General features: G+C 43.6%; 3 protein-coding genes across 14 annotated transcripts; 1 reads left to right on the forward strand and 2 right to left on the reverse strand.

Annotated features, from left to right (window-relative positions):
- The first annotated feature begins 36,996 nt into the window (after nt 1–36,996).
- On the forward strand, nt 36,997–41,492 carry LOC306779723 (bestrophin-4-like). The gene is made up of 9 exons (XM_079271705.1): nt 36,997–37,183; nt 37,929–38,023; nt 38,144–38,377; nt 38,691–38,845; nt 38,969–39,046; nt 39,407–39,559; nt 39,652–39,732; nt 39,816–39,967; nt 40,058–41,492. Exons 1-9 carry the CDS (start codon nt 37,032–37,034, stop codon nt 41,118–41,120), a joined length of 2,163 nt encoding a protein of 720 aa, XP_079127831.1. The 5' UTR covers nt 36,997–37,031; the 3' UTR covers nt 41,121–41,492.
- On the reverse strand, nt 38,590–51,942 carry LOC306779643 (inner centromere protein A-like). Of its 12 annotated transcripts, none has more exons than XM_079271615.1 (20): nt 51,799–51,942; nt 51,075–51,222; nt 50,839–50,943; nt 50,158–50,753; nt 50,025–50,061; nt 49,766–49,838; nt 49,542–49,656; nt 49,373–49,409; nt 49,078–49,291; nt 47,309–47,418; nt 47,108–47,228; nt 46,911–47,021; nt 46,464–46,591; nt 46,207–46,303; nt 46,017–46,097; nt 43,132–43,209; nt 42,981–43,016; nt 42,778–42,840; nt 42,542–42,689; nt 41,996–42,206 (listed from the first exon to the last, which is right to left on the reverse strand). In XM_079271615.1, the coding sequence occupies exons 2-20, from the start codon at nt 51,212–51,214 to the stop codon at nt 42,031–42,033; spliced, it is 2,466 nt and encodes an 821-aa protein (XP_079127741.1). In that variant the 5' UTR covers nt 51,215–51,222; nt 51,799–51,942; the 3' UTR covers nt 41,996–42,030. The 12 variants fall into 12 exon arrangements, with proteins under 12 accessions (XP_079127737.1, XP_079127741.1, XP_079127740.1 ...); XM_079271614.1 differs by having other exon boundaries at nt 46,017–46,094; nt 46,189–46,303; XM_079271609.1 differs by having other exon boundaries at nt 46,189–46,303.
- A 6,231-nt stretch (nt 51,943–58,173) lies between these two features.
- Nucleotides 58,174–64,007, reverse strand: LOC306777264 (protein-glucosylgalactosylhydroxylysine glucosidase-like). Its single transcript, XM_079268311.1, has 13 exons — nt 63,686–64,007; nt 63,397–63,607; nt 62,870–63,305; nt 62,651–62,770; nt 61,550–61,681; nt 61,360–61,471; nt 61,092–61,164; nt 60,876–61,012; nt 60,659–60,792; nt 59,846–59,941; nt 59,660–59,757; nt 59,351–59,574; nt 58,174–58,489 (listed from the first exon to the last, which is right to left on the reverse strand). The coding sequence occupies exons 1-13, from the start codon at nt 63,927–63,929 to the stop codon at nt 58,413–58,415; spliced, it is 2,094 nt and encodes a 697-aa protein (XP_079124437.1). The 5' UTR covers nt 63,930–64,007; the 3' UTR covers nt 58,174–58,412.
- Nucleotides 64,008–71,604: the final 7,597 nt, after the last annotated feature.

Here is a 71,604-nt window from a genome sequence, read left to right on the forward strand (position 1 = left end):
CGTTGGCAGGACTGAGGGAGGGTTCGTGGAAGTTCCTGGCAGTGTGGCAGAGAAGAGTCCAGTCGGAGTGTTCCGGAGCGGGGACTCCACGGATGGCAGAGCACGTCGGATAGCTGGTTTTGCTAAGAGCTAAGAGCGGCGTCGGATAGCTTGTAAGCTAGTGGTAGGTCGGCAGAGGCTAGGAGCCGAACACCAGCCAAAGGTAATCAGCTGAGCAGTGGAAATGGTAGAAACACAAAAACCAGGGCAGGACAATCTTCAGACTGTGTTCAGGATTGAATAGATTAACGGCAGAGAGTGGTAGGAAACGAGAATTAAGTGTCAGCATGAAGAGCGGCGAAAAACACGCCAGCGTCCCCTCGATGCCAGACTGTGACTGTGACTGTTTTGGTCAACTTGCGCTGCTTTTACATGTGGATCATTTCCCCCACTTGTTGAGTCCGTTCCCTTTGATATGTAGCTTTGTCAGTGCAGCTCCTGCCCGCTTTGGAAATTAGCAGTGTGTACTTATCCTCTTCTTTTTGAGGAAGCATGTTTCTATGCATAATTCTTTAATCCCTACCTATTTCATCGTGAGTTTTGAGAAAAAATGTTCATGTGAACCACACCTGTTCTGGGCACTTACTGTATATTAAAATAAAAAAGTATTATTACTAGGTTCTCCCAACGCACAGGTGGTCTAAAGAACCCTTCCTGGGGGCAGCCCCTCTAAAAAGACACCTATGTAGCTAACACTGTGCCAACCACCACAAAACACATCAAAACAAAATTTTGTTTTTGAAAAAAACCTTCCCAAGGGGCACTCTTATGCTAAGTAAGATCTCAGAGCGGACTGCTAACCCAATTGGAAAAGGCTCCTCCACCAATAAAGTGCAAGGATCGTGTAAGGACTTATGCAGCTCAGTTTTAAAAAAAAGAAACCTTTTATTTTTCAGGAGAGGGTGAACAAATAAGTGTTTCTAAACACAATAAAATGGACTGAGACTGATCTCTGGTCTGAGAGAATCAGTGGGACTAATACAGTTTTAAAATGGCGCTCCTAACGTTTCGGCAAGTTGTGCCTTCCTCAGAGGAGAATAAAAAATGAAAGAAAGACTGGAGGTATTTATACCTTCCCTAGGCGGAGCAACCAGGGAGCTTCTGATAGGCTGGAACTCCCTCTAATCAGATGGCTAAGCCGTCTCAGCTGTCTAATTGAACACCTGGCAATCAGGAGGAAACCTGTCTTAATCGGCACCAAAGGCCTACTGGGTGTAAAACCACCAGTTAAGGGCCATCATCTCCACCCAATGAGTTTCTAATACAAGTCAAGGTACACTTTGTGGCACTGGCAGGTTAGGTTCAGGGGGAAAAAAGGGTCTGGCTGCCTTTAGGCAGTCAGAGGGCACGGGCACACAAAGTATAGGCCTTAATACCTGTAATTCTCAAGAGGGGTTTGTAAGTTTTTTTCATAGTTTGCAGGTGTCCTGGCAGGTCTCCAAAAGGAGGTGTCCCCGCCCTCAAACACAAAAGTAAACTCACCGCAGACACAGGAGGTCAGGATGAAGAGCAGCAGCATCCTGCAGATCATCTTCTCCCTGTGAGAGGAGACAGAGGGGAAGAGTCACTAACACATCACGTCAAAACTCAGTTGTTAGATGAACGTTTACGGTGAAATAGAAACTCACTTTATATCGCCATGCAAATCTATTGACTGTGTCTGCCAGACCAGTCTTCTTCCTTTTATATCTGATCTGCTACGGATACACTTGTAGCTGTCTTATAAGCGCGTGACGTGCGCCCCGTGAGTCTTTATTTGATTCCTTTTATATGCGATTGTGTTATGCCCACAGAGGTAGCGGTTATATATCCACCGTGCGCCGTGCGCCCCGTACGCCGTCTGGCCCGTGCACCATCAGTCTTCATTTTATATCAGATTGTGTTCTGCCGAAAAATTCCTCTGTCCAACTAAAACGTTGCATGAAAAACTACAGAGTCAAACATCATTACATGATCACATGTTTCTTACAGTTTCATTGAAAATATATAGATGCAAATATTTTTCAAGCACTGACTTGTAATGCAATTCTATATATGATACCACCATATCATTGTCATTTATTGAATCATTTATTGTATTTTATTTAACAGATGGCATTTCTCTCTCAATCGTGACCAAACGGTCAGCTGGAACATGCATCAAATGAAAACATCTTTGTCAAAAATATGTAGAGCGATTAAAAAAATATGAATAAATCGCCACACTTGTTGCTTCAATCAGTTTTCTGACACAATTAACATTCAAATAATAAAGTCACTATAATGCATGCTCAGCTGGAACTATTCACCTTACTATGAACACCTAAGGGGCAAAGTGCATACGCTACAGCTAAGGGAACGGGTAGGTGTGATACCTGGTGTGTACAGACACTCCGATGTGACTGCCTAATATGTTTGAAAGCTAAGAAAACACGCTGAAAGGCTCTCCCGTTTCCTCACTATAATGTCACATTAAATCCTATATCAACGAAAACACACAGTTTGTTGCATATAGCACCATATATTAATGCAAATCAAATTCATTCACGTCCGACCTGGTCGGCATAACTTACAGAGAACAAAAAAGAAAAGCCGTGAGACTCCCACTTGTACTCCGACACAATAAACAAGCGTGACATTCACAAAGTGTACCCCAAACCCAGTGTCCCATCAGTCCCAAAGTTCCTTAATTCAACTTAAACAGTCCGACGATGAATAAATCCCCGAGGCCAAAAATAATATTGTCAACAGGTGGAAGGAAGCGTGGTGAGACGCCGCTGTTCCGTAATCTGTAGAAGCCACGCTATCTCACCACGGTCCGTTTAGATGGTGGGTCTTTCTTGCAGTAGTCCAGTGAGATTTCCGATTTATAATCCACAACATTGGATTGTGCTCCTTGCTGTACAGTCGCCTGGAAATCCGACTCTTTGGGCCCACTGAACGCCGAGTGCTTCGCCTGTCTGCGCGCTCCATACTCCGCCACGCCACTTCCCCCCGTCACATTTTATACAAGCGAGGGAAATACAAATCATAGTAAGAATAATACAATACCCTATTCATAAACTGTGTTAACATTGCAGGCCACTGATAACACTTTCAAGTATATACAGCACTTCATATATGCGAAGGAAAATAAACAGCAACATGTTCCCCATTCACAACTGCCGTACACAAGGATAAAGACAGTAATGAAATAACGTGACTTTATTTAAACTTATATATATATATATATATATATATATATATATATATATATATATATATATATATATATATATATACTGAATATATTCATGTGGGATTCCCTGTAATAATGCAAACTTCGTTCAGGTGTGGTTGAAGAAACATTTTTTAAATGAGCTGATGACAATCACCATCAAATCCCCGACATCTGTGCCGCTGAAGTGGATTTACTCTCACATTGGAGGCGTTTTATAAGCACAAACGTGCTTTAATCTCTCCACGCACCAGCCAAAATGTTAAAACAGCGCCACTAGCCCGATGACACTTTGTTGTGGCTGAAAACGGAACTGCACCTCATTTTCCTCTGTCTGGCTGAGTGCGTTCGATTCGATGTGACATTGAAAACCTAGCAAAATGGCGGCTAAACATGTGATGGCTCGTGTTTACCATAGTTACCATAGTTACCCACAATGCCAAGGGGAATTGTGGGTAATTGTTTTCGCGCATTTAAGCCAATAACTTTAAAATTAAAGCAATTTAAAATGTGAAAACAGTCTCTGTGAAGTAATAATGAGCCAGAGACTTTGTCAGACATGTAAATAGAAAAATAAATAAAAATGGCACCGTCAGTGAGAATTGTTTGACTTAGAGTGTTTTAAATAGCTTTGGAATTCCAAGTGTTATTTGGTAGCATGTGTTGCATCTGCTCTCTTAAACAGGGGTTGATAATGAGGGTATGAGTCTCCGCTGGCCCGTTGCTATGGACATAGCAGGCTAAGGGACGACCCAGCACCCACCAGCCATGAGCCGTGGACACGGCAGGCTGATGGGGCAGGTCTAGAGGGTGATATACGGCCAGTCTAGTATATACGGCTGTGTCTAGGGACACAGGTGGAACACAAGCTGATTTTTTTCCAAGGTGTGTCTGTGTGTGTGTGTGAGTGTGAGTGTACTCGTGTCAAAAACTGCATCTTTAGGACAAACACTTAATCCACCTTTGTTACTCCTTTGCTTGAAAACAAAATATCTGACCTGATTCTATTTATTTAATTATGTCTAGATTTCCTTCATTTTTCATTCAGGGTCATTTCTGAGAAAGTACTTTGTGTGAGTTCAGAGGAGTGTTTTTGACTTAGCATCATGGGGTCACTTACCTGTGGTGTGCACTGTAAATCAGATGCTCTTGTTAAGAGGAGGGGAATTGTGTCTTTCCTCTCAGTTAGCAAAGGCCAGATCAGTGTCTCTTTTAACCCCTTCTTAACTGTTTAACTTGTCTTGAGCTTCTTCCAAGGACCTGCAAAACATTTGCATCAAGCAGCCTTACTAATCTTTAACTAATATTAATGAATGAACTCATCAACATCTGTCACAAAAAAGACAAAATGTGAAAGACAAAAACACTTATTTCCGCATTTATGTATTCTGTGTTTTATTCATTTCTGTATTCATACATTTATTTAGACTTTCCTGTATTCATTTATACATTTATTATTGCATCCTGTATTCATTTATACATTTATTAATGCATCCTGTATTCATTTATACATTTATTATTGCATCCTGTATTCATTTATACATTTATTAATGCATCCTGTATTCATTTATACATTTATTATTGCATCCTGTATTCATTTATTATTGCATCCTGTATTCATTTATACATGTATTATTGCATCCTGTATTCATTTATACATGTATTATTTAGTTGTTTATTATTTATTCATACTTAAAAACAATTTCGTCCTCCACACATCACATGTCATCTCGTCTGTCTAATCAAAGCCATATATATACAAATGAATCACTTTTATATGTTGTTATGGAGAAAACAGTCAACCTTAATTGATCCCTCGGTGAAACTCAGAAATGAATACTTTAGTACTTTTACTGTCATTGTGAATTCAGGACTTTCAGGTTTCACTACTTTAACTCAAAGATCCGTTGAAGACTTTTGGATGAATGAACATAATATTAATAAGTATATTTTCATCATCACCTGAAGATAAGAATCGTTGTGTTTCGTTCCCTTCGAATGAGCAGAAGTGATGATTGTGTAATTGATGAAAACACTAGAAATCTTTGTGTTTGATGAGCTTCAGGTTGGGCTCTGATGTTTCCGTCTTCATCACTTTGTTCACTCGAGAGGACAGAATCATTGCAAAGACGTCCTCATGAAGCTGAACTCAGCCTTTGTAGAATCCAGAGTGCGTTCTCCCTCCACTGGGACAAGAGGAGGAATATGTCTTCATCCAGCTTAAAGCTCAGTGATGGAGTTGAGCTTTACTTTACTCTCACATCTTATTCTCTCAGTGAAAACAAGTCGATTCTATTGTTGCAGATAAAATCAGGTTCCACACATTTATGCAAATAGATCATCACGAACATGTGACTTTAGACAAATGTACAAATCCTTTGACTTTGTAGAAATGTGATTCCAGTTGATGTGAATGTGATGTGAAATATAAAGCAGTGACATGTTGAAGCAGAATCAGGTGATCGTTTGATGAATATGTGACTGATACACTGAGCTGCATCTTTTATTCTTATTGTTCCGACTGAAAGTTGAGCTTCAGAAACACAAACAGCTTCAACACTTGACTACGAGGTTAAAGAGTGAAATGTGAGGTTTGCTTGAGGTCCAGGTCAGATGAACAGGATCCTTTTTAAACAGAGACCACCAATGAGGACTGAGAGGAACCACAACAGCAGTTAACATGAAACACGTCATGTGTCATATGTGTTTGTACAATACAATTCTGTCAACATATGAATAAATTAATTCATGTAAATATCTGACTCCATCTTTGTTCTGTTTCTTTGAGACTACTGTGTGAAGTTGTTTCGTTAAGGCTTTTATTGTGGTGTTTCCTGTGTTTTATTTTGAAAGGAACCTGGTCTCAGGTGGTCAGCGTAACGTGACAGAAACACACAAACGGTAGTAGAGCTTCCGGTATTTAATGTGGAGTAAAACGTGTATAAATGTGTTAAAACTACTCTCAGCGCCAGTTGAACAGGTAACAAGGTGTTTATTGGTTCATATCTTTGTGAAGATTGAGAGTTAACTTCTACTAGACGTCAGTTAACCGGATGTGTTATCAAAGGAAACGTCACTTTGTAGGTCACGTCACACGTTAGCTTAACGGCTACAGGAAGTTCACCAGCTCACTTTAACATCAACCGCTCGGCTCTTGAGCTGATTGATTACCGTAACGATCAGAATACAGGTGCACTGACTGCGGTCTGTCCGCCTCTGTGTTGAGCTTCTCCGGCTCTGAGGAGGACCCGGTGCGGCTAACGGGCTCCCTCTAGCGCAGGGGTTCTTAACCTTTTTGACCTCGGGGCCCAACTTTTCAAGTACAAAGTGTCCCGGGGCCCACTCTGACTATATGCATCAAAAGTGTCAGACAACCTGTAGGTCATACAGAAACAGAGCAGTGGGCCTTTGGAGTCAGTAAAAATTGAAGATTTTTGTCCGCATAAAATAATCTTTCAGTATAAATAACTGCCGGTGGCTGTATCTGTACAGGTAAAGGACAGTATAGGGCTGTAACTACACTATCAGTGAACAACTGCCTCAAATTTGAAGACGATTGGACAAAGTATGACCATTCTACAGAGTTTCTTCCATGAAGAGATCCAAGCGGAGCTCTAAAAGGACATTTGGAGACCCAAATGGACACATGGTAACCACATGATATTCTGACACACTAAAGGTGTTTCTCCCTTTATATTATTTTCCTTTTATTATTAGCCTTTGCAAATTGCAAAACTATGTATATATGGTCGAAGACATGGTGTGTGAGTAGCGGACTTGCTGTGCGTAATGGCTGCGACCGAGCGCACGATCGAGTATGAGAATAGCTCAGTTACGCAAACATTGGTTGACGGCTTATGGAAGAGGAAGATACGGTTTGTACTATAAGTACTAGCGTTTTCTGAAGGCAGTAGCTCCATGGTAACATCCGCTAGCACGTGGTCGGGTCTGTAATGTGTCTTTTTCCGTCGAAATGCTGCAAGATACGACTTGCAGCGGTTATGGCGACTTTGGACAGTGTGTGTGTGGGCTCCTTTTGTGGAGGAACCATAAGAAATGAAAGAAAATCGATGATTTCTTTGCAAAGATGAGGATTTTGGGCATGCTGGGATACCCAGTAGGCCTTTGTTGCCGATTAAGACAGGTTTCCTCCTGATTGCCAGGTGTTCAATTAGACAGCTGAGACGGCTTAGCCATCTGATTAGAGGGAGTTCCAGCCTATCAGAAGCTCCCTGGTTGCGCCGCCTAGGGAAGGTATAAATACCTCCAGTCTTTCTTTCATTTTTTATTCTCCTCTGAGGAAGGCACAACTTGCCGAAACGTTAGGAGCTCCATTTTAAAACTGTATTAGTCCCACTGATTCTCTCAGACCAGAGATCAGTCTCAGTCCATTTTATTGTGTTTAGAGACACTTATTTGTTCACCCTCTCCTGAAAAATAAAAGGTTTATTTTTTTAAAAACTGAGCTGCATAAGTCCTTACACGATCCTCGCACTTTATTGGTGGAGGAGCCTTTTCCAATTGGGTTAAATACACACACACACATCTAAACTTTAAAAAAAGAAATAAATAGATAAGTGCTTTTAAACCAATAAATAAGTAATAAGTGCTTTTTTAAAAAAAAAGAAAATTTAAATAAATTAAGTGCCAAGTGCTTTGAAACGAAAAACATACAAAAATGGAAAAATATGTAAAATGATGCCAAATAACCCTATCCAACTTCAGCCACACGGTTGGGAGTCTAAAAAATGGGCCTCGTCTGCCCGTGGGGGGAGGGAAGGACATAGGGTGCATTTCCAACATGGGAAGATTTAAAATAAATAAATAAATAAATAATCAGATAATTAAAAATATAAATAAATAATTTAACAATAATACACAATTAAAATAGTTAAACGGGTGAATAAAAACAAGCATAATATATTAAAACCACACGTGAAAGACAAATATAAATATATAAAATATAAATAAATAAATGAACATGTATATAATATAAGATAAATACCATGGTGGAGATGTAATGGGGGTGAGAGAAGGGACAAAGGGATGGCAGGCGAGGCTCCAATAAAAACAGACTGGGAGTTAATATTTTTCATTCAGCCCCTGAGGGTCTATAGTACCCAGTCTGTGGATCCATTTCCTCTCCGCTGCTTGCCGCTGCGCCCTGCTCCACTGCCCGCTGCTCTCCAGGCCCACACTTTGGAGACCATGTGAGCCATGGAGTTTAAAATGTGCATATAGGACGCTCGTGCCATTCCCACTATTGATCATATAAAAATGCTGCTTAATTCTAAGATGCAGCTCATTCTTTGTCTCCCCCACGTATAGTTTGTGGCAGGCCCCGCATCTAAGAGCATAAACCACATTCGATGCTGTGGGTGGCAGGGCCTGCCCCAAGTTAAAACCGAGTCGACTCTGGGGGTTAAAAACGTGGGGGAGACGCATAAAACCGATCTCCGAACCTCGAAGCGCCTCCCTCCTGGTCGCTTTCTTGTTGAGGTCAGTGTGGACCAGGATGTCTTTAAGATTCTTATTTCTACGAAAGGCGGAGATCACACGGCTGTCCTCCAGGGCAGCACAGTGTTCCCTCGCCCCCCGAAAATTGCTCTTGATGGTCTTGAGTAAGTTGTGGGTAGCCTCTGAAAAGGTTAAAATCAAGGGGACGAGGGACTGGGCAGGCGGTGGTGGGGTGTCGGTGCCGCCTCTGAAGGTGTCGGCGACCTCCGACTCTGGGGGTTAAAAACGTGGGGGAGACTCATAAAACCGATCTCCGAACCTCGAAGCGCCTCCCTCCTGGTCGCTTTCTTGTTGAGGTCAGTGTGGACCAGGATGTCTTTAAGATTCTTATTTCTACGAAAGGCGGAGATCACACGGCTGTCCTCCAGGGCGGCACAGTGTTCCCTCGCCCCCCGAAAATTGCTCTTGATGGTCTTGAGTAAGTTGTGGGTAGCCTCTGAAAAGGTTAAAATCAAGAGTACGAGGGACTGGGCAGGCGGTGGTGGGGTGTCGGTGCCGCCTCTGAAGGTGTTGGCGACCTCCGAGGGTTAGGGTTAGGGTTAGCACACGATTTAAGACCCGTGGTGACCGAGCCTTTGAGGCAGTGGCGCCGAGGCTCTGGAATGCTCTGCCTACAACTCTACGCCTCGCAGATACTGTGAATACTTTAAGAACCAGCTCAAAACCCACCTTTTTAGGCTGGCGTTTGAGTAAAAACCCGTTTCCTAGACCTGCTCTTAAAATATGTTTTAATTTTTATTGTCTTATTTTTATTTAATTGTATTCTGTGTATGTAATTTATTGCCCCTAGGGTCACATTGTGGTTTTTTATGTTTTTAAATTTCTGCTGTGAAGCACTTTGTGATGTCATGTCTGTGAAAAGCGCTCTAAATAAATTTCATTCATGTCTACAGGGAAAACTGTTTACCCACTTTCGTTGTGTGGCTAACGGAGGTACCAGTACACGCACTGCTGAGCACCTCTCTGCCGCTGCTCTGTGGCCCTCTGTGGCTCACACAGTAGGTGAAAACAGTTTGCAGACTTTAATTGTTTTGGACTATGTGTTTGGCTAACAGCTATCAGCTAATGTTACTACCACTACACACACAGCTGAGGAGCTCCACTCAGTCGCTGCTCGGGCAGACAGCTTGGTGAGTTTTTTTTTATTTTGGCAAGATTGTATGTGTCCTATATACAGGGACTTCAAACTGAATACATGCATTCATCCATGCAGGTTTGAATGAAATGTGTTTTACGAAGCCTTACAGCCCATTGGTTCCAAGGCGGGTGTCAGTTAATTGTGTTTGGTATTCATTCAGTCACACGATACAGCGGTGGTCGTTGCAGACACATCTGGCAGATATCTGCACTCTACCGAGTGCACCTTGCAGGTTACCTGTTGTCTGTGGCCCCTTATTACCCTGAAACATAAACTAGATTCTAGTATGACCCAGATATACCCCTGCAAGCTATCACATAAATAAGAGAATTTCTTCAGTAGGTGGTAGAGAAGAGGGACCATTGATACTTCTTCACCGCCTTCACAAATCGACTTCGTGCTTTTTATATTTACAGTATTTATTGTTTCTGTATTATGGCAATAAGGCAGTGGTCGGAACGAGATGTTGGACTTTAACACGGGACATTGATGTTTGTTGTGTTTCCTACCGACAGCCAGTATTAGCTTCTTTTTTTTTTTAACCAATGACCATGACAACTCTATCTAGGGTAGTTATGTTGTGTTGGGTATCCAATGTGACTGAGCCTCCGTCTGTAGTTCAGGCCAGTTCTTCTCATTAGAGGTGATGACAGGGAGGTCTCCGTCACATTACATAATGAGTGCTTAACCCCCCCTCCCCACACACACACTCCCCAGGCCCGAATGTTCTATACTCGGTTGGTGAAATCAAGTTCATGTGAGCTCCTGACCCTCTTCTTCACCTCTGGTGATATAATCTTGGGGAAGATTATATCAAATAAGTAACTCCCCATTTTACTCCATATAAGGTTGCTGAACTGTGCTCCAACTCCTGTTCAAAGATATTCTCTGGTGTCTCTGTGAATTTAACAAATTCCACCACCAGAGGGCGGCATTAGGTCACTGAATTGGAGACAAGATGGACATTGTAGTCTGTTCTATGATTTATTTATTTATTTATACAGATATTGTCTCACATTTCTGATAAATTATGAAACCATATTATTGTATGTTCATCTGCTGTCGACCTGTGGTGTTCAGAGACACTCCAAACAGAGAAACTGTCTCTGTCTTTCCCCTCATCAGCACCTCTATCTCTATTTTCATTTCTTCCTATGCCAGATGAGAGGGAATGCTGTTTACACACACACACACACACCCACCCACACACACACACACACAGAGTAATGAAGACAGACTGGGTCAAACTGAAGGACACACTGATTATACCCATCCTTAATCCTAACTTTCAGCTTCAACTGTCAGCTCATTGCCAACTTTCCAGCCCACATGAACTTTACAGTGTGCTCCCTCCTCATAAGGTCACACACACAGGGATAATCCCAACACGGCATCAAAAACACACACACTTTCAGACACATGGAACCACTCAAATAGAACCTTGTCATTCTCTGCGGAGACGGAACGCTAATCCGCGGGTGAAATCATACACACACTTCTGTCCCAGACAGGATTCCCCTGGCACAACACACACGCACACACCGCGCACGCACATGCCTTTCAATTCCCTCAATAATGAGGGAAGACCCTGCTTGTTGCTTCAGCTGTTTCGTTGAGCTATTTCAGAGATATGCATCTCAATATGACTGCTGCTGCTATTTTAGACCCAAACAAAGTTCTTTCTTTCAGAGAGTCATTTGCATGATGGTTATATTGTCATAATATACACTAACTTTGACATGCACCACTCTGCATTTCACTGCACATATTGTATAAGTATGTGACAAATACGGCGATGACTAAAATCTAAAATGACGAAAAGTATTTTACTTCAACCCACTTATTTATCACTCATAATCAGTACATAAATATCAAATGGTGACTGACAATAGATGGTTTCTCCCTGCTTACGATAAAGCTGTAAGTAGATACTGGGCACTCTTAAGTGGATGCTGCTGATTATACAGATAATGAAATAAAATACTTTGATCATGTAAAATATGTCTTTATATTTGAAGTTATTGTTGCAGATAATTAATTACCACTAAAAACGTTTTAATATCTAACTAAATTATAGAGTTGTATAAAGCATTTAATAAATGTTTGCAGACTACTATTAATGCCTGGGGGAAAATCAAATGAATAGTTTACTGTCCAGGCTTAACGTACGGAGCCCCGGAAGGGACATGTCGGGAAAAATGAATCAAAGGTTTTTTTGCGAGATTTCTACTTCTAAAAAAAAATGTCAAAGAAAAAGTCAATGTACTTCCAGGTAAGTTCAACAACAATGAAGCACACACATCCGTGGGAGGAGTTTATACTATCTTATTTTTAGGAGTTCATACTGTCTTATTTTTAGATTGGCCTTAGATATAAAGACATAGATTCAGACCATATCCTCACTACTCCGTGTCTAGTTGGATGCAGAGTTGTCAAATAGAAACGATCTCCGTCCACACGGGAGTTTCAGCATTATTCTCAAGTTGATCTGCATCCACACGGCAGCCTTCGAAGGCGGACAGCAGGTGGCCATTAACGTACACTGGGCATGCGCGTGGCGGTGTAAACAGGAAGTGGATTGCTTGCTTAGTTAAACAAAAATACGACGGAGTGATAAAGTAGTCTTTAATAATGAAAGGTTGTATTTAAAAACTCAAACAGACAGTTCGTGGAAAGTTTTAGAAGTTTTATTTTTCAGACGTAGTTACAGCGCTGTGGGGCTCTCGCTCTCTCTCACTCACATCAACTTTACTTTAAAATCAACACTTACACGGAAACGTTTACTCGATTATGGTCCATAAATGTGGTCAACACACGTCGATCACTCACTTCCTCTGTGTTGTTGTCGTGGGGGCTGATGAATGTAACGTTAGCTCCGGCATTGGGGTATTCCTTCATGAGATACGGCATCAGGGGATAAGCTGGGTCACCCAGCAGAAAAACAGGGACATCATCTTCGCCCTCTATCAATTCTTTAGGGCATTTGCTCCATCTTTTAGGGCACAACATCATGCAACAGGTCCGACTCGCTAGCTTCTAAGCTAATTTTAACATTACCGCCAATGGGGAAATGCTAACCGCGATTAGCATTTGCGAATATAACATATCTTCGTACATATTTTCATGTTCCATAAAGAAATACTTGCAGTCTAAGGTCTCTCAAGGTTACCAAACGGAAGAAGTAAAACGAATCAGCGTCGATCACTCGTTTCCTCTGTGTTGTCTGTTTGTATCTGTAGCTCTGAATAGCATTTATTGCTAACTGTAGCTTCAGACTGCACAACAGCTGCTAGTACGCAACAGGTAATACAGCGTGCACAAAACCGGCGCTCCATGTACGGCTGATAGCGTCTCTGGACTCGGGAATTGTCGCTCATCGCTCGAAGAATAGCTTGCCTCCTCCGCCTGTAGGCAATAGCAGCATTGTAAAATGACGCATTTAACTCCACAATAGCTGCTAGTACAGACAACACAGCAAGCAAGGCTTGCCATTCATTATCCATGTTGAAATGAATCGCTGCTGGTTGCCCGGCTGTTTGTTTTCTTCCGGGTACGGGTCACGTGATAGTGAGTGTGACGAATCAGGGACGGAGACGTCATGGCTGGTAATAACCAATCCAGTAGCGAGCACGGGTGTGGGCTCATTTTTTCGAACAGACATCCGTATCCGACGTCTACACTCAACCAAAACCCCGGAGTTTTCAAATACCTCCAACCTCGGCGGAGTTTTCAGGTTCCTCCGTTTAGGGTGCTCCAAAACTCCGGCGTGGTGTGGCTGCTCAGTCTAAACGTCGCAAAACTGGACTAGTGTGGATATGGCCTCAGCTGCATGGTTTTATCACAAGTGAGAAACACCTGAAGAGAATACTTAGGGACACTCGTCGCAAAGGGTACTCTGAGCTGGCGGTTTTTCCAAACTACTTTAGATGAAACCACAGCCCCTTCTGTATAACCACCCTAGGACCCTGGGTCCTGGGAAATCTGACAACTATGCGGCTTGGAAAATAGCAATATCGAGGCAATGAATTCGATGGATTTACTGTTTATTCCCACAAATGAGACAAGATGTTGTAAGCTATTAGGAGACTACTTCACCAGGAGGAGAGCGGGTGGCAGCTTCTCAAATTATCCAATTTAGTGTTTAAGTCAACGTCTATTAATACAACAGACATTTCCAATATATCCGCCTTGGTGCTTCACAATATGGAAGTTCCGATCAAACATGGACATCTCATGCCAACCGAAGGGCCTCTTTTAAAATGAGCAAACCCAACTGCAATGGATATAGGCAATGCACAGTTTGTTTTAACCCTTACACCACCAATTGATCATACAACTTTGTTTATGTCTATGAGAAAATGACTCTACTTCTCTCCTGATTTATTCCCTCAGTAAACATTGTAAACATGAGTTTATGGTCTCAATCTCTAGTTTCAAGTCTTCTTCAATACAGCATGATGTTCATTTCGTAAGTTATGGTCCATTTAGAGTCAGATATATGTGTATGCTATGTATGTGTGTGTATATATATATATATATACACCGTTCGCTCTCTCTCCACCTCAGACACCGTGAAAACTACAAACAAAACATAAAGTTTTTACATTTTACATTGTAAATTGCGAGCTCTTCCTGGAGTCCCCTGATGTGCTATGTCCATTGTAGCACATATTAGCACATTAACAATGACATAAACTACAATCGCTACAAATGCAACACATGTAAACGTAAATGCAGGTCAACAACAATACACACGAATATATGTACAACTTAACACTTTACCGTGTACACCTCTTGGACCACTTTACGACGTTACATGACGAAATACGATACCTTGAGGCACCACATACGGTACCATATACACTCGATAGAACACAATTACACATGTCTCCTTGACAATTACACACACACACATACACACACATATTCAGGGCAGAACAGAGCCACATAGCAGAGAAATGGCAGTGCAGTTATGTAATGTTTCCGTCGTATAGTTATGCACCAGATGAACAATAACTCGATGAACAGCAACAGCCTTTTATTCTGAGGCTCGCATACACACAGTTAACCCTGTCTCGCTGACTGTACAAGAGAGAATACAAGTTTTGCTTCAGAAGAACTGGAGGTTGCCTCTTTGTTCAAAGTATTTTGTGTACTATTAATACAAAGATTATATGAGTGCTCATTGTGAGGGGACATGAGCAGGAGGTCCACCAGTGACGGGTGACTGTGTGCGTGCAGAAGGTTATAAATCAGTCGAGTTACGATGTCCACCTATGTCACTCACACACACACACACACACACAAACCCATGAGAGGGTAATCGCACATTCTTGCCGTCAAACTCCCGTTTTCCCTCCCTGTCTCCGTGACGTTGCCATGGTAACATGGTGTGTGAAGAAACCCGCCTGCATGATCAGCGGTGTCATGGTAGTAACTGCCGAGGATGGGGTCAAACCACTTGACATTCCACTGCAGCCGAGGAATGCCTGAAGAGTAACTGTCACTGTGAGACACGTTTCCCCCTTTTACTATTCCTGTGATCATAAACCGCTCACTCAGTTGCTTTGAACATAAACAGCTCCAAACATAGACACCGGCCTCTGAGCCGCCACGTCCTGAAAGGAAAACACTGGACGTAGCAGAGCCAAACATTGGTTTTACAACTAGTTCTTCAACCAGAAGTGACACGAGAAGGCGGAGCCAAGTACAGCTGAACACTTTTTTACTCTAAACAGAACCAGAGTTTACTTAATGAACATCATGCTGTATTGAAGAAGACTTGAAACTAGAGATTGAGACCATGAACTCATGTTTACAATGTTTACTGAGGTAATAAATCAAGAGAGAAGTAGAGTAATTTTCTCATAGACTTCTCTGCAATCTGACTTCTTGACCTGATGGTCAGCAGAGAGAATGCAAGTTTAAAGACACTTCCGCATCAGCTTCACTCGGCAGAACTGGAGGTTGCGCCTGGCCTCATTAAGCCCCTTTTTTCCCCTTCAAATTAAAAGCCTTCCTGTTACATTATTACGAAAAACAGTTTACTGAATCCCTGCCCTCAACGCTGTCCAATCATAGCTGAGCAACGATAACTATAAACAGTCATGTCCAAAGCAATTTCTTTCATGTGGTGTTACAGGTTGCATTCATGTTTTTGAGAGCACTGTATAGAGCAATTTTACACACTTTTTAATATTTGCATTATGAGTTTTTGACCGTTTTTAATTAGAGTCACAGCTGCCCTGATTTTCCTTCAGGGTAATCAAGTCTCTTATGTCCCATTGGACTTTTAGATGCTCCCCTCTGGTGCGCATCTAATCTGACATCCCGTTACACATGCGCACACACACACACATACACACACATATTCAGGGCAGAACAGAGCCACATAGCAGAGAAATGGCAGTGCAGTTATGTAATGTTTCCGTCGTATAGTTATGCACCAGATGAACAATAACTCGATGAACAGCAACAGCCTTTTATTCTGAGGCTCGCATACACACAGTTAACCCTGTCTCGCTGACTGACTGTATAAATGTACATCATCGGGTGGTGTAGTTTCACTGTCAACATCATATTGCCCTTTTTTTGTTTTGAACAATTACCAACATTGACACCTTGACATTCTGACACTGGGCTTGTTCTTCTTACATATTAAACAAACTTCAAGAACTCTATTTACTCTACTGAACATTGCAATCATCTAGAACAGGGATTCCCAAAGTGGGGTGCGCGCACCCCTGGGGGTGCGCGAGCTGCCTCTAGGGGGTGCGCGAGAGGAAAAGTGTAATGGCGGTCTGATGGTGTAATAATATTAAATATTAAAAAAAAGGTAATTTTAATTAAAAAACTGTCAGGTGGGACATCTGAAGCTATCAGTCGTAAAATAGGAGAGGGACAGAGAGAGAGAGAGGAATCGGAGGCGAGGGGAACGGAGAGGTGCGTTGGGGAGAGACCGGGAGAAGAAATCGAGCCAGAGTCAGAGGAAGATGAGACGGAGGAGACTGGGGAAAAAAAGAGGAAATATGATGAAAAGTATCTGTGTCTGGGCTTCACTTGGATTGGCAACGCAGATTCCCCAAAGCCACAGTGCGTGGTGTGCAGTGAGGTTCTGGCTAACAGTCTGAAGCTCTTATTTACGTCGCCACCTGAACACCAAGCATGCCAGTGCAAGTCAAAAGCCCCTTACATATTTTAATATCGAAATTGGAGGAGTTACAAAACAGCCAAAAACAACTGGAGTCTCATTCATGTGTTGGGTCTATAAATGACACACTACGGGCTTCATATCTGGTCAGTTACAGAATAGCGAGAAAGGGGCTACCGCACACAATCGCCGAAGACGTGTGCTTGCCAGCTGCCAGAGAGATGGTGGAATGTATGATTGGGGAGAAAGAAGCAAAAAAGTTGTGCATGATCCCGGTGTCCAACAACACTGTGTCGCGCCGCATCGATGCTTTGTCCGAAGACATCCTGGCTGCATTAGTCGCTCATTAACTGTAAATGAAATGTGATAATCTGCCTCTGAGCCTGTGCGTGTGTGCTCGCATCCGTATTGCTCTTTAAAAGTGACGCCTTGTGTCACTGAAAGTTATTGAAACTTTGTTGCAGTGTTTCAGGGCGTTTTCACACCTTCAGTTCGTTTGCTTTGTTCTGATTCAGGGATTAATATGATACAATGTTTCAGTTGCACTTGCTCCTTTGTTCGGTTTGTGTTCACACTGCAACATTTAACAGCGGACTAAATCTTGTAAACAAATGCCACGCACGAGCAAACTGTTCTCTCATTGGTCCGATTCTTATGCGGCTATGAAGGCTTAAAAGGCTCTGTTGCTTCTTTTTTTTTTTATTATTAAGGGGGGGGGGGGGGGTGCGCGAACCCGGTCGGGATGTAGAAGGGGGTGCGCGGCCTAAAAAGTTTGGGAACTGCTGATCTAGAAGTATGGCAGATCTGTATTAACAGTATCTCTAAACACTTAAGTTCCACACTCTATGCCTGGACACATAACCCATAGAGTAAGATGCATACTAAAGGTGTATTACAAACATTTTCTGAAGAAAAATCACTCAACTTCTTATACTTGGCTAAATCCATCCCTCTATTGGTTCACAACAGTTCAAGTTAGTGTCCATGTCTCTGAGCACATTTATTGCACGTAGCTAAGAGATTGTCCATGTGTTTAACAGTCCATGCACTAGCTTAGGACCCCGCCTCAGCCGAGGGCGAACCTACGTCGATTATTTGGAGCATTGAGGAATGGTTGGTGGAGATTGGCCAGTAGCGGTTTGGGGGAGGCTTAGTTGAGGATCCGCTGCGGCTCCCGGGCCTTGCAGAGCCCCAACAGAGGTCCTCCTGGGAAGCAGGGTTGCCTGCCCGTGCGCGGGTCGATGAAGCTGGCGAGTGTAAGTTGGTAGGTGTGGGGAGGTAGGTTATTGATGGTGGAATTCTGCTGATCGATGGTCGGCAAGATTGAGTAAGGATTTATGGGTTTAAAGACAGCATTGGATATGGCGGATGTTGGACAGGTGTCTGCAGGAGGGCAGATCTTCTGAACTTCTGGAATGAGAAACGAGAAAGCCATGGCGTTGCGGTGGCCCAGACCTGAGCTGCATCGAGAACGCGCCCTTGACGGACGGGTGTCGCAGCGTCATTTGATGATTGGGTAAACGACTGCTAGGTTGTCAGGAGTTTAAGAGATTTACCTGCTGGGCCATCCGTGGCCCCACGTAATGGCTGCTGCTACTATTTGTCCGATTTTGTAGTATGAGGGGAAAACGACTTGGCATTTGCTTGCGAGATCCTACGGCTGGTCTTCTGTCGTGGAAACCCCCCAAAGACGGCAGAGGGAGCGGCATCGTTGTGTTGACCAATTGTGTGGGTCCCATCGCTGGAAGTGGACGGGGTGGGGGCACTGGCATCCCGGTGCCAGGTGTCCCGGTTACGGCAACTTGCTGTGTCTGCTGGAGGTAGGCGGCGGAGGGCGCTGGCATCCCGGTGACGGGCTGGCAACATGCTGTGGCTGCTGGACGGTTGGTTATATTTATGAGTTATGTAGCGGCAAAGGCACAAATTGGCTGGCGAGTCAGGTCGAGACGAATGGCACGATAGATTAATGGTTCCATTTCGGTTTGGATGTCGTATAGCATTTCATTAGAGAGTCCTCTCAGGGCCTTTCTTGCGATTCTTCGCATCTTGTCACTCACGGCAGCAACGAGTCATTGTTTCGATGATGATTGTTATTTCTTACACTGCTTTTTAGTGTTTCAATGAATTTTCTTAATTGTTTTTAAATCTCCTTTCTTTTGTTTATGTTTTGATGCTTTTAATGGTTTTATGTGAAGCACTTTGAATTGCCTTGTTGTTGAAATGTGCTATACAAATAACTTGCCTTGCTTAATGATGAAGATGGTGTTATGATGTGGTGTGTTCATGGACCCGAATGCAGACTCAGACAGCAGAGTTCTATTTCAAAACCAAGATAGTTTATTTCTCTCAGTCAAGGGAAAAGACAGGAAATGGACAAAGTCAATAGGAGGCGTCTCCACGCCTCCGCACGGTTCCAAGCCGGAAAGTGGCTAATCCTGCTGAGTGGCAGACGAAGCCGACAGGAAAACTGTCAAACAGCAATACGGAGGCGCGTCCTTGCGCTCCGCTCGGATCTCAGCCGGGAAGTGGCCGGTCCGCGTCCGCGGCTGGCTGGATCGTCTGTGTGCCACCCGAGGCTCGACACAGGAACGCCAAGACTACACAGTTGATCTCCGAGGAACGAACTGGAAGGCTTCTTCGTACAGGTGAAAACCCGAGGCTCGACACTGTACGGCAGGCAAGTTGAAAAAATGAAATGCATCGTTAGTAGCGGATCTTCAGAGAGTGAACAAACTGACTACTCACGGGTCGGAATACCAGGTAGGTAAACGGACGGACTGACAACTGGGATGAGAGTGACAGGAGTATTTATGTCAGCTGGAGGCGATCACAGGAGATGAGGCACAGCTGTGCCTACGGAGAGAGGCGCGGCAGTGGGCGGGACTCGTAGGAGGACACTACTGAGGGAAATACAGCAGAGTTAGACATAAATCCTCACAGATGGCTTAATGGCCATGCTAAAAGGTTGTGTAACTCCAAACTCCAAAGATTAGTATCATTTATTTATTTATTTTCCATATAAAACACATTAAACGCTCAAATTGGACGATCCTTCAACTGCAACCGAACGCTCATGCTGGAGCCTCTCTGCCCATCTCGGCTTGACCCTGATGTGTGGAAGCGCACAGTGACTTGTCGCCAACCTCACAGAGGCTGCCAAATCCACTCTCCTCTCTCTCTTTTACCAGAGGAAAATGCATACCACGAACACACAGAGGTGCATGCACACTCTAAGTCTTTGCCTACCTGTGAAGCAGGTCGGGCTGCTGCCTTCCAGCTCTCTGAGTTCCAGTCCAGGTGAAATTGTTTCGTCCGGAACCAAACATTGTGACTGTTTCCCACTTGTTTCTCTGCAGGTATTAGTTTGTCTGTGTGAGGGAACCCCAGGGCCGACTGGATCGAGAGCGAGTATGCAAGCAACACTTATAAGCGCCTGGCTTTATAAAATGTCCATTGGCCTTTTGCCAGCCCATTGGTCGGGAGCCCAAATGTCAAACAGCCCTGCAGGGTGAGTTTGTGTTTGTGTGTGTGTGCAATAGTGTAGGTGGGGTGAACTTACAGCTCATATCAATGTGTGGGTGGTATAAAGTGAACTGAGTGCTGGATGTGCATGTAAATCTGGAGAAAGGGCAAGCTCAAATCGTGGCAGCGGCAGCTAGTACAGGCACTTCCTGTTGCAAGCTCAGCTGCCACGACTTTCCGTGGCAGCTGGGCTTGCAACAGGAAGTGATTGCCACTGTATGTGGCAGCTGCCACTAGCATCTTGTGGCAGCTGCCAGCATTTCGGAGCGGATTCCGCGGTAGTTTAGCCTTTATTTGTCGTTATTTGACATTATGTGACCAAACATTAAGGTCATTGAAGGCATGACTGTTGGTAGTTGTAATTAGTTTATTAAAGAAAGGCCGAATTATAATGGTATGGCCACTCGTTTTTGTCAACAAGCTAATTGCGGGCTAACTTCAATTGGTACTTGTTGCCCATGGCAACGATAAACACTTTCATACTGCAGACTAAAGGAATGCAGGTTGTAAATATGGATGATATGCATTGTACTGTTTAGAATGATGGCAACCCATATAACGTGTGGGTTGTCACAAGTTTTGGGAAAGGTGACACGGCTGTTTGGTCGATGGTTTATTTAAAAACAAATGTATTTAACAATAACAATTTGACGTATTATCAATAATAACACAGCAAAATACAGACATTTAAACGAACATACATTGACAGTGAAAGGTTAGTGAGTTACAATACTTGTAAAGCACATGTAGAATAATTATTTCTCCTCAAACCTCGAAAACACTTTAAAATTGTTTTTATCAATAAGCTCTGTGCAGAATTTGTCATAGTCCTTCTGTTTATCAAAAACAAAAGTGAAAAGCTCTGCTGGAGACTCTTCACTTGGGTCATCTTCACAGTTGTGCAGCTCCTGGAGGGCTTCCTGTTGTTCCTTTTCATCCATGGAAAGGACAGCGGGAACTTTAAACCCTCCATCGAATTGTGTCTTGCGACACCAGTCAGCTGCAGCCAGGCTGTCTCTCAGAAGAACATTTACCTGCAGTAAAGAATAAAGTGTACTCAAAGTATTTATTGTATATTGGTGTTGTAACCAACTAATACTTCAAACTTGTACAGCATTTACAGTACCTAATTAACAAATAGATGTTTTGTAACAACAAATGTTGTCTTTGTCAACATATGTGTCATTCAACATCTAAAAGTCAAATCTCTATTTAGAGAAATAAGCAACAAAGAACAAACAGTAATGCTGGATGGGTTCCATCGAGAGCCTTTCAAATTGAATGGCAGTATATAATAAGATTTACCTGCATTTGTTTATGTAAATGAATACTGACAATAAATAGTTGCAAACCAATTCTAGCCAGAGGTTAATCCATGCGCATAATTAAGTACCAATCTTATTAGATATCCTGTGAGTTCACAAAAGCTGCTTAATTTAAGTAGTGAAGTGATTCTATATAGGGCGACTGTGGCTAAGTGGATAGCACTTTCATGGATAGTGGATAGTCTTTCAGTCAGAGGGTTGGCGGTTCAATCCCTGGCTCCGGTTCTGCTCGTTGCAATTTACATAAACAAATACAAATTTTGTCCTTGAGCAAGACACTTAACCCCAAAATTGCTGAAATGACTGTAATGTAATATATTGTCTTATGATCATGCAACAGACAATACCTTCATGATGGATCTTATGTGAAAGGCAAAATGACATTCATTTATATTTACAGTTTTAGTATTTCATGCTAATCCATTTTTTTATTGTTTATCAGGCAGCCCAAAATCTATTATTTCTTATTTTTGTATTAAAAAATCTACTTCATTCATCTAATCGGTTTATATTCAGCTTAGTTGTTATTCCTGTACATGCATGCAATACATAATACGAAGTTCTGATGTTTGTGAATGTGCTGCATGGTTTCCGCCATCAGGTGTCGCCCTTGAGCACATGAATCCGTTAAGTTATTTCAGCAAAAAATAGAATTTGTCTTGTGGATTACGGTAAATCAAATATACTCTGCTTTGTTGTTTAATGCAGAAATAAAGTCACTGTAAATCAAACTACGCACCAGCATCTGTGTCTCTGACTGCAAAGATTTTAACATTTCTTACCTCTTCTGTGCTTTCTCTGTCACTTGTTGACAACTCTGGAGCACTGAAAAAAAATATATTATCTGTAAATGAACCACTGCCACATTCAGTCAATACAGTTATGTCAACTTCACATGCAAAACCACTCTTAGCCAGGATTGGCATAATGGATTTCGTGATGTTACACATATGCATGCTCACCCACAATTCAAACACAAGTCATGTCGTCTACCGTTTCTCTTTATATGTGTTCTCCAGCAGCACAGATTCTGCCTGGTATCTGCACATGTTGCTGGTCCTTTGCAACCACTGAATAACAACCTACAAAAATGTATTGATAATAATAATTATAAAGTATGTTAAATCAATTTGACAGTTTTTACCAAATGTTAATTGTCAGTCATTACATACATACATTTATATTTCATTTAAATTGATACTTACCTGTACCAGGTTACCCAATTAAGTTAGCACATTGATACTAAGTTATTCTTCCAGTTGTAGTTTTGGTTTATATTCTCCAAATGGTGTTCTCAAATGTCTATTGACACTTGTATCTCTCAGAGGCCTATGCCATTAATAACTCACTAATTTTCTGCTGTAAACGTAATTCTTAAACTACCGGTAATTGTTAATTTGGTACACATCCTCAATAGCTCACCTCTGGCAAAATGACCTCTGTGATGAATAGCTGCTTCTCAGCTACAGTTCCAGGCACTGACAGTAGTCTTTCCAGACATTGGATAATCTGTTCTGTCTGGGAAAACAAGTAAATAAGAAACTAATAAAACACTTTTTGTATACCATCCTGAAAGAGGAGAACAAGAAAATGTCACGGTAACATTTCTCTATCAATCTATTCCTACCTTTTCCCCTCCTCTGCCTAAAATGCTGTGTGTACAAATAAGACAAAAAGAGCACACTCTATCTTCATGTCACTGAATAAAGTGAAATGTTCACTGTAATATTTTCGAAGGGCTGCATCCAATCCTCTGTGTTTCCACAGATACATTCTGTTGGAGAGAAAATGCCCACTCTGCAGATTTCTTTCCAAGTCCTGAAATATAAGATGTATGCGTAGTTGTAGATTCAGTGTTATGTATAATTAGTGAATACCATTTTTATGTGAAAAACCTTTGTACAGCTCACTGGAGAAAATGTACTATGTATGTTATTACCTTTATTTCGTCATCCTTAAGAATTTCTTCTGCTTTAACAGACTCCAAGATGTTGTCTCTGTTTAAGACAGAAGCATTGCCTGAATTTGACGAAAATCTTTACATGTTTTACATGTATGTTTTACAACATACACCTTTAATTACCATGTATCAAATTTTACATTGGTTATACTGTATATATAACTAGCTTGTTGCCAGTATATACTGTAAATCGCTAAAGGCTATGAATGTTGTTTGGGTAATCGTATATTTCTTTGTCATTAACAGTCTTTTTTACGTTGTCTATTTATTTATTTATTTGTTAATTTTACAATGTTATTATGTGTTAACTCCAGTGATCCATGAATTATGTTAAATATATGATACTTTAATATAGAACATAAAACTGAAAATTATTGGAGACACTAAGGGAAATTCTTCCCTAATTTATATCAAACGCAACTAAAACAATTGTCACTTTTATATCAATCAACGAATGAATGAGATGATTCTTACACATCTGGGACAATGTTGCATCCACAAAAGAAATCCTTTGATGTCCAGTCACCTTCCACACCAGCACACTCAAAATGCAGCCAATTTTTGCAAGTTGAGCATTGAACCCATTGGTAGTTCTTTATGTGGTCATGGAAAACCCTATGAAAAAAACAGAGGTGGGACAACTTCCAATATTCCACAATCATTTCATCAGGTTCGTCAATTGCAAATATTCCAAAATGTATTTTCCCTCGAATCATAAGTTACTTACATAAAACTGAACTTTTCACTGTGTTGTGTGTGTGAAGTGCTATATAAATAAAATAGAGTTGAGTTGCCACTCATGTTGCACATACCTGGTTGTCCCAGTTGCTCGCTGGAACAAACATGACTCTTTTTTGGGCAACAAGTACCAATTGAAGTTAGCCCGCAATTAGCTTGTTGACAAAAACGAGTGGCCATACCATTATAATTCGGCCTTTTTTTAATAAACTAATTACAACTACCAACAGTCATGCCTTCAATGACCTTAATGTATTGTCACATAATGTCAAATAACGACAAATAAAGGCTAAACTACCGCGGAATCCGCTCCGAAATGCTGGCAGCTGCCACAAGATGCTAGTGGCAGCTGCCACATACGGTGGCAATCACTTCCTGTTGCAAGCCCAGCTGCCACGGTGGCAGCTGAGCTTGCAACAGGAAGTGCCTGTACTAGCTGCCGCTGCCACGATTTGAGCTTGCCCTTTCTCAAGAAAGGACTTGTGACCAGGAGACTGGTGTTTGAGACCGGTGTCCCAAGTGTTTGTTTTGTTAGTGACGTGTTGTCCTGTTATGTTGTGTCCGTTAGGATTTAATTTAGTTCATGTACTTATTTTAAGCCCAACCATGATGTTTTATCTAAACTGTAATTAGTGGTTTTGTTGCCTAAACATAACCTAACTGTGATCATCACCTTAGTTTTGTTGCCTAAACCTGTCTGTGCCCGTCATCTTCGTTTTGATGCTTAAACCTACCTGTGGCTGTCTCCGTAGTTTTGTTGCCTATAACCAAACTGCAGCCGTCATCTTACTTTTGTTGCATAAAACTATCTGCAGCCGTCAGGGTCTCATATTGTTGCTTAAACCTAACTGCGGCTATCGCCGTAGTTTTGTTGCCCAAACATAACCTTAAGCCTAAAATGTTTAATACACGTCTGGCGAAAATGCCAGATGCTATTTAAACTCCTCCCCATGAGATTGGGTTGAACAAATAAATAAATGCGTTGCGCACCTGAATGTATGTGTTCCCCCATAACACTACAATAATAATAACCTCTGCAAAGGTTTTTAGCTTTTCATGCAGTACCAAGTGACTACAGTGTGTGCAATCAGTGCATGTTCCAAATGAGTGTGTCCGTGACATATTCCACATGTAACCAAAACCTCCACACACTTTGTCATCAAGTCGGTGTCCCCGATAGATCTAAAGCTGTCCTGACAGCGTATCTGGGCTTTGATCAATGTCCTCTCGCACAACTTGGGGCTCTGCTGAGTCTATTTACAGAAAATTGTGTAAATCTACCCGACTACACTACCACAGGATAATCAATGAAAAATAACACGATGGACAAGTTGAGTAGAACTTAGCAGAAGGGATATCAAGACATGCAAATGTTCAACTTCTCAAATGTATTTTATGTAAAGATGCAGTTTGAACCTGAGCTGGAAATGTCTGCAATCGTATAGTAGGGAGCTCTCTAGTGCAGAGAAATTGTTCCTGTCAGTCCCTGTCTCACACGTTTCATGTAAACGAGTAAAACTGCTTTGTTTGTGATGTCTGTAGATTCGTCCATTTGTAATGCAAAATGACCACTTGCCTTAATTCGAGATGTGGTCTGTTTGATGTCATCCGACATGTCTTCAATTCGTCTACTTATAGTGTCATTTGACAGAGCTTCAAATGACGGCTTCATGCTTTCTTGTGCCAGAATCTCGCTGCACAAAACTCACTGAGGTTTTTCCCTCTTTTGTCCTCAATGTAAGAAAATCCATATCTCATGTAGTCGGTGTCGTACTTGCGTTTTGCTCAATGAGCATGAAAACAAACTTTGTGGGTGTTCTTCTATACTGTGAAATGGCAGGTGTCTATTTGCATTACAAGGCATTAACGCCAAATACTGTTAAGGAGTGTGAATAGATGGCACTCCGCTCCATAAAAAATCCCCTTCAAAATAAAATCACAGGATTTTATTTATTTTTTCAGGCAAAGGCCCGCGACCCACTGAAAACGGGTCCGCGACTCACTTTTGGGTCAAGACCCACCAGTTGAGAATCACTGCACTAAAGGAAGTGGAGAAAAAAACATCAAAATGTGTGTGTCAGTTTAAAGGCCCTTTTCACACCAGAGACGACAACGAAACTGCGTCATATTTTGTTGGTGATTTTTCCAGTTCAAACCTCTCACACCAAAGCAGACATGAATATTTGTGTTCTGTTCTTTAACACCGCCACACAATCATCGTTGTCATTGTTTTTACTATAATAAACCTACACTCAATTCTACACGCTGCAAACAGGCTCCTTATTCAAAGTATGCAAAACTGTGTGGATAAGTTACTATGCGGCCGCACTTCCTATGTGTGGTGCCAAACAAGCATGTTATTGTAACAAGTCTAATTGCTGAGCTTCTTTGCATTGGTTTTAATCATTAATGACTGGACTGAACATAGTCTACATATAAATGTATTTATCATATGCAATGCATGGCTCAATGGTTAGTTACAAGGCTTAATGGTTACTTCATAATGATCAGCTTGTAAAAATATATGTAGCCCACCTTCTCAATTCCAATTTTAGTTCAGATTCTTCAGATGATACCGCTGTTGCAAATGTAGGTGAATTGGAGAGGGTCTACGAAAATATAGAATTTAGGAATGTGCCGACAATAGCCCAATTTAAATGAATATACTCTGACTAAGGTGCAGAGAGGCCTGGTTAGCTTATGATACAGCTATACTGTTCTATGAGTTCAAAGTCCCATGCATTCATATGTAGCCCTGTTTAGCCCTTACTTGTGTTAGATCCTGGGGTACTTCTGGCCCGATACGGGGCTACTTACTGACTCAGCTCTCTATTAAAAGATTGTCGAGCTGGTGTTCTTGCGAGGGAACTCGCCTGGCTCCGCTAACTGCCGTTACTCCCAACGTCTACCCTGCTTCCTCCGGTCAGAGCGCACTCGGCCGAGAGACCAGTCCTGGCCCCGGGCGCTCCCACCAGTCGCGTCGGTTATGGCAGCTTCCCTCTTATGGATCCGTGCTCTTGGTAAATGCCAGGTTAGGTTTTAACGGCTAGGATTAATTCTTTCTAAAACCGTAAGGGATTGTTAAGTGGATTCGGTCTCTAGGATAACCTTTCAGAACTCAGTTGTTAGACATACAATGGCTTTAACTTTTTACTACCACGAGGAACTTTTTACTACTTGAGCAAATGAATGCACTTGAGAAATTTACTTTAAATGCAGATTAGATATTTATTGCAGGTTATATTTGGTTAGTTTGCAAGGGTTAAAGCTACAGCTCACATAAAATGTTACTACACTTGATTCGTTACTTTAATTTTCTTCTTCGATTATACTCATTAGTTTTAGATGCCGAGACGGCTCGGCTGGAGCTGGATGTTCAATGGTGCGATGAAAAAGGTTCTTTTGGAGTTGTTAGGAGCGAAGGTCTGGCCAGACCCTCGGTCCTCCTGCTCTGCAGCGGAGCCCGTTCAACAGTCCTCAAAACTCAGTACAAAGTCTTTCTCGGGCTGCTGCATCTTCTCCGTTGTCCAGATGTTAAGAGTCGAGCAGTGGGGAGAGGAAAACCTCCGTTTTTAATTCTTGTTGTCCACGAACAGCGGTCTTCTTTCCGTGAACGGAGACGAAGTCCTCAATACATCAGTTGTGATCGTCCGTATCTTCCCTCGGTGCTCTTGGACGGCACTCGTGTTGAAATCCCAGTGTGCTGCCTGCAAACGTCTCCTTTTATGTCTCATTCGGGCTTTATCAGCCCCCTCCTGTTCAATACATGATCTCATCCCCCCACCCTCTGGAAAGGGCGTTGGGTTCGAACATGTCCGTATAAGTCCAGGCTTCCTGCCTCTGACTCATCTCTTGCAACATTCTCCTCCTAACTCCACCCATAACATCTGCCTCTGATTTCTGCAAAGTCATTCTGACTATACATTTCTATCTCAGCTCCAGTTACACAGAACATTTGTTAAACACTTATTATAATAGTTATATCACTCTATGCATTTAAACATTCGTTACATATTGATTAAACATTTCGTTATATAATTCATACACTTTATCTTTTGATTACACTTTATTCTGAGTATATGCTTTGTGCTCTTATATCCTGATTCTCCCTTGAATGTGCTCACATGTTACCGAGGCAGCTCTGAGGGGTCAACTCTTCTTGACACTTGCTACGTTGACATATGCTTCACTTTAACAAATGAATATTTAAACAATCAACATTCATTATAACATCAACATTGTGACCCACAGAAAAATACAACATAACACACAATAATAATACCCAGGATATGATAGTCAGTGTGACGGTACCAGGACGTTGGCATGCTTATTTGAGCTCAGTTGAAATCCTGAAGGAACATTTGCAGTGGTGGGCCGTCAGGGCCTTCAAGGCCTTCTCTGCTGGCCTAAACAGAATCACAAAGTTATAGCTATTTTATAATTTGTCTTAAATACACTATGTATTATAATTTCTAAAATTATTTTATTATCTCATTGCACAGCTCAGTTGCTCTGCTTCCAGTGCAGCTTGTTTTAAGTAGAGCTTTTATCCAATCAGATTTCACCTCTGTGTCTCTAGGTAAGAAGAGAGGCCCGAGGCCTGCAGACTCACAAGTGAATCCCTTAGCAGAAGTGAATGGGGACGATATTGTTGATTGTCATAGTGTTCAACCAATCAGATCTTTAGTTTGACATGTTGGGCGTATTCTTTGATGTGTCAGCACCTGCTAGCTGGCCTACAAATACATCAGCATTAACACTGTGATGGGGAAATATGTCATAGTCTTATGCTTTAGGGTTAAAAGAATGTAAGTCTTTAACTGTGCAGGCCTCAAACACTTTTTCGTTGATGATTCTATCAGTTCTGCATCCAGGTGTCTTGTTATTTGTTATCTGTTATCTTGTTATCTGTTTGTTCCTGTGCATTGTTTCTGTCTTTAAAGACGGGGACACACACAGGGGTCATAATTGCGGTATTTCCCTTGATGGGCATCAGCTGAAGGGCATGACCCTCTGCAGGCATATATGATGTGTGATGGTTCACAGGCTTATTCCGTCTCTGCAATACTGTGACTTAACTCTTTGACCAGGTCACAGTGACATCAAAGGACGCATCTGACTGGGTGTATCCATGGTTTATTGGGGGGCAAACTGATAAGAAAGGGGTTTGTAAACAGGCCTTAAAAGCGCCTATAAAGACACTATGCTTCAAAGAAAAACATCTGCCTTGACTGGTTTCCTTCTTCTGTTTATTCTTGTTTGCGAACCAAGATAACAGCATGCTGGCTGGGCATAAATGCCCATGCATTTGAATGTGTCGTCAGAGCACCTCTTGCAGATGACGGTGATGTATCTGTGAGACTGTGTTCTCTTTGCTTGCAAGCAAATAAATTGACTATTACAACTTTGATCGTTCATCCAGACTCTGTTTCATTTGACATTGATTTGATAACACTTTGACACTCTTCTGCCGACTATTCATAGAAATATTCCACAACAACACGCAGCTCAGTTTTGTGGTGCAGCGCTGCAGTGAGGTGCAACGTGTGCTGTGATTGGTCAGTGGGCGAGCACGTGACTATCGTGAATTGAAACTTAACTTGCCAGCAGAGCTTAGTTGGAGGAATAAGAGTTCAAATTGAAAGATATGGAAGAAATTATAACATCTTTAGGGTTTTGCCTGGTGTAGTTTATTCATTTTTTTACCTAGCTTTGTTTTTTTAACACTCAATGGCTGAATAAGGAGGAGAAACGGATTTAGTGGCGGAGTTACTGACAACGCCTTTCTCAAGAAAGGACATCGTAAGAAATGGTCAGAGGACACCATAGCATTTGAAAACTTTTGGAGAGACTCAAGTGGATCCACAACTCAACGAAAGACTGTGTTGCTGTTCATGACAAATTTGATATGTATAATTGTTTTGACGAGCATTTTAATATCCTTTGGCTTTCTGATTTATTCTGCCCTGCACCTGTGAAACCCTGTCCTGATATTCCTGTGAATTGTGGTCTTCCATTTAGCTCGTTACCTTTTACTGTACAGAAAGTACATAAAGCACTGAAAGGCAAATGGGCCAGTCATAGTGATCCTTGTACTTTTTAAAATCAGAAGCTGATTTTATTCGAATTGGGTATCATCAGCATAATAAGGTAACATGCATTGCCAAGTGCTATGACCTGGAGTGAGCATTTAAATGGCGAGGATACGTTAAGGTGAACGTTAAGGTGAACCTTGAAGGGCCCCACATGACAAGGGGGCAGAAGTTAAGAGTTAATTTCTAATGAAAATGACTTCATTTTTATATGATAAAGTAAAGCAAAAGCAGACTACAGCTGAGCCAAAAATTCAGCTTCATGATGAGAATAATTTGGTCCACTCTATCACAAGCTGTACAACGTTCTCAAAGGCACCAGCTGCCGGTGGCCCACTCGCTATCATTCTGATATTGACACATGCTTGTGCAATGCTTCCTAGAAACTATAAGCAGTGACAAACCTGAACAACTGCTCTTAGACACCACTGTTTTTATTTCCCGTTCAACTGATCTTGAATGCCGTGGCAGGGCAATTCACCTTTCGGTACCGAGAGAGGACCATTTAGGGTTCCAGCGAGAAAGTTTAGCGAAGAGTGTCGTAGAATGCACTTTTCAGAAACTAATGTTGGGATCTAAAGGAGCGTGTTTGGGTTATCAGCATTTAAGAAACTGAATTCTTGACATCAATAGAATTATTGATGTATGTAACAATTATTAATGATTATTAATAAAAACGGGGCACCACCCTGCGAACAGGGACCAATAACCAAACGATAAAACTAAGTCTCATAATTAGTAGTCACTCATAATGTCAATAGTCTGCGTATGACTATACATTCAGTGACAGTGAAGGTTTTAAGTTCGAGCACAGGCTACTACATACAGTCTTATCAAATACATATGCACAAGTAATCACAGACGACTGCTCCTTAAAGTATAACAGAGTTTATTAAATCAAAATAATAAATGATCAGATCAATTAATATTGCAACCAACAAACGTTATCATACAATTTTATATGCCTAAACTAAAGAATGAATAAAATGGATGAGGGTGTATGTCTGTGTGTGTGTGTGTGTATGTGTGTGTGGGTGGGTCTGTGGGTGAACAGGAAGGAGAGTCTTACAGCTACCGCTAAAAACTACAAAGATGGCGGCGTCGAGTGACGCGGGCCAAAAGGGGAGGGGCCTTAAGATACTACAGCTAAACTAGCTAAACTACCACCAGATGGCGGAGTCGAGTGACTCGGACAAAATGGCGGTGAGACTGCTGTATGTAATCACGTGTGCCGATGCAGCACGTGTGTTGTGAGGCGATCGTTTCAACGGGGTTTCCCCAGGGGCAGAGATAAGAAAGAGAGAGCAAAGGTGGGGGTCATGAATCAAGCTTCTGCGGGCGGTCCGCGTTGCAGTGAGAATGGGGATCGCTGGCGTATCGTACACAACGTGCCGTTGTCGGTAGAACTGCCAGCAGTTATGTACGATTGCCGAGATTCCACACTTCACTCACAGAGCTGATTTAATGAGGAGAGAATAATACACGAAGTGTAGTAAAACAAATGAAAAGAAATCAAATAAATCCCAAGCAAACAGTCATAGTTAATACACGAATACAGCGGAGCTTCTCTGCTCCGTAAAGAGTTGCGTAATATCACGCGACAGTAACTTAAACACAGAAAAACACGGGAATATCAACATATAAATGAATGACCTGAATTAAACTTATGTTAATTTAAGTTAAGCTATGCCCAGATGCCATGAATCTTACTTGTCGATGCTTCGTTGCAACGTTGAAGTGTTCGTGGCAAAGCGGTCCTTTTTCTCGGCAGGAAGGGGGGGGGGGGCTGCTTGCAGCGCGGCTGGTAGCGGGCGCTGTGTGTCGCACGGCTTTTGCTGGTGCGGCTTCGGTCCGTCGTGGCGTGAGCTCGTCCTGGAGCGAAACGCAGACGTGAACTATCCTCGCTGCAGGGAGGACAGTTTAACTTCGGCTGAGACGACGTGGTCCGTAGGTCTCCCGGTAATCATCGGTCAGGAGAGGATTAGACGTCTTCCTGCCGGAGTGTGCGCAAAAAGAAAAAGAAGGAAAAGCAGAGAACGGATCGCTGAAGCGGATTCGTTATCGCGGGCTGTTTCGTCCAGCGAAATGGCTCGTGACCTGTCAGGGTTTGAGTAGGGGAGAAGGGCCGTTGCGTCCTCGTGGCCTCCGTCGTGCTGGAGGGGGGAGGAGAGGCCGATATATCTTCATGCGTCCAGGACGACGGTCCGGGTGAAGAGCGGTTGCGTGCTCCCTAACTCAACCGAGGTCGAAGGGAAAAAGCATGGAGGTCTGATCTACAGACAGTTTTATAGAACAGTGGCTGAACCACAGGGGGTCCCGGAGCCCCTTGGCTCTCGGCCAATGAGACTGCAGCGGTGCACCCAGGTGACTTCAGGAACCATAGTTTTTTTTGGGGGGGGGGGGGATTCACACCCAAGTGGCTCTCATCAAACTACAGGTCAGGATGAGACCTTTGCTTGAAAAAGTTAAGGCCTGATTCTCTTTGTCCACAGCACATATTGAAGCCATTTGGTCAGACCCCAACACTAATATAATGAATGTTACAAACATGTTATATACCCAATTAAAGAAGAGATTCTGGGCAACAATATCCTTTAAGTCATTTTACACACTCACGATTCTACACAACTAATATAATCAACTAGAAGATGTACCACAATGTTGTAGGTGCGTGGAAACAAACAAGGAGGCATTTCTGCATTTTACTACTGTATTTTATTTCTTACACTGTTCTTAATTGCTGTTAAATCTCCTTTTCTTTTGCCTTATGTTTTGATGCTTTTAATGGTTTTAAAAAGGACTGCACAATATATCGCCATTTCCTCCGGGACCGAGTTCGTGCAAGGCGTACACTATAAAACGCAGATCGGCAGAGATCTTTTCCAGACGTGGTTTGTGTGTTAGTAATTGCAGAATTGCGGCAGTGTATGGTTGATTGCGTGCAGCGCAATGTCTCAAGGAGACATCGATTCATATTTAGAAAGTGCACAATATGTCGGCATTTCCTCCGGGACCGAGTTCGTGCAAGGCGTACACTATAAAACGCAGATCGGCAGAGATCTTTTCCAGACGTGGTTTGTGTGCGAGTAATTGCAGAATTGCGGCAGTGTATGGTTGATTGCGTGCAGCGCAATGTCTCAGGGAGACATCGATTCAAAAAAGCGAGTGTCTCTCCACTCCGGTTCTGCCCTTTACGCACCGGTCACATGACAGCGCATCCACTCCCAACGCCCTCACCGACAAAACCCGGGCCGGTCCTCTGCCCGAGCACAACAGTGCGCACCGCACAATAACCTCGAGCTAACATCCACAGTAAACCAACACCTGATACGCGTACCTGTTTATCTGTAAGTGGGAGCACGTGCGGCTCTAACAGTTAACCCCTTCGGGAAACGAGGGGGGTGAAGCCCTAAACATTGTTCAGTAAACAAAGAATCATTTCAAAGTGGAGTACCGTGGCCTGATTGTCCTGCTGAATCTCTAAGGAAAGAAATGTGGCGCTGCACCACTGTTTGTGCATTATGTACAGTTTTTCTTTACTTTCTATGCTGGAATACCTGGCGTCAAACCTGCTGTCTTTAAGTATGAAACATATAAACAGAAGCACATTAGGCCTACTAAATAAAAAGGAAAATGACTGAGGGATAATCTTCAAGACAGGGGTCTAGATTGAGTAAAAAAGCAGGAGCAACTTTCAGGCCCTGTCATTTCAGATGATATAATGTTTAATTAAAGCATAAATAACACACAGTAAAGCCCAAGTTTAGTTCCCAGCTTTGCACAATTGGAGGTCCAGCCTACAGAGTAAATGTATCGTTTAAAATAAATGGTTTCTATCGTTTCCATGTTTTATTTTTGCAAACTAATTCCTTGATAATACACATAAAATAAAAAAGATGTAGTGCAATCATGCAGCATCACTAAAACTAAAAGCACAAAATATATTATAATTTATCTGTTGCCTACAGCCAGAGGCCTTTGTTTCACATCATCCTTCATCTCTTTCTCGTCCCTCATTTCCTGTCAGCTCTCCACTGTACCCTCTAATAAAGCAACAAAAATACAATTGAAACAAATCCTGATCTGACCTGCAGGAGACCCACGGACTGAAAACCTGAATGTGTGCTGAACGTGCTGCATGGAGTCTGATGGCTGTAATGCAGAATAAGACTTCATGCGAAACAAGCCTTAGACGACATCATGTGTTGTTGGAGTTAAAGTAATAACTACATAGTTTACATATGTAGTCATTTGACTTCACCACATGGCTGCTACCTAAATGTGATGGACACCATTCTAAAAGAATCAATCTTCACGATGTTCCACTTCACATCATGTCTAATTGAACCACATGTGGGAAGTTTTGTTGTACTTGTTGGCTACATAAGATAATCATCTCGTCTGTATCTAAAGGTGGTACCAACAAGGCAGAGAGGGAAACACTTGAATCCTTTACCGCCATTGTGCTCAGCTTTACAGGGAGCTCGTCAGAAGTGAAACGATCTAAAACGACGCTTAAAAAATAAAATTTAAACCAATCGTGTTCCGCCCATACAGGTCAAATCAAACTCATCTTTTGACACTCACCGTCCAACCATGCAGCCTTCCTCCTCGGCTTCCCTGCTGTACTTGTGTCTGGCGGCTGGCGGTCCCAGGGCATCAGATGTGCCGAAGAACACTGCAGAGGAATACACTGCTATTCCAGATCTCCCTGCTCTGACGACTTCATATCCTGGACTGGCTGCCGTTGAAGACGGGGGAGATGAGGAAATCTGGACGCTGTGAATTCCCTCAAAAGCATCCATGTCTCTCTCAGGCTCCTCGGGAACTTGTAGACGTCTCCACTGAGGTTACAATCAGTTTGTCAAATGCTTTTAGTGGTGTTTAGTGATCCTGATATACCTGCGGGTGCCAAGCACAGACAATTCAGAAGAGAAAGAGTTTCATCCTGGAATTTGGAATCACACGAAAACTAAAAAAGTTTCACTCAATAAACCTCACAGTCAAAGTCGTTCAGTAGCCAGTGGACGAGTCAAGACCTCTGCAGTGTTTGAATAACTTACACACGTGCCAGAGGAGCTCAGGCTCTTTTATTTGCCGGTTCTCATGCTCAAGGAATGTGTTTCTTTGTGAGATATCCAGTGTAAACATTACTTCAACTTAAGTTAGGACAGTATCATACACGAGAAGCTGCGAGAAACTTAATCCAGGATGATTTAAGGACAGCAAAAATGCACAGAACATACTCACCAAAGTGTTCAAAATTGATCTCTAGTCGTTGCAGGAGCATCACAAATCTGTCAAAACAGCTGAAATCGTGCTTTAATAATCTCAAGATTGAACTCTGTCCGCACTTCTCTCTGCTTTTTGGTCTCCTGGTTAGACAGGAAGGGTTAATCACTAACACCCTCTGGCCAGTTAGAGTACAGCTGTACACATTTCTTCCAGCAGAGAGAGAGGGGGGGGGGGGGACGACGACGACACACAGTCTCACCTGATCAAGAGGTTTCCATGAGGAAAAACCGAATGACACAAAATGAATCAATGTTCCCTGTATAGGTGTGAACTGAAATCAAGAAATGAGAATACGTTCAAACAGGTTGTGTGTTCACCAAAAGCCAGAGATAGTTAACTGGGTGTTCCACCTTGAGTAAACTGCTTTCATAGAGTTATATTTCAAAAATGTCAACACAACTACTCAGCACTCGTGCCTTTCAGCAACCAATTTGTGGCAGTGTGGGCGCTCTGCTGTCCTCAGATTTGTTCAGATTAACAGGACCTGGCCTCACAATGCAGCTTTGTTGCTGAAGCAGATTAACACATCAAGTGACCGGAGGTGTAGGAGTCCCCTGCTCTCTTTTTCTTTCCGGCTTCCTTTTTTTCCCCAACATCATTCCAACGAACGCTGCGGCTACACATCTCGGGCCACAGTGACTCCGATGGACAGACGTTTTCATGTTGCGTGGTAGGTAAAAACTTCACAGCTTTGTGTTTGAGGCCCTCGCATGTTGCATTTGCCTGTTGTAGCCCCGCGAACATCTCCTCAGATGTATTGGTGTATTTCAGATCTATGAAATAAGGGAAAATATTATTTGAAATGGTTATTTAAATGTGCAGAAAAATGGAAAATCAGTATCAGTTGATTAAGAGAAACCAAACATATGGATTAAAGAGTACGTAGAGAAAATATATGTTTTTTTTTTACTTTATCATTTTAGATTTGTGACCAAACTGGCCTTATGAGATCCAGGCTGATCGCTGACGTTGAGCTGAGACGAAGCACAGAGAACACAGCCACACTGGTTTGCTTCATGTCACAACACAGTCACCCAGCAAGTTGGCCAGCAAGCAGCAATGACTGTAACGTACTCTCGCAGGGTTGCCGATGCAGGTCTGGGGACCTTCTTTCACCTGCTTCTGCGTTGGAAGGGCAGCATTTATAAACTGCTCTATAGAGAGCTCATCATCTTCACTCTTCTCTACTACTTCTTCAGCATTGTTTATAGGTACTCTCATAGCAGAACTTCAATCTTCTATATTTTTTTTTACCTAAACATCTTTGTTACGGGTCACTTAGATTTAGTTCATTGAAGAAGTGTGACCGAGGTACTAAGGAGGACATTCTGTAGTTGAAACTTCAAACTACGTAACAGAGACACGGTTTCTAAATAATAATAATTATTTCTTTGGCATTTCTGTACTGAAATTTTGTGTTACTTATCGGCCGATATATACGCCCGATATTGACGATAAGTATCGGCTAATATCAGAACCCGGACCGATTTATCCGCTCCAGTGGCAGCGTTACTTAAAGGCGCTATGTCTACGAGATTGAGAGCATTTCTGTTGCCTCTCAGCGGCTCTAAACATGGCTGAACAATGCAATGTTCTCATTTTAATTTTGAGATCCACTTCATGTTCTACACAAGAGTTTTTCAGTTTTTTATTAAATGGCTTTACTTTATTAAAACAGACAATTTTCTCATTTTGATAACATATGGAAGTCATTACAACATGCCTATGTTACAATGAGAACACATTTTTTGTTTTAATAGGATAAGTTGGTGTGTTACTTTAGCAGTAAATGTTTCTTGTTTGTGATACAACAACATACAAAAATTGATGTAATAAGAAAAGTTTTATGCAAAAACGGATTCATTTGGGATGTTGTATGTTGGACCAGAAAGTGTCACAGGGCTCACCTCCCTGTGTTTTAGTTGTAATGGGCTCAATAGATGTTTCCTTCACCAGGTTTGTGCTTACCGATGACCAGAAGAGGCTGTTTGAGAAGCTGTCGATATACTGTGACCGCTATGCAGAGCTCATCCCGGTGTCTTTTGTGCTGGGTGAGTTGAGGCTGACTGTTTCATGGATCTACATCTCAATCTAAGACCATTCTCCTGGAAACGATCACAGGAGGTTGGCATGCACTTCTGTACTTGCAATGTTCTTTTTTTTTTTGCCAGGCTTCTATGTCACCTTGGTTGTGTCCCGTTGGTGGGGCCAGTTTGAGAATGTCCCCTGGCCGGACCGCTTGGCAGCATTAGTGGGTGGTCATGTTCGGGGAACAGACGAGGCCTCCAGGCTGACCCGACGGACTCTGATGCGATACGCCAACCTCTCTGGTGTGCTCATCTACCGCTCCGTCAGCACGGCCGTCTACAAGAGGTTCCCCACCATGGAGCATGTGGTGCGGGCAGGTACAACGTGGCCACGAAACCACCAAAACTCACTGTCGCTGGTACCAGTCATAAGACAACAACATCAAAATCTGCTGAATCTGTTTGCACTATTTAAAAGAAGAAGAAAAAAGAAGAAAACTGTGTAAGGTGGTCCAGCATGGAACCGGTTGAGACTCAGTGTGTTTCCATCTGATGTGGTTGAACTATTTGTATGCTACATGCTACTGATGTAACGGCTGAGTAAAGAACTACAAACATGGAAACAAACGTCTTAAATGCTTTGTCTCTTCGTGTCATTCCTTTATTTCCATGCCGTGTTTGTGTCTCTCAGGTTTGATGACGTCCGATGAGCTGAGGCACCTGGAGGACTTGCGCTCTCCTCACAACAAGTTCTGGGTTCCCTGCATGTGGTTCGTCAGCCTGGCTCTGAGGGCTCGGATTGAGGGTCGCATCAACAACGACGTGGCTCTCACAGCCATTCTCACTGTAGGTCATCAAGTGCATCTGTCTGCAGGCCGAAAGAGTTGAACATCATCACGTTCTGAAACATTTTTTAAAATTGCTCCCCCCCCCCTCATTTGGCTGTTCTGCTTTTTTCCCTCTGTTCAGGAGTTGAACAGTTTACGGGCAAAGTGCATGAAGCTGTATGGTTACGACTGGATCAGCCTGCCTCTTGTCTACACTCAGGTTTTGTTGATATACTGTGTTGTAACTGAAATATCGTAGATGCATTTGCGATTGAACAAATTGAATGAACAGTTCTTGTGTTGTGATAAATGTGCAATGATTAGGTGTCTAAAAAGAGATAACACTGCTAATGGCGATGTAGAGCTTATATTAGGCTGCTGGTGGGCGATAGAGAATGACATTTAGTGTGTCACTCTAATCCGAGTCATCGTGGACCTAAAATCATTAACTCAGTTTGTCAAATTAGAAATCTGACCAAGCAAAACACAATGAGTGCACAACAATAATGCAAAGACTTGACAAGAGACCGTTTCCTCAAAGGGAGTTGTGAAACACGCGTGACTCGTGTTTTTTAACCAGGTGGCCACAGTGGCGGTCTACAGCTTCTTCCTGGCTTGTCTGATCGGTCGTCAGTTCTTGGATCCAGCTCAAGGCTACTCCGGTCACGATCTGGACTTCTACCTGCCCGTGTTCACCCTGCTGCAGTTCTTCTTCTATGTTGGCTGGCTGAAGGTGAGGTTCAAGTCACGCTGATGCTGCACAAGAAATGCTCTTCATTTGTCCTGCCGAGCTGTATTGTGGTGTCTTTCTGCTCGTGGTCTCAGGTGGCTGAGCAACTCATCAATCCTTTTGGAGAAGACGACGACGACTTTGAAACCAACTGGCTCGTCGATCGCAATTTACAGGTTTGGATTCAAACTATTTGCCACTTTCACATCAGCCGCAGACAGAGGCGGTCTTATTCTTCCTGTTTTGATTTGTCTCTCAGGTGTCCTTGCTGTCGGTGGACGAGATGTACGACAGCCTGCCGCTGGTGGAGAGGGATATGTACTGGAATGAGTGTGAACCTCAGCCTCCCTACACTGCTGCCAGCGCTGAACATCGCAAACCCTCCTTCATGGGCTCAGCCCTGGATATCAGGTTCAGTAATGTTTTTACTTTCTGGCAGACAATTCTAAATACCGAGAAATACTCTCCCAACCATATAACCACTTATTTCATCTGAACTAGTGTTCCCAAGGAGGAGATGGAGTTTCAGTCCAATCTGGAGCAAATTAAAGAACACGAGGAAGCCAACTACTCCACCCCGCTGCTCGGAGGGCTGGGTCGTGTCCTCGGTGTCCAGTCCCCTAACTTTCCTCGCTCCTCCCGCGTCTCTCTGCTGCGCCGCCGCCCTGGAGCGCCACTGAGCCGCTTCCCTCTTTACCTGCACCCAGAGGCCTCATTGACTCCACCGCAAAGCCGCCAGCCTCTGAACCACGAGCGAGATCCAGACTATGCCTTCTCCACCATGCCCCTGAATGAGAGACCGGGTTTCTACAGCTGCCCACAAACACCCATCCACTGTGTGCCCCCCGCGGTGCCTCGCCCTCGACCTGCCCGGCGAACTCAGAACGAGTGGAACCGCAGCTGCAGCTCCCTGGCTCCTCAGATGGCGGGCTCACAGCCGCTGCCCCCCGACACCCCCAACCACGTCCCCCCACCGCCGTCCTCTGCTTTCCCCTGGCTGAGTGAGGATGGCGAGGTCCAGAGTGCCCCTATGTTCTCGTTCCCAGACCCTCCGCCTGAACTCAGACCTGAACACAGACCTGAACACGGCCTGCTGTCTCGCCGCCCTCCACCACCGCGCCTTACTCTGGACACCCTCCCCTCAGCTGACAGCCAGCCCGGGCCCCCGAGTGCTCTGACTGCAGGAAGCGGAGGAGAACGGGCGTTCTCGTTCACTCCTCCTTCCCGAACAGCAGCTACAAATCCCCATAATCCCAACAGCAGCTCTGGCAGCATTAATGCAACAAGCACCAACGTGACGGGAAGTCTCTGCAACGGTACAAGTCACACTCATTTTAGTAGCCATGGGAATTTCAGCACCAACATGAGATCAAGCAACGGGGGCACCAATGGTGGGCTGAGCAACAACATGGACACCGTTTCCACTTCGGCGCCATCGCAGCAAGAAACCAATCAGCAACACTCGCCCAATGACTCAGGAATCTCATTGGCTGAAGGAGAGCTGCTGGGCGTTTTGGTGGACGGTGGCGTGAAGAAGGCGGCAGGAGGGAAGGAGCAAGAATGAGAACACAAGGTGTGACAGACCGTGGGTTTTGTATAGATGTGGCATTCAAAGTATTTCACACAAACGCGCACGAATTCATGTTACATCTGAACTGTATTAGTCATCTGGAGCCCTACACACAATAGATACGTATGTGTTGCAAACACAGTAGTTAGGCTCTACTTTGTTAAACTGTTATAGAACAATTAACCTACTTGTAAGAGATTTAACCCTCAACATGTGAAGGAAAAATAAGAAACTAGTTAGGTCTGAAACTCGACAGGAAAATGTGTATATTCTAGTCTTTTCAGCATTGTTTCCATCAGTGCACTCTTTAATAAATCATATGCATTTCATGTTTAGTTAATTTTTTTAATAAAAAAAAAGTGTAGTCTTGAAATTACTTACTATTTTTATTGGATTATATAAGGAAACGATGTACACATAACAAATAGAGAACCGATGCATTTCTGCTGGAACAATATCGTTATGCATAAGCTAAATGTGGATCATATTTGAAAAATGTGAAATTCAATAGCAGAGGACTTGGACGGTGTATGGAAGAACTTTACAAAATGTGGGAGGGATTTATCATCCCTATTGAAATAGAATGCCTGTGAATAAAGACATTTTGTTTTAGTAATCTCCAAATTTAAAGGGACACAAAAAGCAGTGGGCCAAAAAAAAAGAGCCAATCTGAATCAGGTAAAATAATGTGTAAGTGTGCACTGGCCTTTACAGCGAATAAAATGTTGCGCTGAATAAGCTTTTATTAGGCTTCACAAATAATCAAATCTAAAAACCTACACAAGATTTCTTTTTTTTTTTTGTTCAACCATTTTATTATAATTTACAACATAAACAGACATTAAAACAAAGATTAAACTTTATACAGTAATATAATATGTGTATCTGCAGCAGTGTACAGACATCACTTGCCTCCAAAGGGAGGAGAGTGCCACACAGCCGAGCTGGTCCGTTTGAAATAACGAGGCTTGCTCTTGTAAAAGATATTTTCCAGTTTTGGTGGCGCAATTGTTCCAAAGAGAGAGTCTAGATCAGGAGGGTTGAAGTACTGCTTCATCATGTTGTGCTGCAGATTGCGAGCTGGAGGGGAACAAATTAAAGACAATGTTGTGATTTAAGACGACGCATGAGACTGACGTCACACTGTGCAAACCCAAAATAAGTCTGGTAAAAAGTATTAGTGGAATTAACTCAATTTGGAACAAGTCACAATATTACAATTGACTGACCTCAGTAGGCCTGCGGGGCCTAGCTATGGGTGTTAAACTATGATTGGACAACAGAGGACTTGGTAAATTTCAGCTTCGTGCATTACAAAAAAATATTACTAAAGTGAATTATAAACAACGCTACAGAAGGCGAGGTAAATAGGTTGATCATCATAATAAATGACCGTGATATTAAATCATGCCTACCCTCTGCCCAGGATGGAACGGGCTTCCTTGGGGCAGACTCGTCATCAGTGGAGTCGTCACTGTTTTGGTCCATCCCGTAATCGTCCCCAAATTTGGGCAACGGTTTGTTGCCGGCCTTTGGAGTGATGGAGTACGATTGTGGCGATCGCTGCAGAGGATAAAACACACGTTTCCATAGTGTTCAAAGACAGGAACAGATTCAAAACATCCGCCAAGAACGCATTATTTAAACTTACCACAAAATCCACTGTCTTATTGAGGTCAGCACCATTTCCTACAGGCGGGCCCATTACAGAGTGCTGCAAGAATTCGGAAAAGTGGTAAATATGCCCTTCACTGTTGCCTACAGGTTTCTTGCTGATTTTAGAATATTAAACGCTATGAAGCAGTTATTCAATGAGTGGGATCAAGTCCAAATGTAGCCAGTGTAGATTCTTACCTCGATATCCACAGTCACATTCAGGCAAGAAGCCGCCTACAGAGGGGACAATCAAGAGGTACATGTGACTCCACTGGGGATAGAATCGATTCAAGTCTTTGTGTCAACGTTTGCAGGTGTACCTAAAGTAAATGTCCCCCTGTTGGTTTACCTTTGCAGAAGCGGCCTTTTGAGCAGCAGCTTCTTGCTCTTCTGCAGCTTTCTCTTCTGCAGCTAATCGCCGCTCCTCCTAGTGGAACAGAAAGCTTTCAATTAAGCCAAAACTAGTGGTGTCACGGATCAGTTTGGGAGCATTTTGGCTTCCCTGTAAATTATAATGACGGGGTATGGGTGGTAGACAAAACCATTACGGTACATAGGCATTGTTTACAAAGAAAGCCATACGAACACGGCAATACATCGAGCATGGCCACACATTTGAAGCGCCACCATCCTGGTCTATCAGCGACGGCGGGAAAGCCGCAGCAACAAGGTATCCTCGCAGCATTTAAGAAACAGTTTGTGGCAGAGTCAGACCGGGCTAAAGCCATTACAGCATCAAGTGGGGTCTTTATTGCTGCGGACATGAGGCCATACTCAGTGGTAGAAAACAAAGGATTTCAGAATATGCTTAAAGTGCTTGAGCCACGTTACGAAGTCCCCTCACGCAACCACTTCAGTGGGAAGATCGTTCCAGGCCTATATGAAGACGAAAAGATCAAGACGAGTTATCCAAGGCATCCTTTGTTGCCCTCACCAAAGACGGGTGGACCTCCAGGGCAACGGAGAGCTACGTGACTGACCGCTCACTTCATCACGGCGGAGTGGGAGATTCATAGTCCGGTGCTGCTGTGAGAGTCACACAGCCACAAACCTGGCACAAGTGCTGACAGAAGCAGTAGCAGAGTGGAAGCTATATTCCAAAAGCAATATTCCAGTCACCACAGATAATGCCAGGAACCAAACAAATGCAGTCATAGAAGCTGGACTGGGACCACAGCTACCTTGTTTTGCACATGTGATCAATTTAGCATCACAAAGGGGAATCTCAGTGAACCAGATGGACCGCCTCCTTGGGAGAATCAGGAAAGTAGTTTCATTTTTCCACCGAAGCACAACAGCCACTCATGTGCTTCAGACCAAGCAAGAAATGCTACAGCTACCGTCCCACAAGCTCATACATGATGTCCCAACAAGATGGAACTACACTTATGACATGCTGGAGCGTTATCTTGAGCAGCAGGCAGCTATTTACTCTGCACTGACAGACAAGACGCTGAAGAAAAATATCAGAAACATCGTCACCTTGTCCGATGCTGACGTGAAAATTGCAGAGGATGTCCTCCAGGTGCTCAAACCCCTCAAAACCATTACAACCCTATTGAGCACTGAAACTACACCATCTGTGTCCATGATCCTACCTCTGAAATCCATGGCCCCAAGTGAGGATGACTGCACAGTCACTAGAGATGTGAAGGCTGCCATTAGAGGGGACCTGAACCCCAGATACATGGCCCCCCCTAATCTACAAGACTACCTTCATAGATCTACTGCACTAGATCCAAGGTTTAAGTCCCTGTCTCACCTAGACCCTGCCCTATGCTTGAGAACATACAATGATCTCTCCACTGAGATTATGGCCACTGAAGAGGTAACAAAAAAATGAATGAGAGCGATTTATTTCATTGTAGTCATCCCAATTATAGTTTCATGAAACATGAGATAATTAGTTTTACAGATCAAGTAAGTGCAGGGTCAAGCCACAGAGCACGCATTGACAGGACCAGACTCAGAGGCATCTCCTCCACAGAAGAAGTCAGCCATAGAGGAGCTTTTTGGAGAGACCTTTGCGAGCAAGGATGATGACCGCCACACCTTTGCCAACACGATCACAGAGGAAGTGGCACTCTACAAGGCAGCAACTGGCATTCCAGTGGGGGGTGATCTGCTGGCATGGCGGAAAAGCAATCAGTGTAAATACCCTCACACTGCCATGATGGCAAGACGCGACCTCGCTGTACCTGGCACTTCAGTGCCTAGTGAGAGGGTGTTCTCCACAGCAGGGGGCATAGTGACTGCAAAAAGCTCTACCCTCTCCCCAGAGAATGTAGACAGTCTCATCTTTTTGAAGAAAAATTTAACATTGTAGATCATTTCATAGGAACGGTAGACATTCCACGTTTATTGCAGTGTATTTGAATGGAAGGAAGTAAATATAGACAAATTGTTGCCTCGCAGTTCAGTTCAGTTAACAGTGTAAGCCAGCGCCGGTCTGCTCTGCTTTCTTTTTCACGCTGTAGACATTTGCAGTTTTTTTTCTTTCAGTATTGACTAAAAGAAGAGGGTATCAAGTCAACATAATTCATGTTTCACTTAAACAGAGTTGAGTTTTATTTATTTCATTTTGGATACCATCAATATTTTTGTTTTTATGAGAGGCTATAGCCCAAAGTTTTTTGCTTTCAGTGTTCTTGTACTTATCTACTTAATAAATGGAAAGCAAAGTTACATTTGACTCCTCCCCTTTTCTTTGCTGATCCGAAAAATTATCTGAACTCCTGAACCGTGATCCGAACCGAACGTGATCCGTGACACCCCTAGCCAAAACATTCGGCAAATTTCAAACAGTTTTTAATTTCATTATGGGGTTTTCCAGGAATTAGATGTATTTTGACAATTAGCCTGCCGATGGCCAGATGTTTCAGCTGACATTTTCCTTAACATACGCTATCTATTAAGAAAGGGCACCACTACTGCATTCTGTGCCCTTCTTTAATGCTGACAGCACTGTGGAGATAGGCTAGAAATATCATGAAGAACATTTCGATAAGAGGTAAAAGGTATTGAGGAATCTTTCCAGATGTGAAGTTACCCTGACCAGAGACATATACATTTCTACACTTTCTTGCTTTTAAAGCTCTTTTCTACCATCAGATTATGTTGCTCTTTGGCAGTCAGTAGAACATCTGTTTTATTGGACAGTTCTCAGAAGTCAGTGTTTTCCATTTTGTTTGCAGGTGTACCTAAAGTAAAGTAAATGTCCCCCTGTTGGTTTACCTTTGCAGAAGCGGCCTTTTGAGCAGCAGCTTCTCGCTCTTTGGCAGCTTTCTCTTCTGCAGCTAATCTCCGCTCCTCCTCCTAGTGGAACAGAAGTCAGTGTTTTCCATTTTTTTTTGGGCTGCTAAATCAAACACCGTTTGACACGCGTTTAAGACATTCAATTTCTCACCAGTCTTTTCAAACGTGCCTTTCTTTTCTCCTCCAGTTCTCGCCTCTCTTTCTCTTTCGCTGCTCTCTCCACTTCCTGCTGCAGAGCAAGAGCTTTTTCTTTTTCCACTCGCTCCCTGAAAAACAGACATTAAGTCAGGAACTGTTTTATTGCTTTCACCAATGCAGCTTTCAGTTTAATCCACCTTTACCGTGTTGAAAAGCTAATCAGATTACTTGGTGTATAAAGCAGCTGGTATGGTACTATTGATAGGAGTATTGAAGGCCACCAATAACCTTTCAGCAGCAGCTAGGCGCTCTCTCTCCAGCTCCAGCGCTCGGCGAGCTTCAGCCAGCTTACGAGCTCGCTGGTCCTCCTCCTCGGCCTTCTTAGCCAGTAACTCCTGCTGCCGCTTCTCTTCCTCCTGGAGTTAAAACAAAACGCGTACAACATTTAAAAAAAAGGCTGATTGCAAACCGAAGATTATGTTACTTTATAAAAAATAAAAAAAAGAAGAAAAAAAACTTCCCGCTACATGACAAGATGAAAAGTTGTACTTTGGACACAAACTGAACATTTTGTTGCAACGTCTCGAAAAATGCACCTAAACGGTCACAATGCGACAGCCTGCTATGCGCCATGTAGTTCTCAGCTAAATTCTTTGCAGTCACACAGACTTGATATACGGCACCAAACTAAGCCCAACACAAATGACAGGAATGAATAAGACGGCGCCGTCTCACCGCTTGCTGAATCTTCTTCCTTTTAGAGTCTTCCTCCAACTTCCTCTTCTGCTCCAGGTCGTCTTGACGTTTAATGGCCTCCTTCTTTTTGGCCTTGTCGTCTGCCAGACGCTGCACCAAGAGACCCAACACCAAATGTTAGATATGGGGTTCAATCTTTTTTGGAGGTGAACAAATAGAGTGAAGTTGCCAAATACCTTATCATTCTTCTCATCAATCTGAGCCATCTTTTGCTCAATCTTCTTTTTCTTCTCCACCTCCCGCTGCTCTTCTTTTACTTTGGCCTCAAACACTCTTCTCAGCCTCTCATCTCTCTTCCTGGACCACAAAAATTAAAAGTTGAAGCACAAGAACAAACTACGGTTCAGTCAGAGGGAGTAAAGATGTGGAGCGTTAACCTTTTGAGATTGTCTTGTTTCCTTTTCTTCTCCTCATCCATTTTCTTCATCCTTTCTTCCTCCAGCTCCTGCTTCTTCTTAAGTGCTTCCAGTTTGTAACGCTCCTTCCTCTGAGAAAAGAGAAGACAAGGTTTAAGGAAATGTGTGTTGTCAGAAATCAACTAATTCTAACACATTGTTAATAGGCAGCAAATGTCAAAGGAATACAAGGAGCAGGTGGAGCGCATGCATGTGGAAAAAGATCACCATACCAGTGAAGCAAAAATCCACCGTGACAGACTGATTTATTTCCACCGACTTAAAGAAGTTTGTGCTCACACTGCTGGACTGTGACCATTAGTCTCTGTGCAGACAATTCAACAGAGCAAGTGTAGAGAAAGGCCGCGCTGGAAGTTGCCGTTAAAATAAGAAGCGCTCTTTAAAGACGGCTGTTAACGGATGAGTGATACGCAAGAAGACAGATCTTGTGTCTATTTTTAAACAAGCTATATCACAAAGCAATAGTTTGCTACCATCATGTCTCCGGTTTCTATTTATTTAAATTGTTTATTTGACACAAAGCAGAGAAACAGAGTCAGACACTCTGTACACTACGACAAGTGTAGCTGGATGTCATGTGATCACGAGAACAAATCATTTGTACAACAAGACCCAAACCCCAAAAAGTGGACAAAGACATTAATTCCAGTGTGATCTTCTCACCCAATAAATCACAATCCGCTGACACGAGTTTTAAGAACAAATAGTGTCACGGCGTCTGGTTCAGATGGATTTTTACTTCGGATTAAATTCATTTTACAAAGTCAAACGGTGAAGCTACCAAAGCTGTTTTATAGGATTGTTGGTTCAAAAGTTCAGAGACACCATCGACTAACTAACACATGCCGTTTGGGTTGTTGAAAGCGGCTCATCTAAGGTGCATGTTACATGAGGAGACATTGAATCAAGGTCCACTATGGGATGTTAGACACCACAGAATGCCCACAAACAGTCAGTACTTCCACACTACACTTACCACTATACCAACGCTCAACTGAGGAGAGAAAACACATCCAAACAAAAGAGGATGTCAGCCACAATATTTCAAAAACAATTGCAATTCAATTTGTAACACGTTTTCCTAGTTTATTGTCCAACAAGATTTGGGCTTCAGGAGACACAACTGAGATTGTAATTCAGTTCCCAAGGAGAGTTATGCACGTATAAAACAATGTGTTTTCAATTCACTGCAATACAACACGCGTGTTTAGCTAATGCGTTTACAGTAAGAGATGTGTCCGGTATCGCCGCAAATCCAAACACATTTTAATTACGACTGCAGTCAAAGATAATCTTAATCGACTGAAATTCTACCTACACCTCAACCAATCGATTGGGATCTGCATGTTAAAAAAAAAAGCTATTAGAAATATTGATACCCCCACAACGCCGTCCCGCAGAGCACCCACCCTCCGGTTGCCCCTCTGGTAAACACCGTTAGCTACGAGCTCAGGCATCGCAGTCCTGAGAATCATTGAGAGGCAGTCAAAATGCCCCCACTCTTGTATCCTGCGCCTTTAAAGTAAAACTAGTGATTGTTCGACCAAACAGAATTTGGTTGGACAAGATCATATCAGCCAAACAACGAGACGGTGTCGGCTCTAGTTTTAATGGATCGTATCGGCGATAATAAAGCAGATCAAAATCTGATGCTTTCTTCACTGAACTAGTGTGTTTTGTCCAGCTCAGCCTGCTACCAGTGTATGACAGAGTTGAGGTGTACAGCTTACCTTGGGGTCAATCCTCAGAGGAGTGACTGGTCTAATGAAGGACTTCATGACAGCAGTCCGGCAGAGGGAAGTTGGAGTCATCAGCATCTCACACTTGGCAAAACCTCTTTTTTTCTTCCATCTTACACTTTGACTTTTCTTGGGAGGAGAGGGCGTCTTTGTGGGACTTTCCACGACAGTATCTGGTGCTTTGCGTTTGGTACTCTGGCGTGACCTTCTCACAGACACACAAGAATTGATTTAACAACAGGTTAACCAGTGCAGTTATTAAGTGCAACACACACACAGCACTCACATGCGACCTGACTGGGAAGTCAGCTGCTTCTCAATAACTGAAACACAAACAAACATGTATTTAGCACACACAAGTACCATTACATATCAATTCACGTTTATGTTCAACAACAAATCAAACAAAATCGAATTCATCAAAAATATATATATGAAATGCTCAGTTTCCACACCTGTTCTCTTGTTGAGAGTGTTGACTGTTGACGGGGGGGCCAGTGTGGCAGAGTTTGCAGCCACAGATCGAGTGATGCGTCCAACAGATGGACGGAAGCTCTGGTTAATCTGGAGCTACATTTGTTTCACAAAAAAAATAAAAGCAAAACAAAGACATTAGTTGAATAACAAATACAAATTAAATGAGTTTCACACTTAAACAGACAAAGACATGTATTCATACCTCCGGCGTTTCCGTCCATTCTTCAGCTGCAGCATTATCCTCAGAGTCTGCACTTACATCTACCGGTAACAAGCTACAGCAGTGAAGACATTTAAAAACATATAAAGAACATTCAATTCATGTACAGTCACGTGTGACTGAGTAATTAACCAGTCACCGTTACCAATAGTTTAAATTATAGATTCAAACACATGATTTTTTTTACCATTAAGACAATATAATCACCTATACACACAGACAAATGTCAGTCATTACTCACACTGCTCTGTCCTCTGCAGAGTCCACACAAGAGTCATCTGCAACCACAAACATGATATCCAGATTAACAACAGAGTGTGATGTCTAATGGTTGGTATTTTGTTATTATAAACCAAATACGGGTCATTTCTCACCATCAACATTGCTGCTACATGTGGAGTTGCCCATGCGAGCCACCTTCCTCTTAAGCATGGAGCGGCGCGAGGCACGGCGCACAGACTCCTGAGTCATACTGTGCCGTAGACCGGCCAGCGAGTGACGCAGCTTGAGGGAGCATCGCACGGAGCTTCTCCGCGAGCTTCGCGCTGCGCCAGCGATTGCAATTTTAGCAGCTGTGCGGCCGGGAGAAGGCAGCGGATCTTTAGCACACTCGGCAGCCAATTGGTCCGAGGAAGAGATTCTGACGACGATCCCGGGCGAGGGTATCGTGGGTGGGGACGGGGCGAGGTCCAGCTCGTCTTCTGCATCGTTCACCTTGTTATTTTTGGCCATCTCTTCCTCCTGTGGCTTCTTGTTCTGCTCCTCCACGGTCTTCAGACTTCCACATGACTGGCTCGCATCCTCTGCCGCCTCAGACACCGTTTGTTTGTTTTTACGGGTGGTGCGTTTGGGCCGTGCAGTAGAGCCGGCGTCAGAGGTGGACGCGTCGGGAACGGTCTCTTCCTCAGCGATGAAGTTCAGTGATTTGACAGAGGGGCCACGGAGGTTACTACGCCTTCCCTTTGAAGATCTGGACAGGAAGAGTCAGAAGCACACTTTAAAACCCCGTCACAATTAAAATGTGAAACTTTTACTTACTAATGAAAGCAACAAACCTTCGTCTGGCTTGATGTTCTTCTTGATGCCCCGTGGACATACGCTTCCTGCGCCTTTTCTGTGATGGTGTTTTTGGCATCAATTCTGGCTCAGCAACGAAATCTCTGAAATATAAAGAAACAGCTTCACTTGTAAAACCGTAAAGATAATTTTAGAGACAAAACTGATTTCTAAAGATCGAATCTTGTGGAAACAAATAATAGAGCAAACATGTTTTATATTCCTTCAAACCTACCCTGAAAACATGCGGTTGGCCTCTTGTTGGATCTCCACAAGCCACACCATGTGGTCAGTCTCGATCTCACTGGTGAACTCTTTTAATTTGCCATCTAATTGTTGCTTGAGGGACTGGACAGATGACCGGACGGTGTTCATGTTGACGGCTTGAGGGAAAGATTGCACTGTTAAACCAGGAGAAGCTGGATCAGACTTGAGATGGAAGTAAACAATGATTATTTGAAGCGTCGCCATAAAGACTCAACTAGCTGTCCATGTTTTAACAGTCTTTATTTTCCTTTTAGCATAACCATATCAGATACATTTTTCACTCGTCTGTGTAAAAGCAGCTAAATGGTGCACATGCGCAGTGTCTTCTATTCTCGCGGTCGAGTTGGGTTGCACAAAGTAGCTATTCAACAACAATGTGGTCCACAAAGGAAAACGCTTACAGTTTTGTTATTAAAATGAGCTGCGTGGTCAAATTAGCCCAACACAACCGTTAGCTTAGCTAACATGAAACACGAACAACGAACATGCAACACCAAAACGTGCTAACCTAACTTTTTTTACTGTGGTAACCACTAACGTACTGGAAGAGTTACGTTATTCAAACTTAGTTGGTAACAATGTTATAGTTCATAACTGCTTTGCAATGTTTTAAACGGCTCGTGCTACGATGTTAGTCAGCTAACGTTAATTTAGCTAACACTAGTCTTGGACGTCAAAATAAATGGCGTTACCTTCGATGTCTGAATCTCTGAAAGGGGAATCCGATGATCGTTGCTCCGCTTGTTTTAACAGCTAAATCGATCGCATACTGAGGTGGAGGTAAATGTGCTAAAATAACGGCGTTATTATGTGTAAACTCTAAACAACCTGAACCTAACCGCAGTCCTCTGACACTGACCCGCTGAAACCGTTTCAAACTTTATCAGCCAATCACAAGGCGTAGCTCAGTGACGTTAGAGAGGGGTTGTTCGATTTGTTGTTTAGGATTATCCGCAAGGGCGGGCCCTGCGGATCGGAACAATAGAGAGCAATGGCTCGAGGCGGGTAAACCGCCAACATGTGAAGACAGATCGAGCGAACCCAATGAAAAGTTTAGGGCGGAGTTACAGCGTTGATCAGTTCTATTTCATCCTTACTGACCGCCAGAGGCAGTGCTTAACACTGGATGTATCCCGTCTCGCGCATGCGCAGGTCGAATATTTATATCAACAAAGTCACGTGTGACCTCGGATGACCACCGTCATCTATAAGTTCCGGTGTCATCCTGAGCTCAGTCCCCTTTTTTCTTCTCGCGTCGCAGGTTAGCTACCATGGTAGCTTAAACAAGGATGTGTCTACGATCAAGACATATTAGAGCTCGTCGCTGTAGCCTTGTGACTACCGGTCGGAGTTGCGGTTCTCTCGCCCTCCAAAGGCTGCGACGAGCTGTCCCTCTTCGGAGGGAACGGTGTGTTCGCCGTTCGGACATCGAGCCCCGGACTGGTGGACGCCCCTATCATCGGTCGTCACCAGTCTGATAAGGGTCAGCTAAGTCGTGATGACAGCAATCGGTAAGATCGATTAACATTGTTTTCTATAACAGTTGTTTGTTCCACGGTTGGCAGAGCGCTTCCGCTCTAGTAATCGAGTGGCGCGCTAACGAGAGCGTAGAATTACGCTGTCGGCCCGCCCTTCACAGTGTTACGGCTATCACAGTTAGCAGAGTGTTCCTGCTCAGGCAAACTTTGTGAGACACTAGATCCGCATTGGCGTTGTGTACATGGAGATTTAATCTTTACATCTGACGTAATTCGCAGTTAGCAGTGTCTTCACTCAGGCTAACTTGGATGCTAGCTGGGACTGCGTCCATCAAACTTTGTAAACCTTACGGCTGTCACAGTTAACAGAGCGTCCCCGCTCAGGTTAACTCAGTGGGAAACTAGCTAAACAAAGCTGATACTGGGACTGCGTCCATCAACTTGGTATCCTTACGGCTGTCACAGTTAACAGAGCTGTCACAGTTAACAGAGCGTCCTCGCTCAGGTTAACTCAGTGGGAAACTAGCTAAACACAGCTGATACTGGGGCTGTAGCCATCAACTTTGTATCCTTACGGCTGTCACAGTTAACAGAGCGTCCTCGCTCAGGTTAACTCAGTGGGAAACTAGATAAACAAAGCTGGTACTGGGGCTGTGGCCATCAACTTTGTAGCATTACAACGATCACAGTTAGCGGAATGTGCTCGCTCAGGCTAACTCGGTGAATGCTAGTTATACTAAATCAACATTGAGGTTGTGCCCATTGATGGTTTTGACGCATTACGGCTGTCGAGTTCGCTCCGGCTAACTAGACTAAGCTAATACTCGGTGTGTCCATTGATTGTTGTAAACATTATGGACATATCGGTAGCGGATATCAGTTAGCAGAGTGCCCTCGCTCAGGCTAACTGGTAGCACACCAAGAGTTACAGCACCTGTCCAAGTGGAGAGTGTCCTCGCACTGTAAGGACTGTGGGTTTTTTTGTCCGTTTTCACAGTAGCAGAGTGCTCTCGCTCAAGCTAACTGGTGGGGCACCAATATCTGCAGCAACTATCCGAGTGAAGAGAGTGTCCTCGCTCCCCTCTCACTAGGAGAACTGTTTTCCTGACCTGTTCCACAGTAGCAGAGTGCTCTCGCTCAAGCTAACTGGTGGGACACCAATATCTGCAGCAGCTGTCTTAGTGAAGAGTGTCCTCGCTCCCCTCTCACTGTAAGGACTGTGTTCTTTTTGTCCGTTTTTCACAGTAGCAGAGTGCTCTCGCTCAAGCTAACTGGTGGGACACCAATATCGGCAGCAACTAGTTTAGTGAAGAGTGTCCTCGCCCCTCTCACTATAAAGACTTTGCCTGACCTGTTTCCACAGTGGCAGAGTGCTCTCGCTCAAGCTAACTGGTGGGACACCAATATCGGCAGCAACTATCTTAGTGAAGAGTGTCCTCGCTCCCCTCTCACTGTACGGACTGTGGTCTGTTTTGTCCGTTTTTTACGGTAACAGAGTGCTCTCGCTCAAGCTAACTGGGGGGACACTAATATCTGCAGCAACTATCTTAGTGAAGAGAGTGGGCTTAGAGAGTGTCCTCGCCCCTCTCACTATAAGGACTTTGCCTGACCTGTTTCCGCAGTTGCAGAGTGCTCTCGCTCAGGCTAACTGGTGGGTCACCAATATCCGCAGCGGCTGGCTAAGGGAAGAGTGTCCGAAGGATCACTCGCCACTGACTGCCCCCTGCCTGTTCTCTCAACATTCAGCAGAGCGCTCCCGCTCGGACTGATTTGGAATTCCGCATAAACTAGTGGGACAAGGGTTCCACCAGAATCGCGGCCATGTTCAACTCTCCCGGCTGTAGGACCTGTATAGCTCCTCTTCAGCCGGAGGACGGCCCTGACCTCTTGCCCTAGCAGGGAGAACCCAGGCAGGACCTGCGGCATCACGCCTTGAGCAGTAAGGTCTGCTAGGCTGGCCGAAGTGGAACACCTGATGCGGGAGGTCTACCTCCCCCTGTCAGGGCAGCTGAATCCAGACCAACCTACCCTGGTCATTGGTATGGCGCTTGCACGCCGGGCATACACAGCAGCTGGAACATCCACCTGTGAGTGCCTTCTTCAGGCACCTTCCCGCCCTCACCACCTTTTCTGTTCCTCCCTCCGAGGAATATCTGAGGGAGTTGCGTGCATGGTGGAGACACCAGGGCTCTCTCCCGCCTTACATCAGACCATGCAGGAGGTGGCAAATCTGGCCTTGCACGTATGCCAGCCAGTTAGACGACTATGGCGTCCATCAGTTTCCCCTGAGGAGATTCTGAGGCCCGATGCCAGGTGCCCTCGACCCAATGTCGGGTCAAAGATGACCTGCTATCCAGGGCTTAGGACACAGCAGCGCTGTGCACCGTATCGACAACTCCCTCTCCCACCTCAGGCTTTCCCTCGCAGATTCTCTGCAGCGGGCTACTTCGACGCTTCTGCTCAGTGATGCTTCATTGCAGGCGTTTGCGCTCATATCGAGGGAACGTGGCTGGTTCAGACTCGTCGCCAGGTTTGGCTGGCGCAGTCACCCCTATCTGAGACATGTAGGAGGACCCTCCATACTGTCCCAGTGGAGCCTGGTGAGCTGTTCGAGTCAGCTGCTGTACAGGCTACTGTTAGAGCTAGCCAGACCAGGCAGCAGTTCTCTGGTCTTTGCAGGGACATGCCTGCACCCCCAGACCTAGGGGTCCCATTTTTGGCCCACAAGGCCGTTTTCTCAGCCTCCAGCTTACCCTAGTAGCCGCAACAGGCCTCGGCGTCCTGCTGAGAGGCCGGACCGCTACCTATACAACCCTACTTACGTCCCCGTCCCCCCCGGCAGGGGTGCCAGGAGATGTCTCCAGGCCGGCTGTCGGGGTTCTTTCTCCCATCAGCGGATTTCCAAGGGAGAGTGGTTCACGTCTATCGACGCCTGTTCCCATGGTGCATCACCACAACTTTCAGTCCTGGGTGCTTCCATTCGGACTCTCCCATCTCCCCATGGGTGTCCACAGTGTGTTACTGCTGTCCTTTCCCCCTGCAATCGCAGGGCGTGAACATACGGCCGTACTTAGACTGGCTGACCTAGGCGCCGTCCCGGCTTCAGGCGCCACAGGACACTGCTCGCCTTCTCTCACGTGGCCCGGTGGGCCTCAAGGTGAACAGGGAGAGGAGCTACCTGAGCCCTTCTCAGAGCATAAGCTTCATTAGTGTGGCCCTATGAGGGCCTGTCTGTCGCCCCAGTGCGGATGGCTGAACAGCCTTCACTTGGATGCCAAGTGGCACAGATACAGGGCAATAATATTATCGAAACAGTGTCTATTCATCTATTCACTATCCCCATGGAGGGAGTGCATATCTGGCGAACAGTGTCCCAGGAACCGAGCCCCAGGGGCTCGGTTCCATTCCACCAGGAGATTGTCACAACAGATACCTGCCTCTCAAGGCGGGGTGCAGGGTGACAGAACAGGACAGCCTGGGGGCAGTTGTCTGCTGAAAGACCGCAGGTCCAGGTTCTAGAGCTAGCGCTCGAGCACTTCCTTCCATGTTTGAAGGGAAAGCATGTGCTTGTCCGGTGGACAGCACCTCTGCTGTGATTTCCCATGAACTATCGATGGGGCACCAAATCTGCAGAAGTTGCTACGGGGATCACCGTGGCCTTCTGACTTGGGAGGCCCCCCGCCTGACCAGCCTGTGGGCAATGTACCCACCAGGAGAATGGAACAAGTTGTGGTTTTCCTGTTCCGTTACAAGCCTCCACCGGGAGAGTGGCGGCTGCATCCAGACGTGTCGACCCACTGCCCCCACTGGGTCTCCCTGACGGAGGACCAGCCCTCTGGGTCAAGATGCCCTGGCTCACACGTCGCCAGAGGATCTTCTTTATGCCTTTCCACCATTCCCTCTGCTTTTGCTGTAAGCTTGTCAGAGTTCTTCCCCGACAGGAGGGATCTCCTGTCGCAACTAGAGGGTCGGATTTGGCATTCCAATCCCTGCCGCCTTCAATTAGGGGTCACGGGAGGGCCCGACCGGATGCTGAGTGGCTGCATAGAACCAGTCTGACGGACTATTCTGAATGCCAGTGCGCGGTCTTCCTGCCTGCAGTACAAGAAACAGGTGGAAGCTGTTCTCCGACTAGTGTGCGGCTCAGAACAAGGTCCCAGTACAGCGCCCCGTGCCTGCTGTACTGAGTTTCTACAGTCCCTCCTGGATAAGGGCCGGTCTCCCCTGCATGGGACCTACCCTTGGTACTGGACAGCTTATGCTTGTCCTTTTGAACCCCTGGCACAGGCGGAGCCTAGATGGCTATCAGCAAGACGGTTTTCTCCTTGCTGTCAATTCAGCTCAATGTGGGGGCGAGCTGCATGCCCTATCAGTGGAAGAATCATGTCTGAGGTGGAACTCAGATGGCTTGGGTGTCACTTTCTGGCCTAAGGCAGTGTTTCTCCCAAGGGGGTGGATACGTTCACATATAAACCGGCCTATCCAGCTGGCAAAGTTGACCCCCCCCTCCCCCATCGGGAGAGGAGAGGTCAAGGCTGCTGTGCCCAGTGTGGGCCCTCAGAGCTTATATGGAAGCCACCGCCTGCATAGTCAGTTATGGTGAGCCTAAGAAGGGCTGTGCTCCTTTTTAAGAAAAAAAAGGAAAAACGGCACCTGTCCCACTGGATAGTGGAGGCCATTGCCGATACATACAAGGCGAGCGGCTGCGCTCGGCCATCCGGGGTGAAGGGTCACTACCAAGAGTGTCTCCACACCGAGGGCAAGCCTGAGTGGTGTGCCTGTGGGGGATACATGTGCGGCGGCCTCATGGGCATCACCGAGCACATTCACCAAACACTACAGAGTTAACGTTGCCACCCCTCACCCACTGGGGAGGGTTCTTGGCCAATTTTCTCTGCCGGAGCTATAAGGGGTAGTTACTGTGCTTCCTCGTGACTCTTTTGGTATAAGTCATCCAGTGTTAAGCACTGCCTCTGGCGGTCAGTAAGGATGAAATAGAACGAAAGTTACGAACGTAACTACGGTTCTATGAATCCTGGATGACCGCCAGAGTTCTTGGTCACTCGGAATCCCGTGAACTCGCGAGAAGATTCCATAGGACTGAGCTCAGGATGACACCGGAACTTATAGATGACGGTGGTCATCCGAGGTCACACGTGACTTTGTTGATATAAATATTCGACCTGCGCATGCGCGAGACGGGATACATCCAGTGTTAAGCACTGCCTCTGGCGGTCATCCAGGATTCATAGAACCGTAGTTACGTTCGTAACTTTCGATTTAAATCAACCAACCGATATTTGGCAGGATTTGCGCCGCCCCGTCTGTGATACTCAAACACATGTTTGACAGCTTTATCTCCCGTTCTTTAGTCATTTCAGTTTGAGGGACACAAACAGTTTTTATGTAAGAAAAATGAGCGTTTTTTTCTGTTCTTTGTCACACCCTCTCCTGCACACTGTAGGACTGCTAAACAAAGACACCGGATATCAGAATCAAACATGATATTTTAAGTCAAACAACAAAGGTTTTTTTAGATCCAGCTCACCAAGGTGAACATTCTCAAGAGATGGAAAGCAAAAGGGACAATTAAGCTTTGCACAAAATGTAGTTTTATTTGAATATAACTCATTTACAATACAACATTGGTTTTATAACACCGATGGCATATCATGAAAATAACACTAAAAATTTCATACATTTTGTCCATGATTACTAATGCTCGAGTGAATGGAAACATACAACTTAACGGCAGGTTAGATATGAAATAACTTGCTCAACATATTTTTAATTGCTGGTAAATGATGAGGAGGGTCATGGCCATTGTTTCAGAGAGGCCAACAGGAATACGCCGAGACCAGTTTACAAACACACCCGGGCCCTCGAGGAAAAGTAACCGGCTTCCCTGAAAATATAGATGTATATTAGTAAATCAATGATAATCTGTTACTGCATCAGTGCCATTTAAAAAATATGAGATCTGAAATCAAGGAGCAAAGTGAAGATAACACAGTACTAAATAAAATCACATGAGACTTGATGCAACATATTAATTAACAGAAAAATACATGCACATGAATTCAAACAAATAGGCTTGTAGAGGATTTGTTTGGTCATTTTCGGTCTTCCCTCTGTTGAAATATATCATGTATTATGGATTGGGGTGGAGTTTACACTGGAGTGTATTAATCAATAGCATCTTGGCAAATTATTGAGAAACGGAATTCCTCTGAGTATGAATTGGTTTTGCAAACCAGAAGCGTCCTATCATCCTCCAGTGTGCAACATCTGCCACCACAGTCTCCAGATTCACTCCAACATACAGTCGACTGAAATCACATTGTCTTATTCTGACAAATGGTATGTCACTTTCGATTACTGACCAACTCTGGAGCCACTATTTTTGTAAGCATTATGGGAGGTATGATACCAAAGAGGGAGTGTGAGCTCTCGCAGGTATTTTCTCCCTGGATCAGAGGGATGGTGCCATTTCTGGAGTTGTAAAATATGTCATGCATGCAGTTTAAGACTGAATTTTCCTCATTATTGCACTCTTTCTTACTTTGTAACTCAAATACTGTGCCATACCTATTAACTAATGTACTACTGTTGTTATCATTATTTTGTATTGTATCATTTTCATATTCACCATTTGTCTGTAGTTTGGAAGACTAAGTGTGTTTTTTAATATGCAGCACATTTAAGGATGAATATCCTTGTACTAAAAACTAAAATCTATTTTTGCTTGTGTGTGTGTGTGTATCACCTGGCGTTAGAGGGATTGTAGTTCCTGATGCCTTCAGGACAACCTGCAGATCACAGGACTTAATGTTGCCAGCACTGTTGGCCTGTTCCCTCAGTATGATACAAACTTCATCTTTCCTCAGCAGCCAGTCCATCTGACTGCCCAGGTAGTTCACACCACGGACGCAGAGCTCAGAAATGTCATTGGGAAGAAGTGGGGAAAAGGCCAAGCATTCCTTCTGAACTCTAGAAGAAAAACACAGCATGTCACTCTCTGTATCGCTGCCTACATGCTGTGTACATATTGAGGTGTTTTTCATTGTGAACTGACCTAAAGCCAGTATAACCAAACAGCACGGCTTGCAGGAATCCCCCCATCCCTGTGAGAAAGTTGACTGCACCAGAGCCATCTGCTGATTCACTCCATACCTGTGAGGGGAGACAATCACACATTCACAGGATATCCAGTAAACAGGCATTTACTAGCATTATGTGGCTGTGTGAGTCAGAAGGACACCTGGAACGGCCCCTGGATGTTTTTGTAGCACTTCTCAAGTAAACGTTGAGCTCTCTCAGCCTCGCCCAGTTCCAGCCAGCCGATTGCAAACATACCCTTACAATGGAAAGCAAAAGCATTGGTATAAACATACACTTATTAAGAAAGAAGTATCAGCAACAACAGGCTTTTAAATCCAATACAAGGAGACACTGTAAAACATATAATTATGTGCACTACAGGCAACTAATACAACTAAAAAACCAAACCAATTTACATGACAGCTGTTGATACTAGGTCATTTGCATTTGCGTAATTTGGTTTTACAAAATCTGTGATGAGCTATTAAAATAGTTGTTACAGATTAAAACACCAACAGTCTAAAGTAGACAAAAATGAACTCCACCTCTAGCAGTTATATTTGGTAATAATCAAATCCAATCCAATAAAATGCTGACGGATATGTACTTTGAGTACATTTTGCAGTAAATACTTGTACTTTAAAGCTGCATTTGTGTGTTTTTTTGGATAAACACTGACATCATCACCTTATGAAGTTGATGTGACTAACGTGTTAGCAAACAGTTGCCTTTGTTCACATTCAGCATTTACAGAGCAACATTAGCATATTCACACTCTTTTATCTCCACCTTCACAAATATGGCCTAATTTGAGCTTTAAGTAAGATTATGAATGCAAGACCTTCAATTGTGTATTTTTTACATTGTGGTTTGGCTACTCTTATATATACTTTAGTAAAGGATCTGAACACTTCTTTAAGTGCATTTGGCAATAAATCTCTGATACAGTCACATGCAACATGCTGTGTCTTACCCACGTCATGGCCGGACCATTAGGGTCTGTTACTGGTTCATACGCTTCCAGGTCATTTCTCCTGATCTCTGGGGACATCAGCAGTCCAAGAGGATAGCCCAACATCACCGTGTCTGCCTGTTTCACTGGATGACCTGTGAGAAGTACAAATTATATTCCCACATCGTGGACATGATTATCTTATGAAGGTCAGTGTCCAAAAGAAACAAAAAGTAACCTTTGACGTAGCCATCGAACTCAGGATGGTACTGGGATTCCTCGTCAAAAGGTATTTTGAGGTGTTCGGCCACTTCCTGCCATTCTTTCGGTGCCGGATGTTGTAGGAGGTCGGCCAAATCTACAGCGAACTGGAGACTGATGAATGAGAAACGTTCTGTGTTATTGGTAATCACCAGTTAATATCCACTGCAGGAAAATATTCAAATACCAGTACCTGAATTTGGCCACCGCGTTTGTGTACACAGAGTTGTTGACATCGTAGTAATACTCATCAGGTGGCATGACACCTGAACGGGAAAAAAGGGAAATGCTTCATGCTATTTTAGTTCTACTTTGTTACGTTTTGTGTGATTTGTGTTTTTCCGTGGAAGATGAGAGAGGTCAGATGTCTTTAATTTAACTTCTATTGACTCATTTGCCTGTTAATCATGTAAAGCTGAATGTATTCTGTATAATAATCCTTCTAATCATGTTCTTTTTACCTAAGAGGTGATACTTCTGGTCCTCGAGGTTCCATGATGCTCTAGAAACCCAGTAATCTGCCACACCGTAGATCACCTCTCTGCCCTGGCCCTCTGTGAACATGGACAGATCCTGCAACAAAGAGCTGAGTTGATATCCTCACACAGGCCCGGGTGAGACACTATGATGAGTGGGGATAAAAGAGTATACCTCAGTGAGGTAGAGATAGTGTTGGAAGGCCAGGGTGACATCTCCATTTATGTGAATCTCTTGTTGTCCATAAATGTCCTCTGGACACACCTCCCTCCCTGACACAGCACTCTCCCATGGGAACTTCAGTCCCTGTATTGGTAACATCTTTTCTTTAGAAGACTCAGTCGCAGTTTCATGGTTATTGTTAAAATGTAGAACAAGAGCACGCAGAAAAAGAGTAACAGTATCAGCCCTAAATTATACACAACACTGTTACCACCAGTCTGTTTCCATCCCTCAGCAACTTAACTGACACGAATATGATATCAAACAACAACGCTCTCGTTTACTCTTATCTGCAGATACTCTATTTGTTACAGCTATTAAAGACGCTTGAGGCTAAAGTGTTGCTAGTACAACATTCTAGGTAAAGTTAACTGTAAATGTTGAATTACTGTTGATGTAATGTAGCTCGTTTTGATCTTTTGTAGACTTTATTTTTTAGTTTTACAAGCATAATTATTTTTGTTGTATTTCCAATGGGGACTTAAAGGAAAAGTTTAACATTTGGGTAAAATACACTTTTTTTTGCCGAGATTTAGATCAGAAGATCGATACAACTCTCGTGTGTGTATGCTCATTTAAAGAATAGAGCTAGATGTTCAGCCTAGAATAAAGACCTGAAGCTAGTCTGGCTCTGTTCAAAGGTAACAAAATGCATGCATATACCTATAAAGCTTACTGATTCACATGTTGCATCTTGCCAGGTTAGCTCTTTCCCGCCTTGCTGCTCGTCTTTCGCTAAATGAAGCTGCTAAGCTAAGCTAACCTGTTCCTGGTTCTGCTTCTGGACAAAATTCATTGTTACAACACACATGCTCTAACTTTTGTGGATTGCATCGCATCCTTTTCTGATTTGTTACTACCATTGAGTTTCTCATGTGTTGTCCTAAAGTTTTCAGTTTCACATCTGCTCCCAGTAAAAAAAAAGCTACAAAGACCAAATGTTCTCTTCAACTTTGTTAGGAATGTGTTTAGCTCACTGCATAGCTGTGCACTCATAGTCAGTGAGGGAAGAAGAGCTGTGATGGTGATGGAGTATCCCACTGATGATCATACCTTGAAGCCCTGCTTTTGGGCATTGTCTTTTGCCCCATCCATAGTCCCCACCCGGTACTCCAGCACAGATCGGGCTAGCTTTGGATAGAAGAGGGCTATGGCAGGATACATCCAAATGTCCTGTCACAGGAAGGTGGGATCATTGTGTGATACATCATACAACCCAAACCAACAACATCCAAACAACATAGCTAGCCATCGACGGACACCATGCCTTACCTGGTCCCAGAAAATGTGTCCCCAGTAGTCCTGACCATCCCCACCATTAGACAGTCCGCCTGGACTGACTCCACCAAAGGAGCTGGAGGTGTCATGTATGGAGGGGAAGGCGCTAAGGAGGTAAAACATGCAGCCTATCAGAGCCTTGCAGAGGCCCTCTGACCCTGCCACCTCCACCTTGCTCTGCAGCCACAGTTCTTTCCAGGCCTTCTCGTGAGACGGACGCAGGTCACCAGAGGCTATCAGATTCAGGCCCTCGTCATAATTGGCCTCAGCTGTGTCTAAATTGTTGGCCACAACCAGGATGAAGGCCCAGCGAGCCTGGCTCTGTCCTGGAAGCAGTGTCAGGGTGGGGGGTTTGGGGGTCCAGATAAGGTGCACTGACGGACAGGAACCTCCTGGGAACTCAGCAGTGGTCACCTTTCCTTGGACGTGACTGAGGGAGAGTGGGATGTAGACTGTGTGAGGCATCATATTCATACTGCAGTTCAAAATGCGCATTTTACAGATGTTTTTGTGAAGCGTACCTTCCTGCTTTGTAATCAGGACAAGACTCGAAAACAATGTCTTTGCTTTGAGGTGTGAATGAGCTGACCAGATTCACAGTGATTGTCTCCTCTGAGGTCACCTGACGCACCATCAGAATCTCCATCACCATCAGGTTAGGGTAGTATCGGTGTGAATACAGAGACTGTGAGACCGTTACACTTGCTGAGCTCAGGCTGTGGGTGAAAATACCTGAAAATACCATTAGTCGTCATAATTCTTCACAACACAGATTCCTGCAATCAGACGGTCAAATACTGCAGAGACTACCTGTGCGGGTGTCCAGGCTGTAGGTGTGCTGGGCTGGTGCGTCCATCTCAACCTTCACAGCAAGAGGACAGGGGACATCCGCACGGTGACAACGTCCACCCTCCCCGTTATACACCCCCCCCATGTGCATGGTATTGTTGTACACCCTCCATCCCAGCAGCCCATTGGCTAGTGGAGGGAGGAAGCGGCGGTCAGTGGGTAGAGCGTCAGTGGTGAAGATGTAAGGGTCTTCATCATAGGACATGGTGGTGTTCAGTTGGAAATCTGGTTTCCCCAATGCAGTCAGGGTTCGTTGAGAGGGTCCCAGCTCTTCAACAGTGAATAATTATTTCACATAATACAAGTTAGCGTGGTCTGACAACATCTATATTTTGAAATCAGTTCTCAATGGGAATAACACACTGCCTCATTGAGATTATTATGGTTATGTGCTGTATTTATGCAAGCTTACGAAACTAAAATATCTCAGTTTGCATGGGTATGAGGCACGAGATCACTGCTGGAAACGTTTACTGTGGAACCAAACACACACTCTTCACAGGTTCCTGCCTGCACAGGCTATTTGTGGAATGTGTACTTTAACACTTTTGTGTCACAAGACATGTGCCATCCTAAGACATCATGAAGCAATGATGTGAACAGAAAGTTTAAAAAGGAGCCACTCATCCAACAAAACAAAAACAGACTCAAATTCCTCAGTAATTAAGCATTGAAGTAGTAATTACATTGAAGGCAAATAAATAAACATACAATGTCAGAGCTTAAGCTAAACCACTCCTGAAAGTTAATCAAAGGTGTTGCATTCAACAGCCTGCATAAATAATACCCAGCATACATCCTTTCAACATACATTAAACGGGAAGAAACATCTGTTTCTGCAACAAAGAGGAATGCTGAAAAAGCTAATTGAAGATAAAACCTGCAGAAGGTCTCAAAGCGCTCGTCCTTAACTATTTAACCAACAAAAAACAAAGAGCTCATGTGTTGTAGTTCCTTTTGGAGTCCATGTGAAAGCAAAGGACTCAAATGTTGTTGATAAAGTGGGTTGAAGTTAGTAGTGTCGTGCTGAGGACTGGAGGAGGCCATGCAGCCTTCTGTGCTGCAGAGAAAACCTGGACATGATTATGGGTCTGCTGGAAAACATGGCATGGATTTAATGTCGAGGATAAAGCAGAGTATGTGTAAACCCAGCAGTGCAGTTTTCACTGGATCAATATAGATCACCACTCGATTTTAACATGCTCATTAGATTTTCAGTGAATGTCAAGAACACAAGTATTTATGTTGTCAACTCCCAGCTTGAAGAAAAAGGTCTTAACGACATAAAGATACACTTTAGTTACAGTTGGTCAGTCTTGTTACAGGCTGTAACTACTGCCACATGTGCGCACATATTCACAATTAAAGCATCAGGACCACTTGGCTGAGACTGTGAAAATACTCTGAAGGTCACCGTTACAGTGTTTACATTTCCATCCCATCTCTTCTAAGAAGTATCACGTCACTCTCTCCAAACTAAATCATGCCATCTCCCCTCTGCTCACCAGTCGCTCTAAACTCCCTTCTTACCTTTTTGCTGTTCGCTCTTTTATTTTACATCTCACTCAACCAATTTACACGATCATTTGCCAACCAAGAAATGCAACATCCTCTGTTTGCAGATGTAATTTCTCTCTTTACCCTCATTTCTCTACTGTAAAGGCAAAAATTGTTCAGGAAATGATTATTGTTATTTGTAATGGGATAAAAGCCACGGTACAGCCTATTAAGAGACGTGGGCCCCTGGTAAACCTGCTAGAAGGCCGCTATTGAGGGTCTCTCTGATGAACACCACCCAGTATTCCTGTACCCAGTACTCACTTCCGGTCCCAGGTGGACGTTTGAGCGCTCTACCAATTTTACACATAAAAGCCAGTTTGTCAGTCAATTTGTGACAGAAAAGGATACAAAATATGAATGTGGTTTGAAAGATTAGTGCATCGAACAGACAAGAAAGGTTTAATAAAAGACTTGGTTGCATTGTGGGAATTGTAGGACCTGGCATTTGTAAGGCTTAGCACATACCGTTTCACCTTATGAGCCTTTCTCTTGATCCAACAAGATGTTCTGCCTCACTCGCAGCTCAGCTGTAGCATTTCACGAGTTTCACCACTTGGTTGCGCTGAGGAGCTGTTTGTGTAACATCTGGCAACATGCCGGGGGTCAGAGCCACAAACCCTGGGAAAAGAAGTGCTTTGTCCATATAAGGCTGCAATCCATCCGCTTCCCTTCCTCTGTCTTTCTCAGACCTGAGGGATATTTACAGAGAGAGCCTCGGCCAGCCTGCCCTTCCTTATTAGGAGCGCAGCTTGTTGTCAGTACTTGTACCCTGCAGGACAGTGGTCCATCGCTCTGCTCTCAGATGAGACAAACAGATGGATGACTGGTGTTAACTACACTTTAGTCCAAACGGACAAGAGCTCAAAACACAACGGGAGTTTCACAGCTTTTTACCCAGACGTCTACTGAGCACTCATCCAGCATTTCTATCATGTCAGTGAAGCAAGTGATGAACTGTCCACCTGGGAGCATCAGTAGATGAATGGACCAGTCCAAACATACTGTAAATACATCTGTGTTGCCCTGTTTCCTCTGCTATGCTCACTGTGTTGCAGCTGTTCTGTTCCTCTTCTTTTTTTTTCTCCCCAGTGATGAACATCTGGCTACCAGAACAACTGTAGGCAGGGACGATACAATGTGGGTGAAGCGGGAAAATCTGACGACTCCATCGGTCACAACACATTAATAATACGATGGGAATTAAAGTGGGATTGAGTGTTGTGGAGGGAAACACTGTTCAGGATACATCCTTGTCAAAGAGTAAAGTAACATTGAATGTCTGTGAACAAAGCAGTAGAGGTGAATCTGACATTCACGTGTACACAATAACTAGGAAGTTGCTACAAACACACTTGTTTTTATTAGGGTGCAGACATCCATTCAATATATTAGAAAACCAACATGTGAAGAAAAGCTACATGGAATTTGACTTCAAAGGGGGTATTATTCAAGACGAATATTTATACACATAATATACATCACCACGCTCCACTGCAAGAGAGAAATTGACAATGAAAAACTATGAAAATAATATCTTTATCGATGGTAATATTTAAAACCATCCATAGCATAATAGGCTTTGAGCTGTGGGTAACTTCTCCCTCCACTCACAAGCAAGAGGGTGCTGCTCTGAAACAGGTCCGTCTGTCTGGAGGACGGGCGAAGCGTCGCACATCTTTTATTGCTTTGCAGAGAGTAAAGTGCTGTGGTCGACTGACCTGCTTCTGCGGCCATTTTTTATTTATTTTTTTTAAGAGCATGAAGTGTGTTTGTGGTCACAAAAATAACAATGTATGTGAGGAAGATAGGTGGAGAGGTAGGTGGGTTCAAACACTGGCATGTGGAGACCAAACAACCCAACAGAGTTCTGTGGACTGTCCCCGTCATCAGGACGATGTTGAATGTAGAGACAGAGCCTGAAACGTGAAAGAACTACAACAAAACCTTTACTGCTTGACAACACCTTCGATTTGAACTGCGAGTATTCCCTTTGGCTGCACCTTGTGGCTGTTTATTTCCATCCATACAAAACATACACACATTCACTTCCTGCCACCCTTTAACCCCCTCTGTCACCAGGGTTACGCCCCTTTCCTTAAAGAGGCCCCGTGAATCCGGTCGTTCCCTACAATGTCATGTATTTTTCGCCATGACTCGGCGAGCTACGCACACAGTTACGAACACAAAGCTAAAAGCTAACACATCAGAAAGCACGAAGATTCAACACAGATTCCAGAGATATCTTCAGAATGTCTCTCCGTGAAACCATTACAGAGCTATCAGCCAACAAGCACCAGCACCATAAACCGCTTTATCAATAATAATCATAAATGCACCATACCGTGAGCTGATTTCGTGAAGAGAACAGATAAATTCCTGGTTATTTCTATTCAAATATGTGTTAGACGTATATCCTGTTTGTCATTGAACTGTTTCCTTGAAGAAAGGGGGGTCAATCTAGCTTAGGGGAGCTGGGGGTGGGGATTTTACTTTCGGCGTATTGGATTTTACGCTTTGCGAGGGACGGCGCGGTTTTGATTTTGACTGGCTAACGATTCTGTCAATCAATACAACGTTGTCCCAGCTCAATTCTATGGACTGATGCATCGAAGGAGGGTTCATTCACTGAAATCGACCAATGCTGAGGTAGGTCTCCACAGACACAGAGAAACTGCAGTCAGACGAGACAACTCCATAGATTACAGACACAAACGGGGCTCAGAGAGGATTATGGCTCTCAAAATGAAGCCACACTGCTGTATTTGGATAGATTGAACACTATTAGTGATAAAACAAGTGAAATATATAGTTATATAGGATATAAAATTACAATGGAACAGCTGGTTCCAAAATGACAATTTCGTGAACTCGCCTGACCTCTCTGCAAATTCTGACTTTGATAAAGTGAAGCAGGACAAAATTAGAGAGGTTTTAGTACAGAGAGACTGTTCATATACTGTGCTATGATTTGGAAGAGGTTTGAACTTTCAGCTGCATTATTCAAAAGACATAATCATGCTTTCATGCTTTTTTTTCAGGCGAACCTGAAACTTTTCAATTTGAGCTGTGTGCCATCTTCATTTACTCTTAACCAGTAACATATACAAAAAAACAAAACTGCAATCTTCAAAGGATAATCCCTGAGAATATTTCACATCCGATTTTCTGATCAATTTAAATTAGTATGTGCTTGTAATTGTACATTTTGGCTGACGTAAATTTGTATCACAACCTCTCGAAATATGATTTCGTCAGAGTACGATTTCATTGAAAGACGATCAATGTTGAAATATTGCCCCTAATGTGTGCTAGTTGTTTATTAATTACTGCATGGTCTAGTCCTTGGATTCATTTGTGATCTGTCCCCATACCTCACTGCTGAAACTACTGGAACCTCAAGGTATTGTCCTTTTTTGGTTTGAGAGAAAAAGGTTAATGTTAAACTTTAGCTGCACCATATTTACAGCACCCATCCCCTACACCTTTACTCCCGTGTATTTCACTTCTTGTTTTAACTGTATGCACTCCGTTGGGAGTGTGAATGCGGGTGTGCTCAGAGTGTCAGGTTGGCAAACCTTTTCATTTTTTACGTTTCCAGTTTTCGTAGTACCCTGATTGACCTGAAGATATTTTTTGCTGCCATGGAGTTTGTTAAAATGCTTATTCACAACCGTTGCCGTGATTGTATTCAGTGGTTTTCGGGTTTTCAGTAGTCCGAGCATGCTATTGATTGGAGGTAGAGAGAGCCATACTGAGACATACTTGCCATCTTCGAGGCTTAACAGAACATCATCTTGGTATGTGAGCCATGCTCTGGTCCTGTCTCACATTGCCAGCAGCTCAGAGTTGGACTCAACAGGTAACTATCAGTCTGAAATTGAGATAAATGGCCCGCAAATCTGGAGGTAGATCCAGAGATCATTAGTGCAGGGTTAAAAGAAGGTACCATCCCAAAACAACAAAATGCAACAACATCGAAAGATTTTGGAGTTTGTAAAATCAGCCGCTATATAATGGAATGTATTCTGTCTTCCAGACAGCGACTGTCTTAATCATAGTAACAAAATAGGAGTGGGAGGGACGTTAGCGTTCAAATCAACGTAGCTGGATGGTCAGACCGGCGGCCATTTGAATGTGTTCCTTTCATAGACTGAATAAGAAGTGGAGGCAGTCATCGGGATGCCACTCATTGGTTTGTGGACTACCGTTTTAAAGTGCAGTTGTTGCCAAGTTGTTTCTTTCTCAACAAAAGAACAGATGTCACCATATTTAGAATGTGGAGGAGTGACATAGAGACGCAGGCAGCGACCCTTTATGGTCTGTTTGACTCTAAATGGACCATAATGTACGAAGTGAACATCATGCTGTATTGAAGACTACTTGAAACTAGAGATTGAGACCATAAACTCATGTTTACAATGTTTACTGAGGTAATAAATCAAGAGAGAAGTAGAGTAATTTTCTCATCGACTTCTATACAATTCTTTTAGCAAACAGAGGAGTCGCCACCTGCTGGTCTGTAGAGAGAATGCACGTTTTAAGAAACTGCTGCATCAGCTTCACTCGGCAGAACCGGTGATTGCCGCCTGGTCCGTTGCCATTCAGCCCGCTTTAGCAAGCTAACTTCTGTATAAACTCAACTGACTTACGGAAAATCACAGACTCACTTAGGTGAGGATTTGCAATAACGACTAAAATGAGCAGTGGAGTAGTAACATTAGCATCGAGAGTCAGAGTAAATAAGTAAAATTGAATAACTTAATACTTCCTGCGTAAGCTCTCTTCCCAGCAAGCTGCGACACTTTACGTCCCCTCTGATGTGGTTGTCGCCATAACAACAAACAACATCTGACCTTTTCTTTTGTAGTCAAATGACCTCGGAACAGTTCACAAGACAATGAATTGAAACAGGTTCCTCAAAAGACATTTGTATCATCGAGCTCTGTTTCATCACCGTCTGAAAGTTAAAAGGCTATAAAACTAACTTCATAACTTGATCTAGTTCAGCTGGGCCTTCCAGGCTATCAAAGTCCTGTCTCTCTTCCTTCAGCTGACATCCACCCTGCATCGTTTGCTTTTGCACCTTCAACACTTTCGCAGCACACATGCCACACATCCATGCATTGGTTTCATGCTTTCATGGCTAACATTGCTGATTTCCACACCGTGTGGTGTGTAATGTAATACATTACAGACAGATGGCTGATCCAAATCTGCCTGCAGGAGTTCACAGCTCACATGCTCGACTTAAGTTTTAAACTAAAGCGAAAGCCTTTTTTTCGACTTCATCTAATTGATACCATAAATGAAAGGTAATTGGCTTTTACATGCATTTACTCTCCACTGCAGCTCTGCTCACCAGACTTGGGAGGTCACCCTGGAGAGAAATAGAAGGTCTATGTTCATCCTTTAGTCCTACCCAGATTGATCATCTTGTCGATAGTGCTACAAGCTCACTGAGAAGGACACTAGACTCTATTGCTCCTTTAAAAAAGAAGTTAGTCAAACAAAGGAGGTTCGCTCCATGTTATAACCCTGAAACCCGCAAATAAAAGCAAACATCGCGAAAACTTGAAAGAACATGGCATTCCACTAACTTGGAAGAATCTCGGCTAGTCTGGCGAGATAGTCTTAAAACGTACAAGAAGGCCCTCCGTAATGCCAGAGCAGCTTATTACTCATTGTTAATAGAGAAACATAAGAACAACCCCAGGTTCCTCTTCAGCACTGTAGCAGGCTGACAGGGAGTCACAGCTCTGTTGTGCCGAGTATCCCTATAGACCTCAGTAGCAATGACTTCATGAACTTCTTTAATGATAAGATTATAATTATTAGAGAGAACATTAATAATCCCCTGCCCTCGACAAGTACCGATCTTTCCACAAATAGAGTAACCTTAGCTCTGGTAAAAATAATTAATGACCTTTTAATCATCATTTAACCTCACCTCATTTAAATCAAGATTGAAGACTTTTCAGTTTGCTGCTGCCTTTAATTGAACCACATTCAATTAATATATTAATCAATTTCCTGCATTTCTGCATTTTACTACTGTATTTTATTTCTTACACTGTTCTTAATTGCTGTTAAATCTCCTTTTCTTTTGCCTTATGTTTTGATGCTTTTAATGGTGTCAAGAAGAGTTGACCCCTCAGAGCTGCCTCGGTAACATGTGAGCACATTCAAGGGAGAATCAGGATATAAGAACACAAGGCATATACTCAGATTAAAGTGTAATCAAAAGATAAAGTGAATGAATTATATAACAAAATGTTTAATCAATAAGTAACGAGTGTTTAAAATGCATAAGAGTGATTTAA

Source organism: Melanostigma gelatinosum, assembly GCF_949748355.1.
Source record: "Melanostigma gelatinosum genome assembly, chromosome: 1".
In the NCBI taxonomy this organism is placed as follows: domain Eukaryota; kingdom Metazoa; phylum Chordata; class Actinopteri; order Perciformes; family Zoarcidae; genus Melanostigma; species Melanostigma gelatinosum.

Excerpts from the sequence above, each read along its gene's own strand:
- LOC306779723 (XM_079271705.1), top strand. The coding sequence starts at position 37,032 with ATGACTGTAACGTACTCTCGCAGGGTTGCCGATGCAGGTCTGGGGACC. Across the intron at positions 38,024-38,143 it reads CCCGGTGTCTTTTGTGCTGG|GCTTCTATGTCACCTTGGTT; the intron begins GTGAGTTGAGGC and ends TTTTTTTGCCAG. Across the intron at positions 39,560-39,651 it reads TCTATGTTGGCTGGCTGAAG|GTGGCTGAGCAACTCATCAA; the intron begins GTGAGGTTCAAG and ends TCGTGGTCTCAG.
- LOC306779643 (XM_079271609.1), bottom strand. The coding sequence starts at position 51,214 with ATGAACACCGTCCGGTCATCTGTCCAGTCCCTCAAGCAACAATTAGAT. Across the intron at positions 47,229-47,308 it reads AAACAAGACAATCTCAAAAG|GAAGAGAGATGAGAGGCTGA; the intron begins GTTAACGCTCCA and ends TTTGTGGTCCAG. Across the intron at positions 46,304-46,463 it reads CGCCTAGCTGCTGCTGAAAG|GGAGCGAGTGGAAAAAGAAA; the intron begins GTTATTGGTGGC and ends TCTGTTTTTCAG.
- LOC306777264 (XM_079268311.1), bottom strand. The coding sequence starts at position 63,929 with ATGTCCTATGATGAAGACCCTTACATCTTCACCACTGACGCTCTACCC. Across the intron at positions 63,306-63,396 it reads CCTGATTACAAAGCAGGAAG|TCACGTCCAAGGAAAGGTGA; the intron begins GTACGCTTCACA and ends ACTCTCCCTCAG. Across the intron at positions 59,758-59,845 it reads ACATCCAGGGGCCGTTCCAG|GTATGGAGTGAATCAGCAGA; the intron begins GTGTCCTTCTGA and ends CTCCCCTCACAG.